Consider the following 72,089-nt stretch of genomic DNA (forward strand, 5'->3'; position numbering starts at 1 on the left):
GATAAAAAAAAGGAGAAAAAATGGAACACAAATCATCATTTCTACCCGAGATTAATGGAACTTTGTGATAAATTTCATAATTCATTATTGCATTTCTGCCCAAGTCAGATATATTTCCAAAGCAGAACAAAATTCTCTTATTGTAAAACTTTTTTTTTTTTGCCAGGAATATTGTGACTTGCTTAATTCTATTCATTTATATTCAGTGTGTCACTTTGCGATTGCATGGGGATCTGCTTCACATGATTTAAAATCAAAAACAAAAATGTAATACATTCCAACTTAGAAATCCTTAGATGTGGTGACTGCATTTGTTTCTTTTTTTATTATTTTTTTTCTTTCCCCTTTAGTTTAACCTACTGATCCATCTAGAGGTGTAACTAGAGCCATCAGGGTCCCCCGATGCACGAAACCATGAATGCCCCACTTGGCCCTTTCCACTATTCCCGGGGGGGACCCTTTACTCCCATTGTGGGACTCTTTATTACAGTCTGGCAGCGGGCCACCTTCCTGCCGCCTTGGGGTCCCACCACGGTGGTGGAACACCAGAGCCCAGTCTCAAGTGCAACATTTTTGACCCTGGTAGTTTTTTTTTTACCATTTTATTTTATTCTTTTTACAATTTTATTTTTTATTTATTATTACATATTTTTAGGACCCCTGTTTTGGGGGGCTTTTGTGAAATATCAAAAGGCCCAAACAGACCCCTGATGTCTCACTTTTGAGACAGAGAAAGGGCCCCAATGCACAAAACCATGAAGGCCCATCTGGCCCCTTCCATTGTGGGACCCTTTATTAACCACTTACTTACTGGGCACTTAAACCCCCCTCCTGCCCAGACCAATTTTCAGCTTTCAGCGCTGATGCACTTTGAATGACAATTGCGCGGTCATACAACACTGTACCCAAATGAAATTTTTATCATTTTTTTCCCACAAATAGAGCTTTCTTTTGGTGGTATTTAATTACAGCTGGGAGTTTTATTTTTTCCTAAACAAACAAAAAAAGATGCAAAATAAAAAAAAATTTAAAATCATGTTTAAAAGTTTGTTATAAAATTTTGCAAACAGGTCATTTTTCTCCTTCATTGAAATGCGCTGATGAGGCGGCACTGGTGGGCACTGATAGGCTGCACTGGCGGTACTGATAGGCACAGATAAGGTGGCATTGATGGGCACAGATAAGGAGGCACTGAGGGGCAAAGATGGGCACAGATAAGATGGCACGGATGGGTGGCACAGATGGGTGGCACGGATGGGCACGGATAGGTACCACTGGTAGATAGGACTGATGGGCACTGATAGGTGGCTCTGATAGGTGGCACTGCTGGGCACTGATGTCAGCGCGAGGAGGAAAAATAGCCGATTACCGGCTGTTGTGATCACATGATCAGCTGTCATTGGCTGACAGCTGATCACCTGGTAAGGGGTCGGGATCAACCCCTTGCTCTGATCTGTGATCAGGCTAGTCTCAGGGGGCGCGCAGGCCGCTCGTGCACGGGACGATGTCAATAGACGTAGTCCCGGCAAAGGAGATCCGCGCTGTAGCCGTCATTCGGCTATAGCGCGGATCTCAAGCGGTTAAGGTCCGGCAGTGGGCCACCTTCCTGCTGCCTTGGGGTCCCACCACAGTGGGGGAACGCCAGAGCCCAATCGCAAGTGCAGTATTTTTGACCCTGGTGGATTTTTTTTTACCATTTTATTTTACTCTTTTTAAAGTTTTATTTTTAATTTATTATTTAATATTTTTAGGACCCCTGTTGGGGGCTTTGGTGAAATATTAAAGGCCGTAATAGACCCCTAATGTCTCACTTTTGAGACAGAGGAAGGGCCCCAATGCACAAAACCATGAAGGCCCCACTGACCCTTTCCACTGTTCCGGGGGGGGGGCCCTTTACTCCCATTGTGGGACCCTTTATTATGGTCTGGCAGCTGGCCACCATCCTGCCGCCTTGGGGCCCCAACACGGTGGTGGAACGACAGAGCCCAGTTGCAAGTGCAACATTTTTGACCCTGGTAGTTTTTTTTTACCATTTTATTTTATTTTATTATTTTCACAATTTTATTTTTAATTTATTATTACATATTTTTAGGACCCCTATTGGGGGGGGGGGGGGGGCTTTGGTGAAATATCAAAGGCCCAAACAGACCCCTGATGTCTCACTTTTGAGACAGAGAAAGGGACTGAGGACAGAGATTTATCGGTCCCTTTCTCTGCAGCCTCAGCAGCACAGAATGAATGGACAGGAATAGCTCTGTACAGAGGCTTCCTGTTCATTCATAAACTGAAGCTACGAATGAGTGACCCCAGTGGATCACAGGTTGGTCATCCAGGTCTTGTCCAAATCCCCTTTTGGCAAATGGAGGACAATATCCATATTTATCCATGTTTTTAATCCTGGCTATTCTTTCTACTTTCACCCCCTTCAAACAGAAAATAGCTCCCTGTTCTCTACAAATGCAAATTACGAAACGCGTTGGAAGTGCAAGGGTCTGTGCAATATCTGGAGCTTTATGCTTGACACTCTCCAATGGAAATTTCATGATGTATTACTGTAATCGACTTATATATTTGAATAGCCTTTTTCAGCTTTGTATAGCATGTTTTTATATTTTGTGACTTAATAAAGATTTTGTGCATATTTTTATATAAAGTACTGCAAATTACAATTCTATATGCAATAGTACTGTTGCCATTTAAAGTCCTATTTATGAGGATTTTTGTTCCACGTACAAGTGGAACCTTGGTTAACGAGTAGCGCGGTTAACGAGCTTTTGAAAGACGAGCAACTTTTTAAAAAAATTCTGACTCGGTTTGGGAGTGTTGTCTTGCAAAACAAGCAGAATTCAAGCTAATGGGGTGTGCAGTACCACATTTGGCCAGAGGTGCAGGGGCGCTGGTGACACTCGGAACGGTTCGGAGCTGTTCGGAAATATTCAGAAATACTCCGTTCCTGAGTGTTTACAAGCCTTTCCGAGGCTTTCCGAGTTCAGCCGAGCTGTCCTCGAGTATTTCCAAGGCTATCCGGCGCCCCCCTCTACATCTGGTCACATGCGGTATTGCATGCCATAGAAGTCAATGCAGAACATATTATCTTTGTTTCCATTGACTTCTATGGGGAAACTCACTTTGATATGCGAGTGCTTTGGATTACAAGCATTCTTCTGGAACGGCTTATGCTCGTAATCCAAGGTTCAACTGTACTAGCAATTCAGGGATGTAGGCAACCATCAGCTACGTTTCACTTCAAAATTTACAATTTATTTGACTTTATTTATTAAAACAAGGAATTGGAGGAGTTGGGAGGGGCAAACCCGGCAGTGTTGTGGGGGGGGGGGGGCGAGGAAGGGGGAGGCAGGGAAGCACACAGGGGCCTTGGGCAGCAGGACAGGGATAGGGAGGGCATGTGAAGGAACCGCCGCCCTCCATTTCCCTTCAGCAACGGCTTCATGGAGGAATCAGTTCCTACGCCGCCCTCCTATCCAGGTGTACAGGGGGGCCACGTGGGCCCCCCTGGAGCATGGGGCCGGGTCGCAATGGCAGCCCCTGTATGTATGCCCCTGGATCCATCCAGTAAAACACTTTCTCCCCAACAGTGGCTCAGTCCTCCACTATCTATGGAGGAGCAGCACAGCCACCCTTGGTCAGCAGCATAGTCATCCTGGAGAGAAGGTGGTAGATTAATCAGACAATTTACACTTTTCATAAGGGGGCTCAGAAAAGCAAAAACTGTTCATGTAATTTTAACGGCATATATCCAAAAGTTTTGGAATTTCCTTTTAAATTTGGCTGTTAGTGAGCGTAACGAATAAAAAATGTATCCAAAGTTACAAATTATCCGAACGAATGAATGCTGTATCTAAACGAATGGAACGTAACAAATTAATAATTTATAATAATAATAAAAACTTTGTATTATTATTATTTATTATTAATTAGATCCGTTCCATTTGTTTAGATGCGGCATTCGTTATTTTGGATAATTCGTCACTTCGGATAATTTCGTATTCATTACGTTCACTAACAGCCAAATTTGAAAGGAACTTCTAATACCTATAATTTAATAGTTAGTTATTATTAGTTAGTTAGTTAGTTAGTTAGTATTATGAATCATCCAAAAAAAAGAATGCCGCATCTAAATGAATAGAACGGAACAAATTAATAATAAATAATAATATTAGTAATAAAACGTTTTTTTATTATTATTATTTATTGTTATTAATTTGTTACGTTCCATTCGTTTAGATACAGCATTCGTTATTTCGGATAATTCGTAACTTCGGATATTTACGAATTTACGAATTTTCGGAAAAACTCCATAAAGAACCCTCTACGTAGTTTAATGTTAAACCTATTTTCTTCTAATTTTAATGAGTGGCCACGAGTCTTGTTAAACTCCCTTCCGCTAAAAAAGTTTTATCCCTATTGTGGGGTCACCAGTCCAGTATTTATATATTGTGGGGTCACCAGTCCAGTATTTATATATTGTGGGGTCACCAGTCCAGTATTTATATATTGTGGGGTCACCAGTCCGGTATTTATATATTGAAATCATATCCCCTCTCAAGCATCTCTTCTCCAGAGAGAATAAGTTCAGAGCTCACAACCTTTCCTTATAACTAATATCCTCCAGACCCTTTATTAGCTTTGTTGCCCTTATTTGTAGTCGCTCCATTTCCAGTACATCCTTCCTGAGGACTGGTGCCCAGAACTGGACAGTATACTCCAGGTGCGGCCGGACCAGAGTCTTGTAGAGCGGGAGAATTACCGTTGCATCTCTGGAATTGATTCCCTTTTTTAATGCCAATATTCTGTTTGCTTTGTTAGCAGCAGCTTGGCATTGCATGCCATTGCTGAGCCCATCATCTACTAGGACCCCCAGGTCCTCTTCCATCCTAGATCCCCCCAGAGGTTCTCCCCCCAGTCTATAGATTGCATTCATATTTTTGCCACCCAAATGCATTATTTTACATTTTTCTACATTGAACCTCATTTGTTCAGATCTTCTTGCAAGGTTTCCACATCCTGCGCAGAAGTTATTGCCCTGCTTAGCTTAGTATCGTCCGCAAATACAGAGATTGAACTGTTTCCCCCATCCCCATCCTCCAGGTCGTTTATGAACAAATTAAATAGGATTGGTCCCAGCACAGAACCCTGGGGGACCCCACTACCCACCCCCGACCATTCTGAGTACACCCCATTTATCACCGCCCTCTGAACTCGCCCTTGTAGCCAGCTTTCAATCCATGTACTCACCCTATGGTCCATCACCTTATTTTGTACAGTAAACTTTTGTGGGGAACTGTGTCAAATGCTTTTTCAAAATCCAGATACACCACATCTACGGGCCTTCCTTTATCTATATGGCAGCTCACCTCCTCATAGAAGGTTAATAGATTGGTTTTGGCAAGAATGATTCTTCATGAATCCATGCTGATTACTGCTAATGATACCGTTCTAATTACTAAAATCTTGTATAAAGTACCTTATCATCCCCTCCAAGAGTTTACATACTATTGATGTTAGGCTAACTGGTCTGTAATTCCTAGAGATGTATTTTGGGCCCTTTTTAATTATTGGTGGTACATTGGCTTTTCTCCAATCAGCTGGTACCATTCCAGTCAGTAGATTGTCAGTAAAAATAAGGAACAATGGTGTGGAAATTACTTGACTGAGTTCCCTAAGTACCCTTGCGTGCAAGCCATCTGGTCCCTGGGATTTATTAAAGTTTCCCAAGTCTAATCTTAATTCTGTCCCCTGTTAACCATGGAGCTGCTTCCTGTGATGTGTCATGAGGATAAACACAGCAGTTTTGGTTACTGAAGCCCCCCGATTCCCTCGTGAAGACTGAGGAGAAGAATAAATTCAATATCTTCGCCATCTCCCCATCCTTTGTAAACAGATGTCCTTCCTCGTTCTTTATTGGGCCAATATGGTTTGTATTCCTTTTTTTACTGTTTATATACTTAAAGAATTTCTTGGGATTTTTTTTTTTTGCTCTCCTCCGCTATGTGTCTTTCATGTTCTATATTAGCCGTCCTTATTGCACCCTTACATGTCTTGTTGCATTCTTTATAAAGTCTGAATGCTGATGATGATCTCTCAACCTTGTATTTTTTAAAAGGCCTTCTCCTTTGCTTTTATATGCATTTTTACATTGGAGTTAAGCCATCCAGGACTTTTGTTCGCTCTTTTAAATGTATTACCCAATGGGATGCATTGGCTAATGCCCTTATTCAATATGCTCTTAAGGCAAACCCATCTCTCCTCCGTGTTCTTTGTTCCTAAGATTTTATCCCAATGTATGCCTTTTAGCAAGGTTCGTAGTTTAGGGAAGTTTTAGTTTATTTTACTAAAACTGGAGAGTACAGAATCTGGTGCAGCTGTTCATGGTAGCCTATCAGCTTCTAACTTGCACTTGTTCAATTAAGCTTTGCAAAAAAAAAAAAAAAAATCTGGAAGCTGATTGGTTTGGGACTTTGTTGAACTGGATGGACGTGTTGTTTTTTATCCAATGTTATTGCTATTCCCAGCTCCATGCCCCATTATACTTCTCCCTCCAGATTCTTGGATTTGGGTGGCACAGTGGTGTAGTGGTTAGCAGTGGCGTAACTAGAACCTTCAGGGCCCCGATGCAAGAAACCATGAAGGGCCCCCTGAACCCCAGCCAGGGCCCTTCCCTCCGAGTCCAGCGGTGGAACTCCAGGGCGTGGTCACCGGTATGACCTTTGTGAGCCCTGTAGTTCCACCACTGGTATCAGTAGTTTTTATTTATTTATTTTTTTTCATTTTTAGGTGCCCCATTGGGGGACTGTCCCTAGGCAGGATTGGGTCCCCATCCCCAGAAGAGATGAGGTCCTTTTCTCCAGGGCAGATGATACTGCCCCCAGGTGAGAAGGGGTCCCTGTCCCCAGGGGAGGTGGGGGTCCCTGTCCCCACGTGAGAAGGGGCCCCCTTCTGTGCTAGCTGCCTATGCTGCTGCCGGCCATATGTAGAGGAGTCTGCATGGGCCCCCTGCATCACAGGGCCCAGTTGCGGTCGCGACTGCTGCACCCCCTATAGTTACGCCCCTGGTGGTTAGCACTCTCACCTAGCAGTAAAAAGGGTCGCTGGTTCAAATCCCAACCATGACACTACCTGCCTGGAGTTTGCATGTTCTCCCTGTGCCTGCGTGGGTTTCCTCCGGGTACTCCGGTTTCCCTCTACACTCCAAAGACATGCAGGTAGGTTAATTGGCATCTGTCCAAAATTGGCCCCTAGTATATGAATGGGGACCTGGGATTATGGGCTCCTTGAGGGTAGGGATGGATGTGAGTGTGCAATGTACAGGGATAAGGACAATTGTAGACACTCACTCAGGTTGAACTGGATGGACTGGTGTCTTTATTCAACCTTACTAACTATGTAACTATGTAACTATATGTAAGGAGAGCCCAGTAGTTTTTGAGTGTTGGAAGCCATCTACACCCCCACCCCACCCTTCCGCGCAGGGTATGTAAAAGAGTATGAGTTGCGGTTACCCCGCGACAATGGAGCGGAGAGGGGTGCAAATGTTTCCTCTATAAAACATACAAAGTATACGTTTCCCGCCCATATGGAAACATTTTTTTTAAATTCTCTTCCTAATTGGGAACTTTCATATCTTTCCTTCACAACAGGCGAATGAGTAGGATGTGGTCGTTGTATTCCTCGGCGGTCTCAAACATAATACGTCTGCTCTGTAGTGATTCATTTTCGAGGGAATCTGCTGTCCTGGGTCACCATGGTGTATTGAAGTTCCTTCTGTTACATGGGGGGGGGGGGGGGGGGGGGGGGCGGCGCGCCAAACTTCCAGAGGTCTTGTTAGGAACGCAGAACGTCTTCGGAACACCTGGCCGCGCTCCCAGCATCTGAGGTCAGCAGGATTGTTCTTCGGGCACTGAAAATGCAGACCCTATGTGGGAAACGAGCTTGTAAAAAAAAAAAAAAAAAAATGAGGGTCACGCCGTAAATTCCAGCAAGCCCCTCATGAATGCCGGAGAATGGATTTCGATCCAAAAATGGAGTGTTTGTTATTTTTTGGGATCGCTTTTATTATGTTTTTTTTTATTTTTTTTGCCAGATATTGTTGTAGAAGCTGTGAAAGTATTCTGCCGCTGCTTAGGTGATAATACGCGGGACTCTGCGCAGCTCAAGCCGCGTCCCAAGAAATGGAGTTGGGGTGAAAGGGACATTGCGGCTTCATTGTAACAATAAAGCCGATTTGGTATACTGCTCCTCGTGTTATGGCATATGCACGCTTCCATTGGTCTAAGCTAGATATTGTAGCTATGAAATAAAGTTAATACCTGGAGTTCAGCTTTAACTCATTGTCTACCAAGGTACTTTTTTAAATGTCTTGTAATTCAAAGGGTTAAAAAAAATCACACGTGATGTGCAACATGGGAACAAGATAGCAGAAGGTGAACGGGAACCGGAGAGAGAGGACTGAGCGGCAGAGGATCACCAGAGGAGGAGGAGGACCAGAGCAGGAGAAACTAGCAGATTTCACACATGGTGCGCGGTGTGGGAGCAATATAGCGGGAGGTGAGCAGAGTCTAGAGAGAGAGAGGAGGATCAGCAAACCAGCTGGGGGTTACTATTGAGTGGGGAATCAACAGAGCTGAGGATTACTACTGAGCGGGAGATCAGCAGAGCTGGGAATTACTATTGAGAGGGAGATCAGCAGATCTGGAGGTTACTACTGAGTGGAGGATCAGCAGAGTTGGGGGTTATTACTGAGTGGGGTATCAGCAGAGTTGGGGGTTACTATTGACTGGGGGATCATCAGAGCTGGGGGTTACTATTGAGTGGGGGATCAGCAGAGCTGGGGGTTACTACTGAGACAGAGGATCAGCAGAGCTGTGGGTTACTACTGAGTGGGGGATCAACAGAGCTGGGGATTACTACTGAGCAGGGGATCAGCAGTGCTGGGAGTTACTACTAAGCAACGACCAGCAGAACTGGGAGTTACCACTGAGCGGGGCATCAGCAGAGCTGGGGGTTACTACTGAGTGGGGGATCAACAGAGCTGGGGATTACTACTGAGCAGGGGATCACCAGTGCTGGGAGTTACTACTAAGCAACGACCAGCAGAACTGGTGGTTACCACTGAGCGGGGCATCAGCAGAGCTGGGGATTACTACTGAGTGGGGGATCAACAGAGCTGGGGATTGCTACTAAGCAGGGGACCAGCAGAATTGGGGATTACTACTGAGTAGGGGATCAGCAGAGCTGGGAGTTACCACTGAGTGGGGCATCAGCAGAACTGGGGGTTACTACTGAATGGGGGAGCCACAGAGATAAGGATTACTACTAACCAGGGGATCAGCAGAGCTAGGACTTACTACTAAGCATAAGATCAGCACAACTGGGGGTTACCACTGAGTGGGGCATCAGCAGAACTGGGGGTTACTACTGAATGGGGGAGCCACAGAGATAAGGATTACTACTGACCAGGGGATCAGCAGAGCTAGGACTTACTACTGAGATCAGCACAACTGGGGGTTAGCACTGAGTGGGGGATCAGCAGAGCTGGGGATTGCTACTAAGCAGGGGACCAGAAGAGCTGGGGATTACTACTGAGTAGGGGATCAGCAGAACTGGGAGTTACCACTGAGTGGAGCATCAGCAGAACTGGGGGTTACTACTGAATGGGGGAATCAACAGAGATAGGGATTACTACTGACCAGGGGATAAGCAGAGCTGGGAGTTACCACTGAGTGGAGCATTAGCAGAACTTGGGGTTACTACTGAGTGGGGGATCAACAGAGCTGGCAGTTACTACCAAGCAGGGGATCCGCAGAACTAGGGGTTACCACTGAGCGGGGCATCAGCAGAGCTGCCGATTACTACTGAGCGTGGCATCGGCAGAGCTGGGAGTACTACTGAGTGGGGCATCGGCAGAGCTGGGGATTACTACTGTGTGGGACATCAAGCATGCCCCTCCCCAGTGGGCAGCATTTAGTATAGGTGATGGTGGATATGACCTCAGGGGAGCATGATATGCATAGGAATGCCACCTTTATTTACATATCAATGCTGCAGGATGCTGCTATTTACATATAAATGCCGGTTATTTACATGTAAACACAGGGTCTGCAGGTGAGTCATCCATACAAAACAATAGGGCAAAGTTTGGCAGCATTAGTACCAGCACTTTGCACTACTAAGCAGGGGACCAGCAGAACTGGGTGTTACCACTGGGTGGAGCATTAGCAGAACTTGGGGTTACTACTGAGTGGGGGATCAACAGAGCTGGCAGTTACTACCAAGCAGGGGATCCGCAGAACTAGAGGTTACCACTGAGCGTGGCATCGGCAGAGCTGGGGATTACTACTGTGTGGGACATCAGGAGAGCTGGGGGTACTACTGAGCAGAGGATCTGCTGAATGAGGGTGCCAATGAGCTGGGGATCTGCTGAGTGGAGGTACTACTGAGCTTGAGTCTTACTGGGCCCCTTTAAAACAAATCGAAAATCAACACACACACATGGAATTTCTCAAGCTTCATTAAAGCTTCAAAAAAGCATGTTGAAGCAGTAAGGATGGTGCTCCTAACAAACCCCCCCCCCCCCTCCCTTGTTGGCGGTGGTTCCTGGGGCCGAAGAAAAATGCCTGAAACAATGCAGAGGAAGAGATCGAAAAACATCCATCCATGGCCAAGTATTACATTACGTCCGGCATTCCTTGGCTACTGTAGCCGGGGATGCCGCTAATCAAGCACAAATGAGCTTGGTTAACTGCTTTAGAGTGCAGGGGAGACAATGAGAGTCCAATAGACCTCTGATGTCTCCATAAAGAGGACCTGTCTCCTGCCCAATGCTATCACAGGGAGCTGACTTGTTAGCTTACTTGTGATAGCAATAAAGTTAAATGGAAAAAAAAAAAAAAGAATAAATAAATAAAAATAAAATAAACTGTGTACAAAAAAATGAAAATGTGAAAAAATAAAAAAAGTTAAAATACCCAAACCCTTTCTTTCATCTTTTTTTTTTCAGATTGAGTTCACAGCAGACCAGATAGAAGGTAAGAGGCAACAAAGTAACCAGAATGTTTCACTTATTTATATTCTTTTTTATAACCCACCCTAAGGGCCCGATCAAAAGTCTCAATCAAAAGCAACCAAGTACAAGGAGTTCAGCTGCAAATATGCAGAGGTCAGTACATCAGCCAAGGTATCACCCTCTACACATTTGCAACTGAACTCCTTGTACTTGGTTGCTTTTAATGAGACTCTTGATATGTGCTCTTGCTAAAAAAAACAAAAAACAACTGTTTATATGAATTTGTAATAAAGCAATGTTAAAATGATTATGTTATACTGTATAATGCATGACGTGTATATACAGTATATACACTCAGGGGCACCTTATTAGGTACACCTGTTCAATTGCTCTGTAACACAAATTGCTCCATCAATGAGCCCTACCCCCTCTCCCCCAACTCCATCAACAAGCCTTCCCTGCTCACCTCCATCAATGAGCCTTAGCCCCTCTCCCCCACCTCCATCAATGATACTTCCCTCTTCATCTCCATCGATTATCCTTCACCCAATCTCCATCAATGAGCCTTCCCTCCCCACCTCCATCAATGAGCCTTCCCTCCCCACCTCCATCAATGAGCCTTCCCTCCCCACCTCCATCAATGAGCCTTCCCTCCCCACCTCCATCAATGAGCCTTCCCTTCCCACCTCCATCAATGAGCCTTCCCTCCCCACCTCCATCAATGAGCCTTCCCTCCCCACCTCCATCAATGAGCCTTCCCTCCCCACCTCCATCAATGAGCCTTCCCTCCTCACCTCCATCAATGAGCCTTCCCTCCCCCATCTCCATCAATGAGCCTTCCCTCCCCCACCTCCATCAATGAGCCTTCCCTCCCCACCTCCATCAATGAGCCTTCCCTCCCCACCTCCATCAATGAGCCTTCCCTCCCCCACCTCCATCAATGAGCCTTCCCTCCCCCACCTCCATCAATGAGCCTTCCCTCCCCCACCTCCATCAATGAGCCTTCCCTCCCCACCTCCATCAATGAGCCTTCCCTCCTCACCTCCATCAATGAGCCTTCCCTCCTCACCTCCATCAATGAGCCTTCCCTCCCCCACCTCCATCAATGAGCCTTCCCTCCCCCACCTCCATCAATGAGCCTTCCCTCCCCCACCTCCATCAATGAGCCTTCCCCTCTCCACCTCCATCAATGAGCCTTCCCTCCCCCACCTCCATCAATGAGCCTTCCCTCCCCACCTCCATCAATGAGCCTTCCCTCCCCCACCTCCATCAATGAGCCTTCCCTCCCCCACCTCCATCAATGAGCCTTCCCTCCCCACCTCCATCAATGAGTCTTCCCTCCCCACCTTCATGAATGATCCTTCCCTCCCCACCTCCATCAATGAGCCTTCCCTCCCCACCTTCATGAATGATCCTTCCCTCCCCACCTCCATCAATGAGCCTTCCCTCCCCACCTTCATGAATGATCCTTCCCTCCCCACCTCCATCAATGAGTCTTCCCTCCCCACCTTCATGAATGATCCTTCTCTCCCCACCTCCATCAATAAGCCTTTTCTCCCCACATCCATCAATGCAGGGCCATCTTTAATATTGATTGGACCCTAGGCAAACATTTTCTCAAAATCAGTTTACTGTATCAGATCAGGGAGCAATTGCGATTGGTTGCCAGAGGTTACAGTGTATCATTACCGCTTATTGACTGGTTGCTAGAGGTTACAGCACATATGGCTCTCTGATTAGTTGCTAGAGTTTACAACACATGATTTCTGCTTGTTGATTGGTTGCTAGAGATTACTGTACAGTAATACTGCTCACTGATTGGTTGCTAGAGGTTACAGCACACCATCTCCTCACTGCCTGCCCATCATGGACTGGGGTGGTGAATGGACCCATCAATAGACAGAAAACTCCAAGGTATCCTAGAACTCCGCGGATCAGTGGCAGTACTGGGGGGGAGGGGAGGGTGTGACCAATGGCAATGCTGATTTTTTTTTTTTTTTACTGACTACCAATATAAAGAGGAGTTTCAACACTGGCCACCAATGTAATAGGGGTGTACACTGACCACTAATGTAATAGAAGCATTCACAGTAACCACCAATGTAAGGAGGGATTTACACTGACCACTAATGTAAGGGGAGCATTCACACTGGCCAAAAGTGTGAATGAAAGGATTCTACACCAAGCCTCAATGTAATGAGAAGATTTACACTGACCACCAATGTAACTGAGACATGTGGCCTGCGTTCACATGTGTGTGTTGGGAACACATTCAAAATTGCTTTCCTGACACCACAGAAATGTGATGCCCTTTAGCAGATACATAGCAGTGCCTCTGCACCCCCAAACCTCCCCCATCCTCTCCACTCCAACCCTCCCCCCTTTAACTCTACCTGCCTCCTCTGCTCATCTTTGCACCCACCTTCCTTACCTCCACAAATCCCCTCCTTGATCAGCTGTGCACCTCGAGCTGTAATTCCTTCTCTGCCTACCTCTGCACACCCCACACTACCCTCCCCCCCCCCACCACCAATTTGATTACCTTTGCAGAACAGGCTGATGGTAGGCTTAATGACCACAATTGCAGGCAGGACTTTCAAGCATGCCCCTCCCCAGTGGGCAGCATTCAGTATAGGTGATGGTGGATATGACCTCAAGGGAGCATGATATGCATAAGAATGCCACCTTTATTTACATATCAATGCTGCAGGATGCTGCTATTTACATATACATGCCGGTTATTTACATGTAAACACAGGGTCTGCAGGTGAGTCACCCATACACAACAATAGGGCAAAGCTGGGCAGCATTAGTACCAGCACTTTGTACTGAGATATCAGGACACAGCACAGGACTAAAACTTCAAGAGACAAGGGAATTTAAACCAGGATAGTTGGCAAGTATGAGACAGCTGCTTTGGGCCCCCCAACAATGCAGGGCCCAGGGCAGCTGCCCCTTTTGCCCTGCCTTAAAGACGGCCCTGCATCAATGAGCCTTCCCTGCTTACCTCCATCAATGAGCCTTCCCTCCCCACCTTCATCAATGAACCTTCCCTCCCCACCTTCATCAACGAGTCTTCCCTCACTAACTCCATCAATGAATCTTCCCTCGCCACCTCGATCAATGAGACTTTCCTCTTCATCTCCATCAATGAGCCTCCCCCCCACCTGCATCAATAAGCCTTCCCTCCTCACCTCCATCAATGAGTCTTCCCTACCCACCTTCATGAATGAGTCTTCCCTCCCCACCTCCATCAATGAACCTTCCCTCCCCACCTCCATCAATGAGCCTTCCCTCCCCACCTCCATCAATGAGCCTTCCCCTCCCCACCTCCATCAATGAGCCTTCCCTCCCTACCTCCATCAATGAGCCTTCCCCTCCCCACCTCCATCAATGAGCCTTCCCTCCCTACCTCCATCAATGAGCCTTCCCTCCCTACCTCCATCAATGAGCCTTCCCCTCCCCACCTCCATCAATGAGCCTTCCCTCCCTACCTCCATCAATGAGCCTTCCCCTCCCCACCTCCATAAATGAGCCTTCCCCTCCCCACCTCCATCAATGAGCCTTCCCTCACCACTTCCTTCAATGGTCCTTCCCTCCCCCAGCTCCATCAATGAGTCTTCCCTCCCCACCTCCATCAATGAGCCTTCCCTCACCACTTCCTTCAATGGGCCTTCCCTCCCCACCTCCATCAATGAGCCTTCCCTCACCACTTCCTTCAATGGGCCTTCCCTCCCCCACCTCCATCAATGAGTCTTCCCTCCCCACATCCATCAATGAGCCTTCCCTCCCCACCTCCATCAATGAGCCTTCCCTCCCCACCTCCATCAATGAGCCTTCCCTCCCCCACCTCCATCAATGAGCCTTCTCTCCCACATCCATCAATGAGCCTTCCCTCCCCACCGCCATCAATGAGTCTTCCCTCCCCACCTCCATCAATGAGCCTTCCCTTCCCACTTCCATCAATGAGCCTTTCCTCCCTACCTCCATCAATGAGCCTTCCCTCCCCACCTCCATCAATGAGCCTTCCCTCCCCACCTCCATCAATAAGCCTTGGCTGCCCATGACTCTGTCTATGGATTTCCTTCCTTGGAACACTTTTGTTTGGTCCTGGCCACTGCAGATTGGGAACATCCCACAAGAGGTGTAGTTTTGGAGTTGCTCTGACCCAGTCCTCTAGACATTACAATTTGGCCCTTGTCAAAGTCACTCAAATCTTTACACTTGCCTATTTTTGCTGCTTTCAATCTCAGGGACAACATGTTCACCAGCTGCCTAATATCTAATATCTCCCATCCACTTTCAGATGCCATTGTAATGAGATAATCAATGTTATTCACTTTACCTGTCAGTGGTCCTAATGTTATAAATGATAATCATTGCCTGCCTCCCTATACTAAAAATCACTGTCAAAATCGGAAACTAAAAATTAATTTTCAAAATAAAAACCTTTACAAGAGCAGGAAAAAAAAAATATTCGATAGTGAAGGTGTATCTTGTTATCTGTTATGTGCTTTCTCATCCGAGTTATGTTTCTACTATTTGTATTCAAATTTAAAAATGATGAGCTTTTCTTTGAGAAGCACAATGCTCAGTATTCCTGTATAGATAGCGTATGTCACGGCTTAAATGGTGTTACCCTGAATGAATAAGTGCTCAAAATATCTCTATGGGAATATCTCTATGGGAATAAATGTGCAATATAAATATTAATCCCTGGAGGATTTTTTGATTAAAGATCAAATCCACCTCATCCGAATATAATGGCCAATAACTTGGTAAGTAAGCTACATATCTTTTTGCTGATGGTACAATAGTATGCAATATTTGTAATATTCATGGAGTTGTTTGAAACATGGAACATGATTTGGCATTCCCAGAACATTTGTCAAAATAGTAGAAACTGCAGTTCAACATATCTAAATGCAAATTAATTCAAATGGGGAAAAAGATCCAAAATGTTCTATATAGATCTTTAGTTATCACTAGAGGGATCACCAGCAGGAGAAAGGAGGTCCTGATTCCTCTATAGAGATCTTTATATCACTAGAGGGGTCACCAGCAGGAGGAAGGAGGTCCTGATTCCTCTATATAGATCTTTATATCACTAGAGGGGTCACCAGCAGAAGGAAGGAGGTCCTGATTCTTCTATATAGATCTTTATATCACTAGAGGGGTCACCAGCAGGAGGAAGGAGGTCCCGATTCTTCTATATAGATCTTTATATGACTAGAGGGGTCACCAGCAGGAGGAAGGAGGTCCTGATTCCTCTATATAGATCATTATATCACTAGAGGGGTCACCAGCAGGAGGAAGGGGGTCCTGATTCATCTATATGGCTCTTTATATCCCTAGAGGGATCATCAGCAGGAGGAAGGAGGTCCTGATTCTTCTATATAGATCTTTATATCACTAGAGGGATAGCAGCCTAAGAAAGGAGGTCAAGATTCCTCTGTAGAGATCATTATATCATTATATCACTAGAGGGGTCACCAGCCAAGATTCCTCTGTAGAGATCATTATATCATTATATCACTAGAGGGGTCACCAGCAGGAGGAAGGAGGTCCTGATTCCTCTATATAGACCGTTATATCACTAGAGAGGTCACCAGCAGGAGGAAGGAGGTCCAGATTCATCTATATGGCTCTTTGTATCACTAGAGGGATAGCAGCCTAAGAAAGGAGGTCAAGATTCCTCTGTAGAAATCATTATATCACTAGAGGGGTCACCAGCGGGAGGAAGGAGGTCCTGATTCCTCTATATAGATCTTTAGCGAGACATCATTTAGAATATTGTGCCCAGTTCTGGAGACCTCACTTACAAAAAGATATTGATAAGTTAGAACAAGTCCAGGGACAGGCAACAGAAATGGTGAAAGGCAATAAGGTATTTAAAGGCCTTTCTCTGTGTGAGGTAGATGGGAGGCTGACCCTCTCGAGGAGGCTGTATGGGGCTCCAGAATTTCTCATGGAGGCCCAGTGAATATGCATAGTTACCTGAAGTTCTTATTTAAGATTTTTCTTTAAAAGCAATACAAACCCAACAGGGGTTCTAATCCTTCCCTACTCCATCTAAAGCTGCAGAATGTTTTGGCTTTAATTACACTGTAACAGTGTATGTGTGTATTTCTATTTTCTAAACCACAGTAATCAACAATGATTTACTGAACTGGTTGTTACGATAAGTGGGGAGTCTCTGCAGACTATTACCATCCACTCATTCATGCAGCCGAGAGATAATGATTGGCAGTGCTGGGGAGAGAAGTCCCTGGTAGCGGTTTGTGGAGGGAATACCATGTCCCATTCTCAAGCCTCCCACAGAAAGCCAGGGAAACAAAAGACGAGTCTTAAATGGAGACAGATGGCAGAGGATGCCACACATGGGGCTGGCGGAGCAGCCGCATTCCTCATCCTCCCCCGCTTGTGGAAGTGTTTGAAGGAGCGGCTGGATGTACAGAAAGAATATGAAGTGAGCTGACAGCTGCGTCACAACTCTGACTGCAACACCGAGGACCCAGAATGAAGACCCAACATCTGTCCTTCCAGCATGAAGACCCAGAATCCGCCCTTCCAGCATGAAGACCCAGAATCCGTCCTTCCAGCATGAAGACCCAGAATCTTTCCTTCCAGCATGAAGACCCAGAATCTGTCCTTCCAGCATGAAGACCCAGAATCTGTCCTTCCAGCATGAAGACCCAGAATCCGTCCTTCCAGCATGAAGACCCAGAATCTTTCCTTCCAGCATGAAGACCCAGAATCTGTCCTTCCAGCATGAAGACCCAGAATCTGTCCTCCCAGCATGAAGACCCAGAATCTGTCCTTCCAGCATGAAGACCCAGAATCTGTCCTTCCAGCATGAAGACCCAGAATCTGTCCTTCCAGCATGAAGACCCAGAATCTGTCCTTCCAGCATGAAGACCCAGAATCTGTCCTTCCAGAATAAAGACCCAACATCTGTCCTTCCAGAATGAAGATATAGAATTTGTCCTTCCAGAATAAAGACCCAACATCTGTCCTTCCAAAACGAAGACTCAGAATCTGTCCTTCCAGAATGAAGACCCAGAATCTGTCCTTCCAGAATGAAGATAAAAAATCAGCTCTTCCAAAATGAAGACCCAACATCTGTCTTTCAAGAATGAAGACCAAACATCTGCCCTTCCAGAATGATGACCCAGAATCTGTCCTTCCAGAATGATGACCCAGAATCTGTCCATCCATAATGAGGATTCAAAATCTGTCCTTCCAGAATGAAGACCTGAAATCTGTCCTTCCAGAATAAAGGTCCAGAATCTATTCTTCAATAATGAAGACCCAAAATCTGTCCTTCCAGAAAGAAGACCCAAAATCTTTCTTTCCACAATGAAGACCCAACATCTGTCTTTCCTGAATGAAATATCCAACATCTGTCCTTCCAGAATGAAGACCCAACATCTGTCCTTCCAGAATGAAGACCCAGCATCTGCCCTTCCAGAGGAGAATGTTAGCACCATACCAAATCACCTACAAAGTGATACATTTAACCTCTTCACCAGTCCCAAGTGTTACATAGTTTCATGGGACTGGGGTGGAAATGATCAGAGATACCTGGACTGTTATGGTGGTCAAGGACACTGTTGTCATGATCTCATGATCAAGGACACTGTAACTGGTGTGGTGGTGATCAGGAACACTGTGATTGGTGTGGTGAGGATCAGGGACACTCTGATTGGTGTGGTGATGATCAGGGACTGGTGTGGTCATGATCAGGGACACTGTGATTGATGTGGTCGGAGATCAGGGACACTGTGATTGGTGTGAAGGTGATCAGGGACACTCTGATTGGTGTGGCGATGATTAGGGACTGGTGTGGTCATGATCAGAGACACTGTGATTGATGTGGTGATGATCAGGGATGGTGTGGTCATGATCAGGGACACTGTGATTGATGTGGTCGGAGATCAGGGACACTGTGATTGGTGTGAAGGTGATCATGGACACTCTGTTTGGTGTGGCGGTGATCAGGGACACTCTGATTGGTGTGGCGATGATCAGGGACTGGTGTGGTCATGATCAGGGACACTGTGATTGGTGTGGCGGTGATCAGGGACACTCTGATTGGTGTGGTGATGATCAGCGACACTGTGATTGGTGTGGCAGTGATCAGGGACACTCTGATTGGTGTGATGATGATCGGCGACACTGTGATTGGTGTGGTGATGATCAGCGACACTGTGATTGGTGTGGCAGTGATCAGGGACACTCTGATTGGTGTGGTGATGATCAGCGACACTGTGATTGGTGTGGTGATGATCAGCGACACTGTGATTGGTGTGGCGGTGATCAGGGACACTGTGATTGGTGTGGCGGTGATCAGGGACACTGTGATTGGTGTGGCGGTGATCAGGGACACTCTGATTGGTGTGGTGATGATCGGCGACACTGTGATTGGTGTGGTGATGATCGGAGACACTGAGGACCCAGAATGAAGACCCAACATCTGTATTCCAGAATAAAGACTCAGAATCTGTCCTTCCAGCATTAGGACCCAGAATCTGTCCTTCCAAAATAAAGACCCAACACCTGTCCTTCCAGAATGAATATATAGAATTTTTCATTCCAGAATGAAGACCCAACATCTGTCCTTCCAGAATGAAGACCTAGAATCTGTCCTTCCAGAATGAAGATCCAAAATCTGTCCTTCCAGAATGAAGATCCAAAATCAGTCCTTCCAAAATGAAGACCCAACATCTGTCCTTCCAGAATGAAGACCCAGAATCTGTCCTTCCAGAATGAAGACCCAGAATCTGTCCTTCCAGAATGAAGACCCAGAATCTGTCCTTCCAGAATGAAGACCCAGAATCTGTCCTTCCAGAAGGAAAACTCGGCATCTATCCTTCCAGAATGAAGACCCAGAATATATCCTTCATGAATGAAGACTCAAAATTTGTCCTTTCAGAAAGAAGACCCAAAATCTGTACTTCCAGAAAGAAGACATAAAATCTTTCTTTCCACAATGAAGACCCGGCATCTGTCTTTCCTGAATGAAATATACAAAATCTACCCTTCCAGAATTAAATATTCAAAATCTGCCCTTCCAGAATGAAGATCCAACATCTGTACTTCCAGAATGAAGACCCAACATCTGTCCTTCCAGAATGAAGGCCCAACATCTGTCCTTCCAGAATGAAGACCCAACATCTGTCCTTCCAGAAAGAAGACCCAACATCTGTCCTTCCAGAATGAAGACCCAACATCTGTACTTCCAGAATGAAGACCCAACATCTGTCCTTCCAGAATGAAGACCCAACATCTGTCCTTCCAGAATGAAGGCCCAACATCTGTCCTTCCAGAATGAAGACCCAACATCTGTCCTTTCAGAAAGAAGACCCAACATCTGTCCTTCCAGAATGAAGACCCAACATCTGTCCTTCCAGAATGAAGACCCAACATCTGTCCTTCCAGAATGAAGACCCGACATCTGTCCTTCCAGAATGAAGATCTGACATCTGTCCTTCCAGAGGAGAATGTTAGTACCATACCAAATCACCTACAAAGTGATACATTTTACCACTTCACAAGTCCCAAGTGTTACATGGGACTGGTGTGGAAATGATTAGTGATACTTGGACTGTTGTGGTGGTCAAGGACACTGTTGTCATGATTAAGGACACTGTAACTGGTGTGGCGGGGATCAGGAACACTGTGATTGGTGTGGTGATGATCAGGGATACTGTGACTGGTGTGGTGATGATCAGGGATACTGTGACTGGTGTGGTGATGATCAGGGATACTGTGACTGGTGTGGTGATGATCAGGGATACTGTGACTGGTGTGGTGATGATCAGGGACACTGTGATTGGTGTGTTGATGATTGAGGACACTGTGATTGGTGTGGTGATGATCGAGGACACTGGGACTGGTGTAGTGATGATCGGAGACACCGTGATTGGCGTGGGGATGATCGGGACACTGTGATTGGTGTGGTGATGATCAAGGACACTGTGATTGGTGTGGTGATGATCAGGGACACTGTGATTGGTGTGGTGATGATCAGGGACACTGTGATTGGTGTGTTGATGATTGAGGACACTGTGATTGGTGTGGTGATGATCGAGGACACTGGGACTGGTGTAGTGATGATCGGAGACACCGTGATTGGCGTGGGGATGATCGGGACACTGTGATTGGTGTGGTGATGATCAAGGACACTGTGATTGGTGTGGTGATGATCAGGGACACTGTGATTGGCGTGGGGATGATCGACGACACTGTGATTGGTGTGGTGATGATCGAGGACACTGGGACTGGTGTAGTGATGATCGGAGACACTGTGATTGGTGTGTTGATGATCGGGACACTGTGATTGGTGTGGTGATGATCGGAGACACTGTGATTGGTGTGGTGATGATCGGAGACACTGTGATTGGTGTGTCGATGATCGGGGACACTGTGATTGGTGTGGTGATGATCGAGGACACTGTGACTGATGTGGCGGTGATCAGGGACAAAAGGACGTCACCACATCTAATAGAATGAAGGGTGGTTCACACCAGCATGTGATGTTTTCAGGAAGCTATGTACAGCATCCAGCTGGCCCCTCCCACCAGCCATTATCTGCCTGCAGTGCACTGAGAAGTACAGAGATCCAGTGATGACATCACTGGGACTAAAATTAAGTGTGTAATGAAAATGAAAAGGTTTTATTTGAAAATGTCATTACTAAGGATGAGCCGAACACCCCCCCCGGTTCGGTTCCCACCAGAACCTGCGAACAGACCTAAACCTCGTGTGAACTTTAGAACCCTATTAAAGTCTATGGGACTCGAACGTTCAAAATCTAAAGTGCTAATTTTAAAGGCTAATATGCAAGTTACTGTCCTAAAAAGTGTTTGGGGACCCGGGTCCTGCCTCAGGGGACATGGATCAATGCAAAAAAAAGTTTTAAAAACTGACTTTTTTTGGCCGTTTTTTCGGGAGCAGTGATTTTAATAATGATTAAAGTGAAACAATAAAAGTGTAATATTCCTTTAAATTTCGTAGCTGGGGGGTGTCTATAGTATGCCTGTAAAGGGGCGCATGTTTCCTGTGCTTAGAACTGTCCCTGCACAAAGTGTCATTTCTGCAGGAAAAAAAGTCATTTAAAATCACTCGCGGCTATTATGAATTGTCGGCTCCCGTAATACAGAGAACAGTCTTTGAAAGTCATTGATAAAAAAAAAAAAGTGTGGGGTTCCCCCAAATTCAATTACCCTTCAGGTCTGGTATGGATATTAAGGGGAACCCCGCGTCAAATAAAAAAAAAAGAAAATTACGTGGGGTTCCCCCTAAATATCCATACCAGACCCTTCAGGTCTGGTATGGATTTTAAGGGGAACTCCACGCCAAATTTAAAAAAAAATGGCGTAGAGTTCCCCCTAAAAATCCATACCAGACCCTTTATCTGAGCATGCAACCTGGCAGGCCACAGGAAAAGAGGGGGGATGAGAGAGCGCCCCCCCCTCCTGAACCATACCAGGCCACATGTCCTCAACACTGGGAGGATGCTTTAGGGGTCTTTGACCCCTCAAAGCACCATGTCCCCATGTTGATGGGGACAAGGGCCTCATCCCCACAACCCTGGCCGGTGGTTGTGGGGGTCTGCGGGCGGGGGGCTTATCAGAATCTGGAAGCCCCTTTTAACAAGGGGACCCCCAGATCCCACCCCCCCCTGTTTGAAATGGTAAGGGGGTAAAAAAGTACCCCTACCATTTCACAAAGAAAGTGTAAAAGAATGTTAAAAAAGACAAACACACTTTTGAAAAAGTCCTTTATTAAAAAAAAAAAAAAAAAATAAAATATTCCAGCGGTGGTAATCCACTCTTGCTATCCAGCAACGGATGATCATCTCTCCGGGGTCCAGCGATGGCTCATCTGATCCAGCGACGAGTGATCTCTCACTCCAGCACAGCGAATCCATCCATCTTCTGTCTCCACTGGAGGAGACACTGCGGGGATCCCGGCAGCCTGACATTTCTTATATGAGGAGGGAGCGGGGCCACCCGTCACCTGACCCCGCCCCCCTCTGACTCAGGGGGGGGAAAGCCTGGCTTCCCCAATGACGTGAGGGTGACCCCGCCCCCCCTCTGATGTAACAGACACCTGCGATCCGATCGGATCATGTTGTCGGAAAATTTTATATCCGGCTCTCAAACTCTCAAAGTGTCCGGTATGTCCGCCATAATGTCGCAGTCACGATAAAAATCACCGCCATTACTAGTAAAAAAAATAATAATAATAAAAAAATGCTATAAATGTATCCCCTATCACAAACCGATCAATATACGCTTATTGAGATTTTTTTTTTTAACAAAAATATGTAGAAGCATACATATCGGCCTAAACTGAGAAAACATTTTTTTTTTTTTAAATGGGGATATTTATTATAGCAAAAAGTACAAAATATTGTGTTTTTTTTTTTTTTTCAAAATTGTGGCTCTTATTTTGTTTATAGCGCAAAAAATAAAAAACCGCAGAGGTGATCAAATACCACCAAAAGAAAGCTCTATTTGTGGGGAAAAAAAGGACGTCAATTTTGTTTGGGTGCAATGTCGCACGACCGCGCAATTGTCAGTTAAAGCGACACAGTGCCGAATCGCAAAAATATTGGCCCGGTCATTGAGCAGCCAAATCTTCCGGGGATGAAGTGGCTAAACGTTTACCTGACCCCTTTCACCGTTCCAGCGCTGTTCTGGCTCCTAAATCGCCCCCTTCCACATTCTAGTCTCACCTGAGACACTGTAGGCAGTAATAAGCTCCTGTTGCTGTCAGTCAAACTCATGTGAGGAGGGAGCAGGGGCTTACCAGCGCTCTGTGCGTCTATGGATGCACACAGGGGCGGACTGACAACTCATGGGGCCCCCGGGCAATAGAAGATCATGGGGCCCCCTTGATCCCAACATTGAAGCTACACCTGCACAGGGGTACACTGGAGGGAGAACGCACACACACAGGGGGACACTGGGGGGAGAACGCACACACAGGGGGACACTGGCGGGGAGAACGCACACACAGGGGGACACTGGCGGGGAGAACGCACACACAGGGGGACACTGGAGGGAGAACGCACACACACGGGGACACTGGAGGGAGAACGCACACACACGGGGACACTGGAGGGAGAACGCACACACACAGGAACACTGGAGGGAGAATGCACACACACAGGAACACTGGAGGGAGAATGCACACACACAGGAACACTGGAAGGAGAATGCACACACACACACAGGGGGACCCTGGAGGGAGCACGCACACACAGGGGGACACTGGGGGGAGAAAACGCACACACATGGGGACACTGGAGGGAGAACGCGCAACACACAGGGGGACACTGGAGGGAGAATGCACACACGCAGGGGTACACTGGAGGGAGAACGCACACACAGGGGGACACTGGGGGGAGAACGCACACACAGGGGGACACTGGAGGGAGAACGCACACAGGGGGACACTGGAGGGAGAACGCACACAGGGGGACACTGGAGGGAGAACGCACACAGGGGGACACTGGAGGGAAAACGCACACACATACACACACACACACAGGGGGAAACTGGAGGGAGAATGCACACACACACAGAGGTGGACACTGGAGGGAGAATGCACACACACACAGGGGGACACTGGAGGGAGAACGCACACACAGGGGGACACTGGGGGGAGAAAGCACACACAGGGGGACACTGGAGGGAGAACGCACACAGGGGGACACTGGAGGGAGAACGCACACACAGGGGGACACTGGAGGGAGAATGCACACACACAGGGGTACACTGGAGGGAGAACGCACACACAGGGGGACACTGGGGGGAGAACGCACACACAGGGGGACACTGGAGGGAGAACGCACACACACAGGGGTACACTGGAGGGAGAACGCACACACAGGGGGACACTGGGGGGAGAACGCACACACAGGGGGACACTGGAGGGAGAACGCACACAGGGGGACACTGGAGGGAGAACGCACACAGGGGGACACTGGAGGGAGAACGCACACAGGGGGACACTGGAGGGAGAACGCACACACACAGGAACACTGGAGGGAGAATGCACACACACAGGAACACTGGAGGGAGAATGCACACACACAGGAACACTGGAATGAGAATGCACACACACACACAGGGGGACCCTGGAGGGAGAACGCACACACATACACACACACACACAGGGGGAAACTGGAGGGAGAATGCACACACACGGGGACACTGGAGGGAGAATGCACACACACACACAGAGGTGGACACTGGAGGGAGAATGCACACACACACAGGGGGACACTGGAGGGAGAACGCACACACAGGGGGACACTGGAGGGAGAACGCACACAGGGGGACACTGGAGGGAGAACGCACACAGGGGGACACTGGAGGGAGAACGCACACACTGGGGGACACTGGGGGGAGAAAGCACACACAGGGGGACACTGGAGGGAGAACGCACACAGGGGGACACTGGAGGGAGAACGCACACACAGGGGGACACTGGAGGGAGAATGCACACACAGGGGGACACTGGAGGGAGAATGCACACACAGGGGGACACTGGAGGGAGAACGCACACACAGGGGGACACTGGAGGGAGAATGCACACACACACACACACAGGTGGACACTGGAGGGAGAATGCACACACACGGGGACACTGGAGGGAGAATGCACACACACACACACAGGTGGACACTGGAGGGAGAATGCACACACACACAGGGGGACACTGGAGGGAGAACGCACACACAGGGGGACACTGGAGGGAGAACGCACACACAGGGGGACAAAGCACACACAGGGGGACACTGGAGGGAGAACGCACACACAGGGGGACACTGGAGGGAGAACGCACACACAGGGGGACACTGGGGGGAGAACGGACACACAGGGGGACACTGGAGGGAGAACAGACACACAGGGGGACACTGGAGGGAGAACGGACACACAGGGGGACACTGGAGGGAGAACGCGCACACAGTGGGACACTGGAGGGAGAACGCGCACACAGTGGGACACTGGAGGGAGAACGCGCACACAGGGGGACACTGGAGGGAGAACGCGCACACAGGGGGACACTGGAGGGAGAACGCACACACAGGGGGACACTGGAGGGAGAACGCGCACAAACAGGGGGACACTGGAGGGAGAACGCGCACAAACAGGAACACTGGAGGGAGAATGCACACACACAGGAACACTGGAGGGAAAATGCACACACAGTGGGACACTGGAGGGAGAACGCACACACAGTGGGACACTGGAGGGAGAACGCACACACAGGGGGACACTGGAGGGAGAATGCGCACACACGGGGGCACTGGGGGGAGAACGCACACACGGGGGACACTGGGGGGAGAACGCACACACGGGGGAGACTGGGGGGGAGAACGCACACACAGGGGGACACTGGGGGGGAGAACGCACACACAGGGGGACACTGGAGGGAGAACGCACACACAGGGGGACACTGGAGGGAGAACGCACACACACAGGGGGACACTGGAGGGAGAATGCACACACACAGGAACACTGGAGGGAGAATGCACACACAGGAACACTGGAGGGAGAACGAGCACAAACAGGGGGACACTGGGGGGAGAACGCACACACAGGGGGACACTGGGGGGGAGAGCGCACACACAGGGGGACACTGGGGGGGAGAGCGCACACACAGGGGGACACTGGGGGGGAGAGCGCACACACAGGGGGACACTGGGGGGGAGAGCGCACACACAGGGGGACACTGGGGGGGAGAACGCACACACAGGGGGACACTGGGAGGAAGAACGCACACACAGGGGGACACTGGGAGGAAGAATGCACACACAGGGGGACACTGGGGGGGGGGGGAGAAAGCACACACAGGGGGACACTGGGGGGAGAACGCACACACAGGGGGACACTGGAGGGAGAACGCACACACACAGGGGGACACTGGGAGGAAGAACGCACACACAGGGGGACACTGGGGGGGGAGAAAGCACACACAGGGGGACACTGGAGGGAGAACGCAAACACAGGGGGACACTGGAGGGAGAACGCACACACACAGGGGGACACTGGAGGGAGAACGCACACACACAGTGGGACACTGGAGGGAGAACGCACACACACAGAAACACTGGAGGGAGAATGCACACACACAGGAACACTGGAGGGAGAACGCACACACAGTGGGACACTGGAGGGAGAACACACACACAGGGGGACACTGGAGGGAGAATGCGCACACACGGGGGCACTGGGGGGAGAACGCACACACGGGGGACACTGGAGGGAGAATGCACACACAGGGGGACACTGGAGGGAGAATGCACACACAGGGGGACACTGGAGGGAGAACGCACACACAGGGGGACACTGGAGGGAGAATGCACACACACACACACACAGGTGGACACTGGAGGGAGAATGCACACACACGGGGACACTGGAGGGAGAATGCACACACACACACACAGGTGGACACTGGAGGGAGAATGCACACACACACAGGGGGACACTGGAGGGAGAACGCACACACAGGGGGACACTGGAGGGAGAACGCACACACAGGGGGACAAAGCACACACAGGGGGACACTGGAGGGAGAACGCACACACAGGGGGACACTGGAGGGAGAACGCACACACAGGGGGACACTGGGGGGAGAACGGACACACAGGGGGACACTGGAGGGAGAACAGACACACAGGGGGACACTGGAGGGAGAACGGACACACAGGGGGACACTGGAGGGAGAACGCGCACACAGTGGGACACTGGAGGGAGAACGCGCACACAGTGGGACACTGGAGGGAGAACGCGCACACAGGGGGACACTGGAGGGAGAACGCGCACACAGGGGGACACTGGAGGGAGAACGCACACACAGGGGGACACTGGAGGGAGAACGCGCACAAACAGGGGGACACTGGAGGGAGAACGCGCACAAACAGGAACACTGGAGGGAGAATGCACACACACAGGAACACTGGAGGGAAAATGCACACACAGTGGGACACTGGAGGGAGAACGCACACACAGTGGGACACTGGAGGGAGAACGCACACACAGGGGGACACTGGAGGGAGAATGCGCACACACTAGGGCACTGGGGGGAGAACGCACACACGGGGGACACTGGGGGGGAGAACGCACACACGGGGGAGACTGGGGGGGAGAACGCACACACAGGGGGACACTGGGGGGGAGAACGCACACACAGGGGGACACTGGAGGGAGAACGCACACACAGGGGGACACTGGAGGGAGAACGCACACACACAGGGGGACACTGGAGGGAGAATGCACACACACAGGAACACTGGAGGGAGAATGCACACACAGGAACACTGGAGGGAGAACGCGCACAAACAGGGGTACACTGGGGGGAGAACGCACACACAGGGGGACACTGGGGGGGAGAGCGCACACACAGGGGGACACTGGGGGGGGAGAGCGCACACACAGGGGGACACTGGGGGGGAGAGCGCACACACAGGGGGACACTGGGGGGGAGAGCGCACACACAGGGGGACACTGGGGGGGAGAACGCACACACAGGGGGACACTGGGAGGAAGAACGCACACACAGGGGGACACTGGGAGGAAGAACGCACACACAGGGGGACACTGGGGGGGGGAGAAAGCACACACAGGGGGACACTGGGGGGAGAACGCACACACAGGGGGACACTGGAGGGAGAACGCACACACACAGGGGGACACTGGGAGGAAGAACGCACACACAGGGGGACACTGGGGGGGGGAGAAAGCACACACAGGGGGACACTGGAGGGAGAACGCAAACACAGGGGGACACTGGAGGGAGAACGCACACACACAGGGGGACACTGGAGGGAGAACGCACACACACAGTGGGACACTGGAGGGAGAACGCACACACACAGAAACACTGGAGGGAGAATGCACACACACAGGAACACTGGAGGGAGAACGCACACACAGTGGGACACTGGAGGGAGAACACACACACAGGGGGACACTGGAGGGAGAATGCGCACACACGGGGGCACTGGGGGGAGAACGCACACACGGGGGACACTGGGGGGGAGAACGCACACACGGGGGACACTGGGGGGGAGAACGCACACACAGGGGGACACTGGGGGGGAGAACGCACACACAGGGGGACACTGGAGGGAGAACGCACATACAGGGGGACACTGGAGGGAGAACGCACACACACAGGGGGACACTGGAGGGAGAATGCACACACACAGGAACACTGGAGGGAGAATGCACACACAGGAACACTGGAGGGAGAATGCACACACACACACAGGGGGACCCTGAAGGGAGAACGCACACACAGGGTGACATTAGGGGGAGAAAACGCACACGCATGGGGACACTGGAGGGAGAACGCGAGCACACACAGGGGGACAGTGGAGGGAGAACGCACACACAGGGGGACACTGGAGGGAGATGCACACACGCAGGGGTACACTAGAGGGAGAGCGCACACACTGGGGGGAGAACGCACACACAGGGCGACACTGGAGGGAGAACGCACACAGGGGGACACTGGAGGGAGAACGCACACAGGGGGACACTGGAGGGAGAACGCACACAGGGGGACACTGGAGGGAGAACGCACACAGGGGGACACTGGAGGGAGAACGCACACAGGGGGACACTGGAGGGAGAACGCACACACACACACAGGGGGACACTGGAGGGAGAACGCACACAAGGGGACACTGGAGGGAGAACGCACACACACACACAGGGGGAAACTGGAGGGAGAACGCACACACAGGGGGACACTGGAGGGAGAATGTACACACACACACACACAGGGGGACACTGGAGGGAGAATGCACACACAGGGGGACACTGGAGGGAAAAAGCACACACACACACACACACACAGGGGGACACTGGAGGGAGAATGCACACACAGGGGGACACTGGAGGGAAAAAGCACACACACACACAGGGGGACACTGGAGGGAGAACGCACACACACACAGGGGGACACTGGAGGGAGAACGCACACACAGGGGGACACTGAAGGGAGAACGCACACACAGGGGGACACTGGAGGGAGAACGCACACAAGGGGACACTGGAGGGAGAACGCACACACACACACAGGGGGACACTGGAGGGAGAACGCACACACAGGGGGACACTGGAGGGAGAATGTACACACACACACACACAGGGGGACACTGGAGGGAGAATGCACACACAGGGGGACACTGGAGGGAAAAAGCACACACACACACACACAGGGGGACACTGGAGGGAGAATGCACACACAGGGGGACACTGGAGGGAAAAAGCACACACACACACACACAGGGGGACACTGGAGGGAGAACGCACACACACACAGGGGGACACTGGAGGGAGAACGCACACACAGGGGGACACTGAAGGGAGAACGCACACACAGGGGGACACTGGGGGGAGACCGCACACACAGGGGGACACTGGAGGGAAAACGCACACACAGGGGGACACTGGAGGGAAAACGCACACACAGGGGGACACTGGAGGGAAAACGCACACACAGGGGGACACTGGAGGGAAAACGCACACACAGGTGGACACTGGAGGGAGAACACACACACAGGGGGACACTGGAGGGAGAACACACACACACAGGGGGACACTGGAGGGAGAACACACACACAGGGGGACACTGGAGGGAAAACGCACACACAGGGGGACACTGGAGGGAAAACGCACACACAGGAGGACACTGGAGGGAGAACGCACATAGGGGGACACTGGAGGGAGAGCGCACACACACACACACAGGGGGACACTGGAGGAATAACACACACACAGGGGGACACTGGAGGGAAAACGCACACACAGGGGGACACTGGAGGGAAAACGCATACACACAGGGGGACACTGGAGGGAAAACGCACACACAGGGGGACACTGGAGGGAAAACGCACACACAGGGGGACACTGGAGGGAAAACGCACACACAGGGGGACGCACACACAGGGGGACACGCACACAGGGGGACACGCACACAGGGGGACACGCACACAGGGGGACACGCACACAATGGGACATGCACACAGGGGGACACGCACACAGGGGGACACTCACACAGCACAGGAGGACATGCAAATAGGGGGACACACACACACAGCCAGGAGGACACTGTGGGGTGGGGGGACCCGGGGCCCTTACATCTGTACACTCCCCGAGTCCCCCCCATCACGTGTAGCGGCCCTGGTGTCATCTGCTTCACTTACCGAGTCACCGGATGCCGATAATAGTACTTCTAACAGCGTGCTGCTCCTCGCCAGCCGCTCCACTCTTCTCGTCCGTCCCAGGTGATGTCACGACGCATATAGTACAAGCACCTGGGACGGACGGGAGGGAAGGAGGGGCCGGCGGGGAGCAGCGCACAGTTAGCTGTGTTATTTTCGGCATCGCGGCATGTAATTCAGCCGCTGCAAGTGGCCTCTCATGTGGCCAAGTCCGGGCCCCTAATGTCCTCGGGCCCTCGGGCGGCGCCCGAGTGACCGACTGGTCAGTCCACCCCTGGATGCACACAACCTGAGACACTGTAGGTAGTAATAGGCTCCTGTTTCTGTCAGTCAAACTCATGTGAGGAGGGAGCAGGGGCTTACCAGCGCTCTGTGCGTCTATGGATGCACACAACCTGATGCCGCGTACACACGGGCGGACTGTATGGCCTACTTAGTCCGTCGAAACACATGTCAGCAGACAGTCCGCTCGTGTGTGGGCTTCAGCGGACTTTTTCAGCGTGCAGTCTGGCGTACTAAGTATTTCGGAATTTCTGTAATACTGTCCGTCATACTTTGGTTTCAGCGGACAATCCGCTCGTCAGTAGGCTAGTTCGACGGGCTAAGAATGGCGCATGCTCAGAAAGGATTTACACGGCGGAAGGTTGCATTGCTGTGTATTGGACTTCCTATTTCTAGTCCCGTCGTACGTGCTGTACACGTCATCGCGTAAGCTTTCAACGGACTGTTTGTGCATCCGTGTGTGGTCAAGTCCGTTCATTCGAAAGTAGGACGGACTGTCCGTCGGATTGTATGACGGACTAAGTAGGCCATACAATCCGCCCGTGTGTACGCGGCTTGAGACACTGTAGGCAGTAATAAGCTCCTGTTTCTGTCAGTCAAAATTATTTTACCTTGTGTGTTGTGTTTTTTTTTGTACTTTATTTTACAGGTGAATGGGTAGGGGTACATTGTACCCCATACTCATTCACATAGGGTGGGGGGCCGGTATCCGGGGGCCCCCTTATTAAAGGGGGCTCCCGGATTCCGATAAGCCCCTTGCCCGCAGACCCCGACAACCAACGGCCAGGGTTGTCGGGAAGAGGCCCTTGTCCTCATCAACAAGGGGACAAGGTGCTTTTGGGTGGGGGGGCCTCACCATGGCACCCCCCCATGTTGAGGGCATGCGGCCTGGTACGGCTCAGGAGGGGAGGGGCGCTCACTCGCCCCTCCTTTCCTGGCCGGCCGGGTAGCGCGCTCGGACAAGGGCCTGTTGTGGACTTGGGGGGAACCCCCACGCCGATTTTTTTCGGCGTTGGGGTTCCCCTTTAAGTCCATACCAGGTGGCGGGGGGCCGGCGGCGTCTCCTTCGCGGGCCCCGCCTGCATGGAGACGCGCTCAAAATGAGCGGACTTTGCTCCGCGTGTGTGGGGGCGAGTCCGTTCATTTCAAAAGTAGGGCGGATAGTACGGCGGACTTAGTACGCCGTATTAGTCCGCTGAAAAAGTGCCGTGTGTGGGCAAGTAGCCCGTTCAGAAAGTCCGACGGACAGTCTGGCGGGAAGTCCGCCAGTCTAAGTCCGTGGGATAGTCGGCTACGTGTGTACGCGGCATTAGAAACACTTTAGACTTCAGCTATAATAATGTTGCATTGCTTTGTGTATTTTCTTCATCCCCTCCAAAGGTGGAAAAACCCTTTTAAGCGCCACACTAAAAAGATATTTTAGAAAACGGCAGTTAACACACGAAGCTTTCCAGAGCGGAGACAAAATTATTTTCTGAAATAATGTCCCCCCTCCCCCCCCCCCCCCCCCCCCCCCCCCAGCAGGTGACTTATGTTATTTCTTTAAGCTTTTCGTTGGCGCTGTCATACTGCAATCATTCGTTTGCCTTCCTTCCAAAACCAATCGTCATGCCGGGTTTGGCCTCCAACACAAGTCTCCTGTCATCTGACACTGCGGACGGCTAGCCACACAAGCGTTGGGAGCACGGTTCCAGGAAATCGACCTAATCATAAAAAATGATGTGGTCGATCGTAATGCGCTCCACAAAATCAAATATTTGCTGAGATTTAGAAAAATAACCAAAAAAAGTAACCATTTCACAAATCGGCAATTGAACTTTTTCTTTTTTTTTTTTTTTTACTCTCTCTCTTTTCTTGTCTTTGGCAGAATTCAAAGAAGCCTTCTCGCTCTTTGATCGGACCCCTAATTGCGAGATGAAAATCACCTACGGACAATGCGGGGACGTTCTGAGGTCGCTGGGGCAGAACCCGACCAACGCTGAAGTCTTGAAAGTCCTCGGACGGCCAAAACCAGAAGGTTAGCGAATGTTTGTCGTGTCCGCTTGCCAGCGAATTAACGTTTTTTTTTTTTTGCAAACAGGCTGTGTTTTTCCAGAGTTCTGTCAATTCAACTTTCTCTGGCTGAAAGGAAAACGCGAGACGGCGGAGAATGAAATTTGGTAGCGAGCAAACTGGCACATGCCGACATTTTATTACATAATGCGAAACAGCCTTGCGGTTCTTTATTATTATTCGTTCTTAACTTATTGCAGGCTATTAAGGTTAAAGACCAACTCTGCGCTCATTTATTTTTTATTTTTTTATGTGGGGAGCAATGACCCCCAAAGAAGCTGTTGGATTTATAATGGGCTCTCCTGCCTTCCTAATGGTGACCTGCCCAGTAGCCGCACCCTATAAAACTCAACGACCCGCCAACCCACCAGTAGCAAAAATTAGACAGACTTTATGGCCTTAAATCTTCTTTTGCCAAATGTATTGGCTCAGTTCTCTTAAGCTGAGGGTTGGGGTACACAGGATACCCTACAACAGAAGCAAAAGTTCCCTCCACTCAGTAGACCTCTCGCAGACCTTCAGACCTTGGGCTTCTGGCTTTGACTATCTTTTGTTCTCTGCCGCAGGTCAGCAGTAGGACTTTCTAGGCTTTAGCCACAGGTCGGTGTAGTTTGTGGAAGCCCAAGTGATGGGGCAGCTAGCTTTTGGTCTCTTTAGCCTCTGCCACAGGCTAGTGCAGATTCTACAGGCCCAGGCGTGTGGCTACCTTATAGTTTCTTCAGCGCCTGCCACAGGCTAGAGAAGATTCTGTAGACCCAGATGGGTGGGTACCTTATCGTTTCTTCAGCCTCTGGCACAGGCTAGAGCAGATTCTGTAGACCCAGATGGGTGGCTACCTTATCGTTTCTTCAGCGTCTGCCACAGGCTAGAGAAGATTTTGTAGAACCCAGATGGGTGGCTACCTTATAGTTTCTTCGGCCTCTGCCACAGGCTAGAGAAGATTCTGTAGACCCAGATGGGTGGCTACCTTATAGTTTCTTCAGTCTCTGCCACAGGCTAGAGAAGATTCTGTAGACCCAGATGGGTGGGTACCTTATAGTTTCTTCAGCCTCTGCCACAGGCTAGAGAAGATTCTGTAGAACCCAGATGGGTGGCTACCTTATAGTTTCTTCAGCCTCTGGCACAGGCTAGAGCAGATTCTGTAGACCCAGATGGGTGGCTACCTTATCGTTTCTTCAGCGTCTGCCACAGGCTAGAGAAGATTTTGTAGAACCCAGATGGGTGGCTACCTTATAGTTTCTTCGGCCTCTGCCACAGGCTAGAGAAGATTCTGTAGACCCAGATGGGTGGCTACCTTATAGTTTCTTCAGTCTCTGCCACAGGCTAGAGAAGATTCTGTAGACCCAGATGGGTGGGTACCTTATAGTTTCTTCAGCCTCTGCCACAGGCTAGAGAAGATTCTGTAGACCCAGATGGGTGGGTACCTTATCGTTTCTTCAGCCTCTGCCACAGGCTAGAGAAGATTCTGTAGAACCCAGATGGGTGGCTACCTTATAGTGTCTTCAGCCTCTGTCACAGGCTAGAGAAGATTCTGTAGAACCCAGATGGGTGGCTACCTTATAGTTCCTTCAGCCTCTTCCACAGGTTAGTGTAGATTATGTAAGCCCAGATGGTGGCTACCTTATAGATTCTTCAGCGTCTGCCACAGGCTAGAGCAGATTCTGTAGGCCCAGATGGCTGGCTACCTTATAGTTTCTATAGCCTCTGTCACAGGTAAGTGTAGATTCTGTAAGCCCATGCGTGTGGCTACCTTATAGTTTCTTCAGCCTCTGCCACTGGCTAGAGCAGATTCTGTAGATGGCCCAGATGGGTGGCTACCTTATAGTTTAGTAAACCTCTGCCATAGGCTAGTGTAGATTCTGTAAGCCCAGATGCGTGTCTACCTTATAGTTTCTTCAGCCTCTGCCACAGGCTAGTGTAGTTTATGTAAGCCCAGATGGGTGGCCCCCTTATAGCTTACTCTGCCACAGGCAGAGGTTAAATCAAACTTGTTTAACAATAAAAGTAAAAAGAACAAATGTAGTCAAAACATAGCCACAGTTTAGTAACCAGGGAGAGTCGTTAGTCCAATAATAGCCTACCGGCCCATGGGAGGATGGCACCGCAGGGATAAAGATGGTACCCGCTCACATATTCCTGGCCTGAGGCCTGTTACGTTGAATAAAGAATGCCCAGTCCAAGAGCATATTTAACTATTTACTGCAAATCGCTCAGATAATCAGGCTAGCACCCATGACGTTTCTTCTTTACATCACAACAGTCGTTATCACAACTTCCTGGCAGTAGTCTCTGGTGCAGGACACCATACCTCCGTCCATTATATCATTTCTTATTAGTAGTCTATTTAGTGCAGAACACTCGGAATACTCACAAAACCATTGCAGCCACCTTCCCAAAGGTTTCAAGACTCCTCCCCATAGGTAGCGTGAACTTAAGGTGTTCTTTCCTCACACACGGGGTGCTTCTCCTTAGGCCCCACAGCCATCCTAAACCAATCCACAGGACCTGCTAGACACAGGTGAGATTTGGGTGCCAAGGTTTCTTCATCCCCAATTTCCCCAATATTTCCTCCTCTGGTCACCCTGGCAGTCCAGCCCTGCAGAGAGCTCTCTCTCTCTCGTTCTCTCCTCACAGCACAGCACTACATTTTGGTGATCAGGGTTGTAAGAGGGGCTTTGCTATTAGCTAATAATAGTGCCAAGCAGGGCCGGGACAAGGGGTGGGCAGGAGGGGCGGCTGCCCCTGGCGCAATGGTTTATTGCAGGGGTAGGGGGCACCCTGACCCTAACCCTAAGGGAAAGGGGGGCGCAGTTTGGCATCTTTGCCCTGGGTGCTGGATGACCTTGTCCTGGCACTGGTGCCAAGTGCAAAAGTCCCTGTCCCACTCCTGTCTTTGCTAGAACACTGCCCCTCCTATTGAGGCTGAGCCCTCTGCCATATTGTGCTCCACTCCATGCCAGATACTTCCACATGACATTCCCGGCTGTTGACCGGTAGCCTGTTGATCTGGAAGAAGGAATGTCCACGCATGAATAGGGTTGCTGCACTTTCCTGATGGTACTCAGGAAATGACATAACAGTCACATCACATTGACATACATTCCAGAGTCACTTGACAATATATAGTCAATCACATTTAATGGAAGGTCCGCAGCAGTCAAACGTAAAAGCATTTGCAGCAATTTAAGCAACCATCTCCTTCAAATAGTCTCCCCTTTCACCTGGGGTCATTACTATTCACAAGACTGGTTCCCTGTAGGTATCCTCCTCCATAGGTACACCAGGGACCCTCAAGGAGAATAGCCCTACTAAGGGAATTCTTGGCCTGGCCTGAAAGGCCCTTTTCAACCCACCCTAGCCCTCATCTCCATAGGGGTCAGGAAGACTACACCGGCGGTTCTTATGGGTGCAGGTCTACTCCTCCCTGGCCTCCAGCCCTGTCCAGGGCCTCCACGTGATAGTTACATCTGTACTGGCGTGGTGTGTTTGGCTCCAATGCCCCAACTGCTTTAGGGCTCCTCCCAACATGGCTTATATGTGGGCACTGGCTCATCCATGATATCACTGCATAAGAGTTCTACTTATTTATTTATTTATTTTTAAGCCTATAGCACCTGGTCTTCCCAACCAAGTACTAACTGAACTTGACCCTGCTTAGCCGAGTTCTCAGAGGGTCAGGGGCGTAACTATAGGGGTGCAGCAGTCGCGACCGCAACTGGGCCCTGTGATGCAGGGGCCCCATGCAGCCCCCTCTACATATGGCCGGCAGCAGCATAGGCAGCTAGGGGTACCAGTGCACCATGCACACGGGGGCTGGAGGTGGAGGGTGACTAGCAGAGCTCCATGCTCGACTATCGCACTGGCTGCTCTTTAGTTGTGCATTCCCCGCATGACCTGTGTCCTCGGCCGGCTCCTCAGAGTACCCCTCTCCTGCTCCATGTATTGCCGCTCAGTCCGATGTCTGTTCTCCCCAACCAGGCCCCCCCGAGTCCGGCCCACACTGCACTGCATACTTCTCCCGGGTTAACAAACTTTAAGCACACAGATGCAGTGCAGCCCTATGAGAGCCCCCCGGAGGACACTGCAGGCTTGTCTGCCAGCCCCCCTCCTCCCCCGTCATACACAGATGATAAAAGGTCTTTCTGGGAGATATGCTGATCGCCCGACCAGCACACTGGATGGAGCCCAGGCCAACATGGATGAGTGCGCGGCCTACAGCTTGGTCATGGTGAGTGAGAGGACCCCATCCCCCACACACTATTACATACCCCCTTCATCCCCCCCTGGGGACAAGGACCCCTTCTCACGTGGGGACAGGGACCCCCACCACCCCTTCTCATCTGGGGGCAGTAACTTCATCTGCCCTGGAGAAAAGGACCTCATCTCTTCTGGGGACGGGGACCCCATCCTGCTTAGGGACAGTCCCCCAATGGGGCACCTAAAAATGTAAAAAAAATAAAAAATAAAAAACTACTGATACCAGTGGTGGAACTACAGGGCTCACAAAGGTCATACCTGTGACCAGGCCCTGGAGTTCCACCGCCGGACTCGGAGGGAAGGGCCCTGGCTGGCGTTCAGGGGGGCCCTTCATGGTTTCTTGCATCGGGGCCCTGAAGGTTCTAGTTACGCCACTGCAGAGGGCTGTAATTAAAAGGGGCCTAGCACCTGATGGCACTGTCTGCTGTAACCAGACACCATTCTAGCACAGAGCCACCTAGTGGCAGACCAGCTAGCTGTACCTGCCTACAGGAGTGCCACACTGTGTTGATGTCATCATGTCAGTCTCACTCTATGCATCATCCAGGATTGTCCACCAACAGGCGAAGACCAAGGGGGAAGATGTCTTGTCACGTCATGTGACCAACCAGAATTCATAAGAAAAAGATAATAATAAAAAAAAAAAAAAACTATAAAAATACCACTTAAGCAGAGGAAGAGGACCTTGAGTGGTGAGAATGGAGTTGGCACCTAATCAACCAACCTGTAGGCAGCCATATTGCATGCAGGCAGTTTGCTACCTGTCTGTCATTGTAATCCTGCGGCTTCAACACTTTCTCAGTCGTTGACCCGAAAACAAGCCGGAAGCAATTGAAAGAGGAACTCTTGATCTGCCGACATGTTTTGAGTCGAAGTCTCAAAACGTATTGGATCAGCAAGGAAACTCATAATTGATATGGTTGCCAGCAGGTGCAATTATTATAGGTTTCCTTTAAATTGAATTGTTTGTGACATTGTTGCATAGAACAGACCAATCAGTGTAGCTACAGTGCAGATCACAGCACCTGCAGCAAGAAAGCAATGTATACTGGGGGGGGGGTTGAGTATTTAGTTTATAGTAATCTCCATCCACCTGTCACCAAAAGAACATTGGAAAACTAAAGACAAGGAAATACAGCAGGCATAAACATGAGAAATAATGGTATTTTCTGTATTTCGCAGAACTACACACCAAACTGATGGACTTTGATACCTTCCTGCCCATGCTGCAGCATATCTCCAGGTCCAAGGAGAAGGGAACGTACGAGGACTTTGTAGAAGGATTGCGCGTCTTTGACAAAGAAGGCAACGGCACCGTCATGGGCGCTGAGATTCGGCACGTCCTGGCAACTTTGGGTATGGAGGCAAATTATTTAAAGTGGACTTTTACAATAACTTGACGAGTCTTCAAAAATACATTCCTGACATACAACAACATACAGCCACATTTTTTTCCCGAAAATATCACCATTAAAACATAAAACGCCGCCGTACTTCCGCTCCAATCAGAGACTTTCCACTCACCATTAAAACATAAAACGCCGCCGTACTTCCGCTCCAATCAGTGACTTTGACTGGGGCGAACCGGCAGGGCTGGACTGGGACAAAAATTTGGCCCTGGACTTTATCCAGACTGGCCCACTTTAATTTTGCAAACACGCAAAAAGCCCCTAGAGAGCCCCTCCTTACATCAGGGTCCCCAGAGAGCCCCTCCTTACATCAGGGTCCCCAGAGAGCCCCTCCTTACATCAGGGTCCCCAGAGAGCCCCTCCTTACATCAGGGTCCCCAGAGAGCCCCTCCTTACATCAGGGTCCCCAAAGAGCCCCTCCTTACATCAGGGTCCCCAGAGAGCCCCCCACTTACATCAGGGTCCCCAGAGAGCCTCCCCTTACATCAGGGTCCCCATATAGCCTTCCCCTTACATCAGGGTCCCCAGAGAGCCCCTCCTTACATCAGGGTCCCCAGAGAGCCCCTCCTTACATCAGGGTCCCCAGAGAGCCCCCCACTTACATCAGGGTCCCCAGAGAGCCTTCCCCTTACATCAGAGTCCCCAGAGATCATCCGCCTTACATCAGGGTCCCTAGAGAGCCAACCCCTTACATCCGGGTCAACGCAGAGCCCCCCCTTACCACCGAGTCCACAGAGAGCCTCTCTCTTACATCAGGTTCCCCAGAGAGCCTCCGGCTTACATCAGGGTCCCCAGAGAGCCCCTCCTTACATCAGGGTCACCAAAAAGAGGGCAGGTAGTGGGCTAGGACCCTGTGCTTGGGGACTCCTTGACTGACTCGGGGCTATGGGCCCCAGATTCGGGGCTATAGCCCCAAAAGTCCCCCCCAGCGATGCCACTGGCTGCCACTGAAACCGGCCCACTGAGCCATCGGCCCACCGGAAAACTCCCTATAGTCCCTATGGCCAGTACATGCCTGCGAACCGGACGTACCTGGGGGTCAGTTTCCGGGAGGTTCCTTCGAAACAGCTTACAAGTTTGGACTTTTTTTTTTTTGTCCCATAAACATTTTATTGAGAGAACACAAATTTAGAGTATACAACCATGGCGCAGCGAGCCTGTCTTATCAATATATGATTAAAATTCAGTCAAGTAGGAACATTCTGAACCGGGATTCAACATCTCTATATTATGAGCGGAAAATCAGGGGTGGTTATGATGTCTAGTCGTGTATATATATCTTCAGGGGGAGGATTAAGCGGGGAAAAGGGGAGTAAAAGTGGGGAAAGGGGGGGTACATGAGGAGAAGACGGGAAGGAAGAAAATAAAAAAAAGAGAAAAAAAAAGGGGGGGGGGGGAGTGGGGAGAGAGAGAGAAGAGGGGGAGGGAGAAGGGGATGATAGGGAGGTGGAAGGGAGGAGCGAGAAGGGGGAAGGTACTGAGGTGAAGAGCAAGGGGGGAATGCCGCTGAGGCAGGGCCGGGACAAGGGGTGGGCAGGAGGGGGCGGTTGCCCTGGGCACTGTGGTATCATGTGAAGTGGGGAGGGGGGCACCACAAGGAGATGGGGGAGGGGGTTTGTGTTGAGAAGTGGAATTTGGAGGGGAGGAAGCGGGTAAGAAATGTCATAGGAGGGCAAATATGGGGTGGTGTGCTAGGAATGGTAATTTGGGGGATTTGTGTTTGGGAGGGGGGATAGGCGAGGAAGATTTGTGCTAGTAGGGGTGGTTGGGGGTATCTGTGCTGGGGGGGGGGGGGGGATCTGTGCCAGATTTGGGGAGGGGACTTTGTGCTGGAAGGGGGATTTGGAATGGGGGAGAGAATTTGTGCTTAGATGGGTAATTTGAGGGTTAGGGGATATGTGCTAGGAGGGGGACCTTTTTATGTGGCGGGGGGGATTTGTGCTAGAGCCATATGGGTAGAGAGAATTTGAGCTGGTGTAATAGGGGGCAAAGATTTGTGCTTAGAGGGGCAATTTCATGAGGGGGGCAGATTTGTACTGAGAGAAGGGGGAATTCTTGCTTAGGAATCGAGCATGCTTATTAGTATACATTTTTTTTTTGGAAGGGGAGGTTTTTTTTCGCTTACACATAATGCTCATACATATGGGGGGGGGGGGGCGCAATTTGGCATGGTCGCCCTGAGCTCTAGATGACCTTGTCCCGGCACTGCACTGAGCAGAGGGGGTGAAATCAGCACCAACTACCCTCTCCGGCTTCTAGTGTTCAGAACCCTCCAAGTATCACAATTTTTCAAGGTCCAAAAGGGATTGTCAAACGAATGTCATGGGGAACTGGACACTGCCCTATACCAATGCGAAAAAAAAATGCCAATGCGTACCAATGCAAAGAAAACTGTAGAGGGTGTGCCATATTCCAAATGTATCAAGAAAGAAGAAATCGCCCCCTAGGGTGGGACTTTAACCACTTCCCGACCGGCGCACGCCGATGTACATCAGCAGAATGGCACAAACAGGCAAATGGGCATACCTGTACATCCCTTTAAATTTGCCGCCGCGCCATCGTGTGCGTGCCGCTGGCGGCACGCGCTCTCCAGCCGGGACCTCCGTGGGTCGGGTCGTGAGTCCTACGGACTCGATCGCCGCGGCTGATACCCACGAACGCCTTGCGGAGAGGAAGAACGGGGAGATGCTAATGTAAACAAGCATCTCCCCATTCTGCCTAGTGACAGTGTCACTGATCTCTGCTCCCTGTCATCGGGAGCAGAGATCAGTGACATGTCACACACATAGCCACGCCCCCCCTCCCTCCACAGTTAGAAACACTCCCCAGGGCACACTTAACCCTTACACTGCCCCCTAGTGATTAACCCCTTCACTGCCAGTGTCATTTACACAGGAATCTGTGAATTTGTATAGCACTGATTGCTGTATACATGACAATGGTCCCAAAAATGTGTCAAAAATGTCGCGGTCACGATAAAAATCGCATAGTAAAAAAAAAAATTATTAATAAAAATGCCATAAAACTATCCCCTATTTTGTAAACACTATAACTTTTGCGCAAACCAATCAATATACGTTTATTGATTCCTACCCATCTCTGAAACGCGTCGCTTTCAGGAAGTCATATCTTTCTTTGCATTTTTGTATACGCTGTATCCACGGTCATGTGCAATTATTTTTTTTATATATGTTTTCTAAAAAAAAAAATTCAATATTTTTCTACTATTTCTCAATGTTTATGTGGTAAAGCCTTTAAAGTCCCACCCTAGGGGGCAATGCAAAAAAAAAAAAGAGCATTTCAAATGCACAGCTCCTTAAAAAACGAACTACAGAGTCCTATCATGCCTTTGCCTTTGGGAGTCATGCTTGTAACCAGGGGTGGACTGACAACTCATGGGGCCCCCGGGCAATAGGAGATTATGGGGCCCCCAGGCAATCAGAGATTATGGGGCCACACAGTATACACAAACACGCACACAAAGTATACAATCACACAGTATACACATACATGTACACACAGTATACACAGATATGTTTCTATTGGCTGAGAAGGTACTGGAGAGGCGGGGCAGCTATAATCTCGGGATTTTTAGACCAAAAGGACGTCGGTAAAGGTCATTTCAGAGACGGATGTAAAAAAAACACAAATTTTGACATACTGTCCCTGCTTTTACTGAGGCTGGCAACCCGGATGGGGCCCCCTAATGGCATGGAGCCCTCGGGCAGTGCCCGAGTGGCCCAATGGTCAGTTCGCCCCTGCTTGTAACTGCCAGTCCTTGCGATGCCACATTTTTTGCTAGAGGGCAACAGATTGAGTGGCCATCTCCATAGAGAGTTAGTGTGTTAATGAAAGTCAAATTGAGGAACCTCAGTTTTAAGGGGCGCCTGCATTGCTTTTCAGTAGAAAACCCCTTTGTGGTCGTCTATTCCTTCTAGTGACTTCAGCTGCCTTTTCTTGGTATGGTGCCACTTTTATTACCAGCATTATATATGCCTATATATTGAATGGCTACTTTCATGTCTAGAAGCTTTGCCAGTATTCATTGTTCATTTATTATGATGTGTCTGTCACTTAGGTGAAAAACTGACAGAAGAAGAAGTGGACAGGCTTATGTCTGGCCAGGAAGACGCCAATGGTTTGATTAACTATGAAGGTAATTAGAAGCTTATATAATGGTAAAGACATTTGTAGTATTAATGCGGCTATAGTCACCTCCGCTTTAGTTATAAAGAATGTGCAGTGTTCCTGTATTTTTCTTTACCAGCGGTCCTAAATGTACAGTTGACCCATGAATTCTTTTGTATGGCTCCGTCCTTAAAGCAACTAATTTGCTTCCCCGAAGAAATGTAATCAACAGGTCCCTGTGATAGAAGACGGTGAATACTTACCTCTCCAAACTTCTCTGACTTCCATACAGCCTCTTAAAAGTCTTTAACACTCAACACTTCTGGGAGCGTTGAATGTCTGCGTCCCCCACTGTGGGCTGTAGTTCCTTCCTCCGACCCCTACCTCACTATGGTAGGGTTGAATGCCTGTGTACCCCGCCATGGGCATTAGTTCCTTCCTCTGACCCCTACCTCACTATGGGAGAGTTGGATGCCTGTGTACCACACCAAGGGCTGTAGTTCCTTCCTCCAATCCCTACCTCACTATGGTAGGGTTGAATGCCTGCGTACCCCGCCATGGGAATTAGTTCCTTCCTCTGACCCCTACCTCACTATGGGAGAGTTGGATGCCTGTGTACCACACCAAGGGCTGTAGTTCCTTCCTCCAATCCCTACCTCACTATGGTAGGGTTGAATGCCTGCGTACCCCGCCATGGGCATTAGTTCCTTCCTCTAACACCTACCTCACTATGGGAGAGTTGGATGCCTGTGTACCCCGCCAAGGGCTGTAGTTCCTTCCTCCGATTCCTACCTCACTATGATAGGGTTGAATGCCTGCGTACCCCGCCATGGGCATTAGTTCCTTCCTCTAACCCCTACCTCACTATGGGAGAGTTGGATGCCTGTGTACCCCGCCAAGGGCTGTAGTTCCTTCCTCCGATTCCTACCTCACTATGGTAGGGTTGAATGCCTGCGTACCCCGCCATGGGCATTAGTTCCTTCCTCTGACCCTTACCTCACTATGGGAGAGTTTGGTGCCTGTGTACTCTGCCATGGGCTGTAGTTCCTTCTTCTGACCGCTACCTCACTATGGAAGTGTTGGATGCCTGTGTACCCCGCCAAGGGCTGTAGTTCCTTCCTCCGATTCCTACCTCACTATGGTAGGGTTGAATGCCTGCGTACCCCGCCATGGGCATTAGTTCCTTCCTCTGACCCTTACGTCACTATGGGAGAGTTTGGTGCCTGTGTACTCTGCCATGGGCTGTAGTTCCTTCTTCTGACCCCTACCTCACTATGGAAGTGTTGGATGCCTGTGTACCCCGCCATGGGCATTAGTTCCTTCCTCTGACCCTTACCTCACTATGGGAGTGTTGGATGCCTGCGTACCCCGCCATGGGCATTAGTTCCTTCCTCTGACCCCTACCTCACTATGGAAGTGTTGGATGCCTGCGTACCCCGCCATGGGCTGTAGTTCCTTCCTCTGACCCCTACCTTATTATGGGAGTGTTGGATGCCTGCATCCCCCACTCTTGGCCGTAGTGCCTTCTTCCAACCCCTACCTCACTACGGTAGGGTTGGATGCCTGTGTCCCCTGTCATGTACTGTAGTTATTTTTTCCAACCCTTAAGCCGCGTACACACTGTCTGGCCAACTTAGTCCGTCGAAACACATTTCAGCGGACAGTCCGCTCGTGTGTGGGCTTTAGCGGACTTTTTCAGCGTGCAGTCTGGCGGACTAAGTATTTCGGAATTTCCGTAATATTGTCCGTCGTACTTTGGTTTCAGCGGACAATCCGCTCGTGAGTAGGCTAGTTGGACGGACTAAGAATGGCGCATGCTCAGAAAGGATTTACACGGCGAAAGGTTGCATTGCTGTGTATTGGACTTCCTATTTCTAGTCCCGTCGTACGTGCTGTACACGTCATCGCGCAAACTTTCGACAGACTGTTTTGCATCCGTGTGTGGTCAAGTCCGTTCATTCGAAAGTAGGACGGACTGTCCGTCGGATTGTCTGACGGACTAAGTTGGCCATACAGTCCGCCCGTGTGTACGCGGCTTTACTTCACTATGGGAGTGTTGGATGCCTGTGTCCTCCACCATGTGCTGTAGTTCCTATAGTCTCTTCCTCTGCCCTACCCTACTGTGGGAGTGTTGGATGCTTGTGTTCCCCCGTCGTGGGCAGTAGTTCTTTCCTCCAACCCCTACTTCACTATGGGAGTGTTGGATGCCTGTGTCCTCCACCATGGGCTGTAGTTCCTCCCTCTGACCTCTACCTCACTATGGGAGTGTTGGATGCCTGCATCCCCCTCCGTGGGCTATAGTTCCTTCCTCCGCCCCTACCTTACTGTAGGAATGTTAGATGCCTGCATTCTCCGCCATGGGCTTTAGTTCCTTCCTCCATCCCCTACCTCACTGCAAGACTTTGGAAATGTTGAAGACTTTGTTGGAGGTTGCAGTGTGGGAAGACAGAGGAGCTTGGGCTCGTCGCCCGATAGAGAGGTAAATATTCACAGCCCGTTACAGGAACCAACTCAGGTACGTAGCCAAAGTTCACAAGATTGAAGCAAAAAGTCTTGGTGCATCTGGTGCTTTGGTACTTAGTCATGAGCCTTACGACCATAGTGTGAAACCATCAAGGCTAATATGCTGCTGTAAGGTGCTTATTTGAATAAAGAATCCTGGAACTCAACTCCAACTCATGGATTCTATCTATGTACCTATATTTATGTTCAACTGGACGACGATAGTGAGTTGGAGACAAGGAGGGAGTGGGGTTTCAGGGCCCATCCCCTGGCGGCAGTAATGCTTTTTTATGCACATTGCAGGAGTGACAAATTTGCTTTAAATGACGAATAAACCCGTTATTTTGATTTCAATTTAAATATCCAAGTACTGTCTCTATTGGGCTTTCCAATGGTTCAGTGGAAACTTTCTGGCTCCTTCTAGCCCACCTCACTGTAACCGGTCTGGTTATTCTTTTTCTAAGTTGAGGACTAAAATACTGTACCGTATTTATTTGGCTTTTTATTGATTTTTGTTAGATGAAATACAAAATACTGCATATTACCACTCGTTGCTTATTATTTGCAACCAACAGGCTCTAGATAACAGCTTTCTGGAGGCTCAGATAATGGCTGGTGTTGTGATATAGACCTGAGTATCAAAGAGATCAAATGGGGGATGCATAGTCAGAAGGGGGTGGTGGTGGTGGGGGGCAACCCCTCCCCCTACCTTCTATCTCATGGCATAGTCAGCTACACAGTGGCAGCCAACAAGCAAGCAGGCAGTGAGCTGTTTGGAAGCAGTACATGTCGCTCTTTGGTCACCTGCAACTTTGGACATGTGTGTGAAACCTGTCTATTTATTGCCCATGTGTATAAGGCCTAAGGCTATTGCCCATGTGTATGAAGCCTAAGGTTTTGGGTGTTCAGATGCAGTATACAAACACTTTACAACTAAAGAGAGGCTTCTGGGGGTAAGTTGGGACAATAAAAGTACTCGAGGGCCAAGCGTAGTTTTGGATTACATGGTCAGTCTATTAATAATAATGTTTTCCTTGTTGATGTAGGAGTGGATGACTGGATGGATGGGGGGATGGATTAATGGAATGGATTGATGGTTGGATGGATATTTGGATATGGATATGATGGACTGGATATATGGATGGATTAAAAAATGGATGGATGATTGGATGGATGAATGGATGGACGCATAGATGAAAGAATAGATGGATGATTGGATGGATGGGTGGGTGGGTGGTTGGAAGGACTGGATATACAGATATGGATATAATGGACTGGATATATGGATGGATGGATGCAAGAAATGATGGATGGATGGATGGATGGATGAATAGATGGAATAATGAATGGATGGATGGTTGGATGGATATGTGGATAAGGCCATGATGAACTGGATACATGGAAGGATACATAGATGAAAGAATAGATGAATGGATGGATGATTGGATGGATGGGTCTATGGTTGGAAGGACTGGCTATGTAGATATGGACGTAATGGACTAGATATATGAATGGATGATTGGATGGATGGATGGTTGGATGGATATGTGGATATGGTCATGATGAACTGGATAAATGGATGGCTGGATGATTGGATGGAAGAATAAAAAGAATTAATAGATGGAAGATTGGACGAATGGTTGGGGAGATACGTATGTGGATATGGATATGATGGACTGGATATATGGATGGATGGAAGAATGGATGGATGGATGCATAGTTAAATGAATGGGTGGATGGTTGGAAGGACTGGATATGTAGATATGGATATCATGAACTGGATATATGGATGGAAGAATGGATAGATGGATGAATAGATGATTGGATGGATGAATGGAATAATGAATGGATGGATGGATGTGTGGCTATGGCGATGATGAACTGGATGGATGATTGGATGGACGAATAAAAAGAATGAATGGATGGAAGATTGGACGAATGGTTGGAGAGATGGGTATGTGGATATGATGGACTGGATATATGGATGGATGGAAGAATGGATGGATGATTGGATGAATAAATGATTGGATGGATGAATGGATGGAATAATGAATGGATGTAAGAAGGGATGAATGGATAAATGGTTGGATGGATATGTGGATATGGATATGATGAAATGGGTGGATGGTTGATTGGATGAATGGAAAAATTGAAGAATGAATGGATAGAAGAATGGATAAATGGTTGGATGGATGGTTGGAGAGATGAGTATGTGTGGATATGGATATGATGGAATTGAATATTTGAATGGATAGATGGATAGATGACTGGATGAATGGAAGAATGGCTGGATGGATAATTGAATGGATGAATGGATGGATTAATGGATGGAAGAATTGATGGATGGGTGGGTGTGTGGTTGGATTGATGGCTATGTGGATATCAAAATGACGTTCTGGATATATGGATGGAAGGATGGATGTTTGGATGGATGGGTGGATGGATGTTTGGATGGATGGGTGGACATGATGGACTGGATATGTGGCTAGATGGATGGAAGTTGCTTTGTATCTTTTTCGGTGGAAGAATTGCCTCAGTGTTTATTTTTCACTCTTCTTATCCAAAAATAGTTACATTTTGGAGACAGTTTCCCATGGAAAAGGTTATTTAATCAATCTGACTAAATCTGATATTTCATCACATCATTGTTGTCCATCTAGGAGGAGGCAGAACCCCGAGCCAGTAATAAATCCTTCATCCAAAAAAAGAACCGATCTCTAAACTTCACGTATTTCAATGATTCTGTTTTCTGATCCTCCTCCTTCTAATAACATTGCGTCCCCCCCCCCTCCCGGGAACCCAACCCCCCCCAATCTGAAGAAGTAGAATATCCTATAAAGGAACCATGCCTCTCCCATGCCTCTCCCATGCCTCTCCCATGCCTCTCCCATGCCTCTCCCATGCCTCTCCCATGCCTCTCCCATGCCTCTCCCATGCCTCTCCCATGCCGCGGATGTAATTGCTACTTGTTTTTATATACGGCTTCCAGTTGAACAATATTCCTCATATTTTCCTTGGCCGCCAGTTTCTGTTTTTTACCAGAATACAAAGTTCAGGTTCCCGAATTTCTCTTTTGTTCAAGTCGTCTTTTTTTTTTTTTTTCTGCTACAAAATGAGAACGTCATTAATGGAAGGGAAACATTCTCATAGCTGAGGGAAGAAAAAAAAAAAAAAAACTTGCAGGGGCTAAAAACACGTTACGACATGTATAAAAAGTTGGACGTTTTTGGGAGATTTTCGCTCGCTAAGTTGGCAGGAAGGTACGTTGTGAGATTCCTGTCATCGGCCATGTTCTCTCTAATGCTTGTTTACAACGTTGTTTGATATGGAAGCCAAGGGCCCAGCTGAGAACTCCGAGAAGGAAAAATATTAGTCATCTGTGGACAGCGTTTGGGGAGAAAGACAAAAATGTGATGTTTTGGTAATGGATCCGATTAATGTTAATTAAAAAAAAAAAAAACGGAGAGGGAAGACCAAGCCAAGATGGCCGATTTAATCCCAAGAGATGGGGGAGGAGATTTGCCAGGTTGGGGGGCTTAGTCTGCAATCACAGGGGATTAGAGGTTAAGAGGAGAGAAGTGGCAGCCATGGTTTAGTAATGTTGTCCTCCTGGAGGAAAGTCATGTGACTGCACAGCTTCATGTTTCCAGTAACCGGCTACTATGGGGAAGAATGCCGAGGTAATGGGAAGTCTACTCCTTGGAGGATAGTCATGGCTCCAATACTAACAATTGTTCTCTTTTCCTTCAGCCTTTGTGAAGCACATCCTGGATGGCTAATGAGGTAAGATGAACGCTGCTGACTGTAATAGGGAACACCCATGACATGTAATTATCTTTTCACCAATTCCAGCAACAGCTCCCTCTCTGCCTGTCCCTTCATTGAGTATAATTCATAGGAACCAGATTTCATGGTGTCGGTTCACCAAAATCAGAAAAATGGAGGAACCTTTCTAGCTGGTAACGCTCAGTGAACTGCACTTTACCTTCTACAATGAAGTTATGATTTGCCCGCTCGCTCTCCCTTCATCTTCTTTACCTCTCTTCTCCTCAACCTCTCCCATTTTCCTTCATCTTCTTTAGGTCTCCTCCCCTTCTCCTCTCCCTGTCTCCTTCATCTCCTTCACCTCTCCTCCCCTTCTCCTCTCCCTATCTCCTTCATCTCCTTCACCTCTCCTCTCCTCTACCTCTCTCCTTCATCTCCTTTACCCCTCTTCTCCTTCTCCTCTCCCTATCTCCTTCACCTCTCCTCTCCTTCTCCTCTTCCTCTCTCCTTCATCTCCTTTACTTCTCCTCTCCTCTACCTCTCTCCTTCATCTCCTTTATCTCCCCTCTCCTCTACCTCTCTCCTTTATCTCCCTTACCTCTCCTCTCCTTCTGCTCTACCTATCTCCTTCATCTCCTTTATCTCTCTTCTCCTTCTCCTCTACCTCTCTCCTTCATCTCCTTTACCTCTCCTCTCCTCTTCTACCCCTCTCCTTCATCTCCTTTACCTCTCCCTCTCTGTCTCCCTGTCCTCTTCTCTGCCTCTCCCTCTTTCCTTCATCTTCTTTAGGTCTCCTCCCCTTCTCCTCTCCCTGTCTCCTTCATCTCCTTCACCTCTCCTCTCCTCTACCTCTCTCCTTCATCTCCTTTACCTCTCTTCTCCTTCTCCTCTCCCTATCTCCTTCATCTCCTTCACCTTTCCTCTCCTTCTCCTCTTCCTCTCTCCTTCATCTCCTTTACTTCTCCTCTCCTCTACCTCTCTCCTTCATCTCCTTTATCTCCCCTCTCCTCTACCTCTCTCTTTTATCTCCCTTACCTCTCCTCTCCTTCTGCTCTACCTATCTCCTTCATCTCCTTTATCTCTCTTCTCCTTCTCCTCTACCTCTCTCCTTCATCTCCTTTACCTCTCCTCTCCTCTTCTACCCCTCTCCTTCATCTCCTTTACCTCTCCCTCTCTGTCTCCCTGTCCTCTTCTCTGCCTCTCCCTCTTTCCTTCATCTTCTTTAGGTCTCCTCCCCTTCTCCTCTCCCTCTCTCCTTCATCTCCTTCACCTCTCCTCCCCTTCTCCTCTCCCTATCTCCTTCATCTCCTTCACCTCTCCTCTCCTCTACCTCTCTCCTTCATCTCCTTTACCCCTCTTCTCCTTCTCCTCTCCCTATCTCCTTCATCTCCTTCACCTTTCCTCTCCTTCTCCTCTTCCTCTCTCCTTCATCTCCTTTACTTCTCCTCTCCTCTACCTCTCTCCTTCATCTCCTTTATCTCCCCTCTCCTCTACCTCTCTCCTTTATCTCCCTTACCTCTCCTCTCCTTCTGCTCTACCTATCTCCTTCATCTCCTTTATCTCTCTTCTCCTTCTCCTCTACCTCTCTCCTTCATCTCCTTTACCTCTCCTCTCCTCTTCTACCCCTCTCCTTCATCTCCTTTACCTCTCCCTCTCTGTCTCCCTGTCCTCTTCTCTGCCTCTCCCTCTTTCCTTCATCTTCTTTAGGTCTCCTCCCCTTCTCCTCTCCCTCTCTCCTTCATCTCCTTTACTTCTTCTCATGCTCTCCTTTCTTCCTCATCTCTTTCCTGCCCTCTCCTCTCTCCCTCTCTTCTTCTCTCCTCTCCTCTCTCCCTCCCCTCTTCTCTCCTCTCCTCTCCTCTCCCCCTTCACTCCCCTCTTCTCTCCTCTCCTCTTCTCTCTCCCTCCCCTCTTCTCTCCTTTTTCCCTCCCCTCTTCTCTCCTCTCTATCCCCTCTTCTCTCCTCTCTCCCTCCCCTCTCCTCTCTCCCTCCCCTCTTCTCTCCTCTCCTCTCTCCCTCCCCTCTTCTCTCCTCTCCTCTCTTCCCCCCCTCTTCTCTCCTCTCCTCTCCCCTTTCCCTCCCCTCTCTCCCTCCTCTCTTCTCTCCTCTCTTCCTCCCCGCTTCTCTCCTTCCCCCCCCCTCTTCTCTCCTCTCTCCCTCCTCTCTTTCCCTCCCCTCTTCTCTCCTTTACTTTTCTATCCTCTCTCTCTCTTTTTTTCCCTTGCCTTGATGAAGATTTCAAAGATTGGGCAGAAGACGTGTCAGTAGGTGTCTAAAAATATAATTTGTTTCCAGCTTAAAAAGGAACTTGGTTACAGAATTCTGTTTTTTTTCTCTCTTTTTCCTCAGCATAATAAAAACAGTTACATAACCAACCATAACAGAAATACTTTAACCACAGAAAACTCATTTATAATGTTTTTATACATCAATTAAAGCATCAAAAAGCAGAAATGAATAATGTGAGCCTCGGTGCTGACATGTGAGGAAGACGTCAAACTCAACATTTCTGACTGAGAGCCGTCAATCATCTCCTAGCATCCAATCAGATACTCTGAAGTTGTATCCAAAATACCCATAAAATACTGTAATGTAATTTGATACATTTACCTGAAAACATAGAAGGGTTTTCAATATGACATACTGTAGGTCAGTAAGGATGTGAAGCGTGATTTAGGCAGAAATTCTAAATTTCGCTTCTTGAGCTACATTTGCTTGCAAAATCTTCTTTTTTTTTTGGGGGGGGTGTTTTTAGAGTAATTTGGTTTCTCAAAGTTAGCAATCTCTATCATTTGGATTTTAGTCCTTCTTTTATGTGTATTTTATTATTGCTTGTTCAGTTTCTTTAAACTATCGATGCCCTCCCCGCTGAGACCACCGCCTGTGGAAGGGAATTCCACATCCTTGCCGCTCTTACAGTAAAGAACCCCCTACGTAGTTTAAGGTTAAACCTCTTTTCTTCTAATTTTAATGAGTGGCCACGAGTCTTGTTAAACTCCCCTTCCATGAAAACGTTTTTATCCCTATTGTGGGGTCACCAGTCCGGTATTTGTATATTGTGGGGTCACCAGTCCGGTATTTGTATATTGTGGGGTCACCAGTCCGGTATTTATATATTGTGGGGTCACCAGTCTGGTATTTGTATATTGTGGGGTCACCAGTCCGGTATTTGTATATTGTGGGGTCACCAGTCCGGTATTTGTAAATGGAAATGATATCCCCTCTCAGGCGTCTCTTCTCCAGAGAGAATAAGTTCAGGAAAGGTTGTGAGCACTGAACTTATTCTCCCTGGAGAAGAGGCGCTTGAGAGGGGATATCATTTCATTTTTTAAATACCGTACTGGTGACCCCACATTAGGGATAAAACTTTTTCACGGAAGGGAGTTAAACAAGACACGTGGCCACTCTTAAAAGTTAGAAGAAAAGAGGTTTAGCCTTAAACTACGTAGAGGGTTCTTTACTGTAAGAGTGGCAAGGATGTGGAATTCCCTTCCACAGGCGGTGGTCTCAGCGGGGGTGCATTGATAGTTTCAAGAAACTATTAGATAAGCACCTGAACGACCGCAACATACAGGGATATACAATGTAATACTGACATATAATCACACACATAGGTTGGACTTGATGGACTTGTGTCTTTTTTCGACCTCACCTACTATGTAATTATGTTTGTGTACTGCTGATTTTTATTTTTTATTTTGCTTATGTCTGATTTTCTGTAGAAATAGAAGTGAAATAATGAGGCTAATGAGGGACCATGTATTACATTACAAAAAAAAGTGATACAAAAGGGAAGAACGAAGAACATGGTTAAAAATACATAATTCATGGATATAATCAATATAGTGGTATTTGGCATCTATTTTTGTTTTTTTCAGCACATATTTTTTTGAGTATAACTATAGGAGATATATAATGACTTTCTTTATTAAAGCGGGACTCCGCCGTTTTTTTTTTTTTTTTTTAAAGCCAGCAGCTACAAATACTGCAGCTGCTGACTTTTAAAATAAGGACACTTACCTGTCCAGCGCGCCCGCGATGTCGGCACCCGAAGCTGATCTCTCGATCGTCTCTCGGGTGCTGCCGCCGCCATCTTGGGTATGGGAATCAGGAAGTGGAGCCTTTCGGCTTCATTTCCCGGTTCCCTACTGCGCATGCGCGAGTCGCGCTGCGCAATAAGGATGGCCCCCGCTGCCTCTGGGATCCGTGTGTTTCCCAGCAGGCAGCGGGGGGACCTTCGGAAAGGGGCGTAGATTCTGCGGAAAGGGGCGTAGCTTCTGCAGAATCTACACCGGAAGTGGGTGCAGATTCCAATGAGCGGAAGGTCCACTTTAGGGTGGAGCTCCGCTTTACAATGCCCTCACATCACATTTTGGATTTGACCAAATGCAAATGGAGATAATGGAAGACATTTGGTATACATGAGTCTTCTATTTTATCTATATCTATCTATCTATTGTATCTAATCACTTTTTTTTTATTTTTATTATTATTCTTTTAAGTTCTTCTGAAATACTTCATCACAAAATAATCAAATAACACCGTGTATCTCCAACCAAATCTTTCAATCAAAATCCTCCGAAAGATGTAACGTTCCCATCCCGGAGTGACAACTTCCCATCGAAAAGTCTATATTTCTACCCAAGCAGGACTTTGCATCGCCCATATATTTTTGTTATACTTAACAACATAGAACTTTGTACAAAGCGTAGCCAATAAAGCTCTTCTGATGGCATTTGGTGTAAAAGGTAGTCTTCATTGTCTATGAGTCTTCATTGTCTATGAGTCTTCGTTGTCTATGAGTCTTCTTTGTCTGCTTTGAAGTTATACAAACGTCTCTCTTCCAGGTAGCTTTGTTCTGGAGTTTTCTCATGTTGTATCATCTGCCAGACTCTGTTGAGTTATCAAGAAGGTTAAATTAGACACAGGGATGAGACGGGCAGACGTGGGTTCAGTTCGAGGAGGTTCAGCCAACATGGACAAAGTTCACGCTCCAAATCCGAACCTCATTAAAAATCAATATTAAAAAACAGTTCTGTCCATTCTCTAGACCCGCCTTTCCAAAACTTTTTACCCCAGAGGAACTCTTGAAACAATGTTCAGGTCTCAGGGTACCCCCTGTTCAGATTAGTCAATTGGAGGAGTCATTGAGCAAATACCCCTTACATTGGTAGTGGAGAGATGGAAGAATGCCCCCTTACCGTGGTGGTACGGAATGACTCTCTTGCAGTCATGTTGCTGGTCTTGCCAAGTGGCCTTGGTCTTGGAACTATGTAGGCAGGGCAGGACTTACCATTGGGCTTGACTGGGCTCAAGCCCATGGGCCCCGCCCAATAGGGGGCCCCGCCGAGATACATAGCCGAGTGTACTCGGCTCCGGTCACAGTCACGCCCAGTCCCACCCTATGATGGACATAACAAAGGGAATGGGCATGACTGTGACCCGAGCCGAGTATACTCTGCTACTCTCGGCTCTGCTCGGGACTGTTAGAGGACCCGAGAGCCGCCGAGAGGACCCGAGAGCCGCCAAGAGGACCCGAGAGCCACCGAGAGGACCCGAGAGCCGCCAAGAGGCCCCGAGAGCCGCCAAGAGGACAGGAGAGCCGCCAAGATATACAGGACTCTGTATCTTGGCAGCGCCATTTTTAAACTTCAAGACTGCAATGACAAGGCTGCAAATGACACTGGACAAGGCTGCATTGATGGGCGTTTAAATGTAAGTTTTTTTTCCTTAAACTTGGGGTGCGTGTTATACGCCCATAAATACGGTAATGTATAGAAGGTAGGGCCCAAAAGTGACTCAAGCCCAGGGGCCCCAACCACCCTAATGCCGCGTACACACGGGCGAACTGTATGGCGTACTTAGTTCGTCATACAATCCGACGGACAGTCCGTCGTACTTTCCACTGAACGGACTTGACCACACACGGATACCCAAACAGTCCGTCGAGAAGCTTGCGCGATGACGTGTACAGCACGTACGACGGGACTAGAAATAGGAAGTCCAAGACACAGCAAAGCACCCTTCCGCCGTGTAAATCCTTTCTGAGCATGCGCCATTCTTAGTCCGTCGAACTAGCCTACTGACGAGCGGATTGTCCGCTGAAACCAAAGTACGACGGACAGAATTTCGAAAAATCCAAAATTCTTAGTACGCCAGACTGCACGCTGAAAAAGTCCGCTGAAGCCCACACACGAGCGGACTGTCCGCTGAAATGTCTTTCGACGGACTAAGTACGCCATACAGTCCGCTCGTGTGTACGCGGCATTAAGTCCTGCCCTGTATGTAGGCAACATGAGATGGGAGGTAAGTAAGTCACAGCTGAAGGAACCCCCCAGCCACCTCTTGAGGAACCCTGGTTAAGAATGGCTAGGCCAATAGGCAAGAGATGGTCTACAAAACGGCATGAGGGCTGGACATTGCCCTGGGGAACATCTACCAAAACAAGAAATATTTATAAAAAAATCTCTTTTGAAGGGGAGTAGCGATTTTAGTATTGATTAAAGTGAAACATTAAAAATGCAAAACTCCATTAAATAACATGCCTGGGGGGTACCTTGAACCTGCCTGTGAAGTGGCGGATCTGTATGATGTATACAACCTACTACAACAGCAAGAAAAAGAAAAAGGTGTTTGTAAATGGCTGGCAAGATGACAGTTTACAGCCACTTCCTCTTTGTAAACTAAGTGGTTCAGGATTCCATACATCTAGAATAATGGGAGATCCCCACACAAAAAAAGAAAACATTATGGGGTTCCCCCTAAAATTACTTTTAGGGGGAACCTTAACCTTGATGAGAATCTGGCATGGATATTACTTGTGACCCCATGCAAAAAAAAAAAGAAACAGCATGGATTACCCCTTTATTTATGACCAGGCAAATAAGGGGAAGGAGGTGAGCATTTGGCCTTTCCCCTACTTAAACCATACCAAACCACATTTCATCAACATGAGGGGGTACTTTGCCAGGAGAAAGCCCCTTGGCAAAGCATCTTTGTCCCCATGTTGATGAGGAAAAGGGCCTCTTCCCCACAACCCTGGCCCTGTGCTTGTGGGGGTCTTGGGGGCACTGGGCTTATCGGAATCTGAAAGCCCCCTTTAACAAATAAGGGGGCACCTCGATACCACGCCCCAATGCAAATAAGCAAGGCCTACTCATTCACAGATACAAATGTCAATAATAAATAAACACAGACGGTTTTCTGGCCATTAATTAAAGAAAATAAATTACCCATAATATACATCTATCTTCAGTCATGTTTTCTGGTGGTGTAGAGCCGCGTCAATCATGATTAGTGATGGACGAACTTCCGACGGGACGTTTCGCGAACGCGAAACGCGAACGGACACAAACGTTCGCGAAAACGACCGTTCGCCGCGGGCTCCATTGACTTCAATGGGAGGCGAATTTCGCAAACCTTTAGGTCGAATTTGCGGCCACGGGGTAATTATTAGGGGGTAGCACGTAGTCCCACCACCTGGACAATAGCATAATACATGTATGAGGTGAATTTGGGATCGATAACTACAAGCATTTTTTTTTTATTTGGGAAATTGTTCTGACAATTCAGGACTATGGAGCTAATGAAGGCAATGGAGGAGAGGGAAGGTCAGGGACCAGGGTAGGCAAACAAGAGGGTGCAGGAGATACAGAGCACTGACAGCAGCACCGTAATACAGAGCACTGACATCAGCACCGTGACATACAGCGCTGACAGCAGCTCCGTGACATACAGCGCTGACAGCAGCTCCGTGACATACAGCGCTGACAGCAGCTCCGTGACATACAGCGCTGACAGCAGCTCCGTGACATACAGCGCTGACAGCAGCTCCGTGACATACAGCGCTGACAGCAGCACCGTGACATACAGCGCTGACAGCAGCTCCGTGACATACAGCGCTGACAGCAGCTCCGTGACATACAGCGCTGACAGCAGCTCCGTGACATACAGCACTGACAGCAGCTCCGTGACATACAGCGCTGACAGCAGCTCCGTGACATACAGCGCTGACAGCAGCACCGTGACATACAGCGCTGACAGCAGCTCCGTGACATACAGCGCTGACAGCAGCTCCGTGACATACAGCGCTGACAGCAGCTCCGTGACATACAGCGCTGACAGCAGCTCCGTGACATACAGCGCTGACAGCAGCTCCGTGACATACAGCGCTGACAGCAGCTCCGTGACATACAGCGCTGACAGCAGCTCCGTGACATACAGCGCTGACAGCAGCTCCGTGACATACAGCGCTGACAGCAGCTCCGTGACATACAGCGCTGACAGCAGCTCCGTGACATACAGCGCTGACAGCAGCACCGTAAGCAGCCCCAGGAGGAAGTCAGCACAGCACAGGGATGGTGTGATCCCCTCATAATAAGAACCCCCAGGAGGAAGTCAGCACAGCACAGGGATGGTGGGAGCCCCTCATAATAAGAACACCCAGGAGGAAGTCAGCACAGCACAGGGATGGTGGGAACCCCTCATAATAAGCAGCCCCAGTAGAAATATGACACCGCTCAACCTCTTCAAAGAGGAGGGTAGGGGCATATAGTACGGTGTGCTTTTTTGGGTCAGGGAAGTGAGCCAAATGAATTAAGAAGGTCTGTGTGCTTGATTCCAAAAATTGTTTATAGACATATACATGGTCTACTGATCACATGTGTTGAATTCCTCCGAGATCCATGCCTCATTCATTTTTAGAAATGTGAGGTAGTTAACACTGTGGTGAGCTAGGCGAGTACGCTTATCGGTCACAATCCCCCCTGCTGCGCTGAACGTCCTTTCGGACAGGACACTGGATGAGGGGCAAGCCAACAGTTCGATTGCAAATTGGGCAAGCTCTGGCCAGAGGTCAAGCCTGCCCACCCAGTAGTCTAGGGGTTCATCACTCCTCAGAGCGTCCACATCGGCCGTTAACCCAATGTAGTCGGACACCTGACGGTCTAGGCGTTCCCTGATGCTGGATCCGGATGACACCTGTCGATGGGTCGGCTGAAAGAATGACCTCATATCCGAAGTCACCAACACATCTTCAAACCGGCCTCTTCTTGCAGGCGCTGTTGGATTGGTACCCGCAAATCCTTCTCTGGGAGTGGGAATTGCTCCTCTGCCAGCGCACGCAAAAGCAGAATGCAGCATTTCTCGAAGCAAGGCCTGGAAGTGCTGCATTCTGACAGCCCTCTGCGACGGCGGTAACATTTCCGCCATTTTGTGTTTGTACCGGGGGTCTAAGTACGTTGCCACCCAGTACTGGTCCTTGACCCTCATGCTTTTTATACGGGGGTCCCTATTAAAACACTGGAGCATGAAGGCCCCCATTTGCACTAAAGTGGAAGCGGTGTGGTGGCCTGGCTCCTGCTCATCATCCAGGATAATGTCGTCCTCTTCATTCTCCTCTCCCCATCCTCGCACAACAGGGATCCCAGAAAGGTTTAAAGCATGCTCTTCTTGCTCCTGCTCATCCGCCCCGGCACCATCCTCCTCTGACTCCTCATCAGACTCCTGTTGTTGACTTGTCTCAGATAGAGTAGCCCCCCCTGGGAATTCATCCAGCATTGCGACTTCCTCATCTTCCCGCTCCTGCTCCTCCACAGCCTGATCAATGACACGACGCAATGCACGCTCCAGAAAGAAGGCATAAGGTACCATGTCACTGATGGCGCCATGGCTGCGACTGACCAGTTTGGTGATCTCCTCAAATGGCCGCAGAAGTCTGCATGTGTCGCGCATGAGCAGCCACTGGCGCGGTGAAAAAAAACCCAGCTCCCCAGAACCGTTTCTTTCGCAGAGTTCATACAGGTAGACGTTAACTGCACGTTTCTGCTGGAGCAGCCTATCAAGCATATAGAAGGTTGAGTTCCATCGCGTCGGGCAATCGCAAATAAGACGTCTGACCGGCAGATGGTGTCGCCGCTGAATGTCAGCAAGGCGAGCCATGGCCGTGTAAGATCTTCTGAAATGGGCCGAGATTTTCCTTGCCTGCCGCAAGATGTCCTGGACCCCAGGGTATTTGACAAGGAATCGCTGCACGACCAAGTTTAAGACGTGTGCCATGCACGGCACGTGCGTGATTTTGCCCTGTTTCAATGCGCTAAGCAGATTGGCACCGTTGTCACACACCACTTTACCAACTGTCAAATTGAGCGGTGTTAGCCACTCATCTGCCTGTGAACGCAAAGCTGAAAGGAGTGCCGGGCCAGTGTGGCTCTTTGCTTCCAGGCACAACAGACGCAGCACGGCATGGCAACGTCTCACCTGGCATGTGGAATAGGTTCTGGGGAGCTTGGGCGGTGCAGTGGAAGAGACGCTAGCAGCGGAAAAGGAGGAGGCAGCTGAGGAGGAGAGGGAGGAGGATGGAGTAGGAGGAGGAGAAGAAGAGTCAGGCCTGCATGCAATCCGTGGCGGTAAAACCAAATCTACACGGGTGCCACGGGTTACATGCTTGACGGCCGTCAGAAGGTTCACCCAGTGGGCAGTAAAACTGATATACCTTCCCTGCCCGTGTTTGCTAGACCACGTGTCTGTGGTCAGATGTATCTTGGCACCGACACTGTGTGCCAGAGATACATTCACTTGCCGCTGAACATGGCCATATAGCTCTGGGATGCCCTTCTCTGAGAAATACTTCCTTCCTGGGACCTTCCATTGTGGTGTTCCAATGGCCACAAATTTGCGAAAGGCCTCCGAGTCCACCAGTTTATATGGCAGTAGTTGGCGGGCTATGAGTTCTGACAAGCCAGCCGCCAACCGTTGGGCAAGAGGGTTATCCGGCGTCATCATTTTTTTACGCTCAAACATTAGGCCCACGGAAGCCTGCCTTTTTGCAGAAAAATGTGAGCTTGGCGTGATGGAAGGTGGAGTGGAGGACAATTGTGAGGAGAGAGGAGAAGGAGAAGTAGAAGACGAGGCTGGACGGTGAGAGCCTGCAGTGTGGCTTTGTGTGTTCCGTTGCTCCCACTGGGCTCGGTGATGGCTGCTCATGTGCCTTCTTAAGGCGGTCGTCCCTAGGTGAGTATTGGGCTTACCGCGACTAACGCGTTGACTGCAAAGATTGCAGATGGCAACGCTATTGTCAGCAGCGGACACGTTAAAAAAAGCCCACACTGCGGAGCCATGTGCCGGTGTCCTGGGAGCGCCAGATGTGACCGTACATGGTCGATGACTCGCTCCTGATACATTTGCAGTCTGCTTTGTCCCTGCTGTGCAATGTAAGTCATTGCTGCTTCTCCTCCCTATCTGCTGGTCCATATCTCCCTCTGAACTCCCCTCCTCTTCCTCTCTTGTGGGCACCCACGTGACATCACTAGACACGTCATCATCAACGTCACCTTCCCCACCGCTATAAGTAGAGTAGGCAGCAACACCGGGGACCAACCTCCTCCTTGGGCTGATCTGGGTACTGGCGTCAGACTGCTGAGTAGCGCTTGTTGCTACCTCCTCTTCCTGATCCAATACCAAGAGTGGCTGCGCATCAGAAATGTCCTCTTGATATGGATCGGAAAATAATTCCAGTGACTCAAGCGGAAGGTATGTGGTGGTGGTGGTGGTGGTCGTGTTGTTGGTGGTAGTGTCTTTGGGGGTGCACATAGCAGAGAGTGAAGAAGAGGGTGCAGATCGAGAGGATGAGGAGGGTGCAGAAGAGTAAGGCTGAGCGAGCCACTCAACCAAGTCTGGTGCATCCTTTAAAGTAATTGAACGCACCTTCTGCAACTTCCCACTTTGGCTCAAGCCTGTTGCTCCTGCCCTACCCCTACCACCCCTGCGGAAGGGCCTGCCTCTTCCTCTGCATGTCATTTTTTAAATGACCCTGTGACAAAACTCTTAGTCCCTATACCGCTGAAGGACTGCTGCAGTATAGGTGAGCGGTCAGCAGTGGTGCACGTCAACCCTATCTATTGTGGACCTATAGCGGTCCTTACAGAACAGCAGACTGTACCGCACTCAAGCCTATGTACCGTAGCACCCTATACCAAGTTACCAGTCCTTATAAGAACTTTTGTGGACCAAGCAGGTTGTGTATTAGTGTTTAGCAGACTGTACGTCAGTCCCTATACCGCTGAAGGACTGCTGCAGTATAGGGCAGCGGTCAGCAGTGGTGCACGTCAACCCTATCTATTGTGGACCGATAGCGGTCCTTACAGAACAGCAGACTGTACCGCACTCAAGCCTATGTACCGTAGCACCCTATACCAAGTTACCAGTCCTTATAAGAACTTTTGTGGACCAAGCAGGTTGTGTGTTAGTGTTTAGCAGACTGTGCGTCAGTCCCTATACCGCTGAAGGACTGCTGCAGTATAGGGCAGCGGTCAGCAGTAGTGCACGGCAACCCTATGTATTGTGGACCGATAGCGGTCCTTACAGAACAGCAGACTGTAACGCACTCAGGCCTATGTACCGTAGCACCCTATACCAAGTTACCAGTCCTTATAAGAACTTTTGTGGACCAAGCAGGTTGTGTGTTAGTGATTAGCAGACTGTACGTCAGTCCCTATACCAATGAAGGACTGCTGCAGTATAGGGCAGCGGTCAGCAGTAGTGCACGGCAACCCTATGTATTGTGGACCGATAGCGGTCCTTACAGAACAGCAGACTGTACCGCACCCAAGCCTATGTACCGTAGCACCCTAGACAGACCAAGTTACCAGTCCTGATAAAGAGCTTTGTGGAACAAGTGAGTTGTGAATGATTAGCAGACTGCAGCAGAAGGGCAGCAGTCAAGTATAATATTCTTTCTATATTTGGAAGAAAGAATATTATACGTGTACAAGCCTATTACCGTACCACTGATACCAGTCCTGAAAAGAACCTTTGTGGAACTAATAGTAACAGCAAGTCTTTAAAATTATCCTCACTGCCTGACACACTGCTTCCTGCCTGTCCCTATACAAATTGGCAAAAAAGAGTAGGCTGGAACGATTAGCTGGAACAGCTCTTTTGTGGACCTGATAGTAACAGCTAATGATGATGATGATGATGATGATGAAGAAAGACTAATCTGGCTGAGCTGTCCCTAAAATAGCAGCATACAGCGCTCTGTCCCTTTATCTAAACTGACAAAAGAAACTCAGGCTGCTGACCTAACACCTATACCAGTCCTGAAAAGAACTTTTGTGTACCAAATAGCTAGCGTTTTCTCTGTCCCTACTCCACACAGGATCCTTTCCCTACAGTGACAGAAGAAAGAATGTAAAATGGCCACCGGATCGGGTGTATTTATAGGTTAGGGGGAATGTCCAAGTGTCCATGAGCTGTCATGTCTCAATTGGTTGTCCTGTAACACATGATAAACGTGTCACGAAAGGTTAAAGTTCTTGTATACATTAAACACGTAAGTCCGCCGGGGCGAACGACGGAAAAAGGCGTTCGAACCCGCGGACGGCGAAAGTCGGAAATTCGCCGCGAAACGACCGCCGGGCGAACCGTTCGGCCATCACTAATCATGATGTCTGACATAAGTAAAAAGGAAAAAATGGCAACCATGAAATGTCTGATCCCATCGCTTCCCTCACAAAGAATGACAGCTCCGGTGCCCGGCAATTCATCCCAAATTAGACATACAGCACGGGGTTTACTCTGTATGTTTGCTAGCTGGCCAATCCCTGAGGAGTTTTTCATAGGTGGGTTGGGCCATTCTTTAAATCAACCCTGTCAGGTTCAACCCGGCACTACCCTGTATTGAGGAGCTATTAATTCCACCTCTTCAGTGAGCCATTTCTTCTACCTCCTCTCAGTTGCTACCCTAGCACTTTTGGGCATGGTGGATACCTGTGTGCCCCCCACTCAGGGCCATCTTTAATATTGATTGGGCCTGGGCAAAAATTTGCTTAGGGCCCCCCCTCCCCCCCCCATGCAATTTTGCTCTCCACCTTCTCTGAGACATACAATAAATAGCAGCTAGGCTTAAAATCAGTTTACTGTATCAGATCAGGCAGCGATTGCGATTGGTTGCCAGAGGTTACAGCATATCATTACCGCTCACTGACTGGTTGCTAGAGGTTGCAGCACTCCTTAAGGCTCACTTATTAGTTGCTAGAGGTTACAGCACATAATTTGGGCTTGTTGATTGGCTGCTAGAGATTACTGTACAGTAATACTGCTCACTGGTTTTTGTAGGTTACAGCACATCATCTCCTCACTGCAGGGGGGCATGATATACATATGAATGCTGCCTTATTTACATATCAATGTCGTTGGCCTCAGCTATTTACATATGCATGTCACTGCTATTTACATATGAATGCTGGTAATTTACATGTAAACACAGGGTCTGCAGGTGAGTCGTCTGTACACAACAACAGGACTAAAACCTCAAGGGACAAGGGAATGTAAACTGGGATAGTTGGCAAGTATGAGGCAGCTGCTTTGGGCCCCACAACAATGACAGGGCCCAGGGCAGCTGCCCCTTTTGCCCTGCCTTAAAGACGGCCCTGCCCCCACTATGTGCCACGGTTTCTTCTTCTAACAGCTATGTCATTGCTGAGTCCTTCAATGATATAAGGGTTTGGAGGAAGGAAGCAGTGCATGGCAGGGGACACAGTCATCGAACACTCCTGTAAGTATTGAATGCAGAAGAGGGTCTAGGACGGCTACAGCACTAGAATGAAGCAATGATAGTAGGCATGGCCCACTGGAGATATAGCTATACCTTGTCTTATATTTTAATTACTGTTTTTTAAGGGTCAGCCTGCTACAATGTACATAAAAAGATATTTTTTTTATTCATATTTGCAAAATCTGTGAGGAGGGGCTAACAGAGCTACTACAAGGGGGAGCCAACAATCCAGCTGTGGATGTAGATTTGACCTTCTACTGCAACCTATTGGTGGGGGTTCATATATACGTATCTGGTATGTGATCAGGGCGTAACTATAGGGGGTGCAGCAGTCGCGACCGCAGCCGGGTCCTGTGATGCAGGGGGCCCATGCAGCCCCCTCTACATATGGCCGGCAGCAGCATAGGCAGCTAGGGTACCAGTGCACCATGCACACGGGGGGCTGGAGGTGGAGGGTGACTAGCAGAGCTCCATGCTCGACTATCGCACTGGCTGCTGTTTAGTTGTGCATTCCCCGCATGACCTGTGTCCTCGGCTGGCTCCTCAGAGTACCCCTCTCCTGCTCCATGCATTGCCGCTCAGTCCGATGTCTGTTCTCCCCAGCCAGAGTAAAAAAAATAATAAAAAAACGACTGATACCAGTGGTGGAACTACAGGGCTCACAAAGGTCATTCCTGTGACCACGCCCTGGAGTTCCACCGCTGGACTCAGAGGGAAGGGCCCTGGCAGGGGTTCAGGGGGCCCTTCATGGTTTCTTGCATCGGGGCCCTGAAGGTTCTAGTTACGCCACTGTATGTGATCTAGAGTTTACAGAACTGAAACCTGGTGGTTCATATGACGTTTTTGAGATATTCACATTGCTGCAAGCCATTTATTATGCTTACATGTTGAACATGTAAGCATACAAAACAATCCATGACTGCTGCTCCTCTCTGTCAATCCCTTTACTGGCTTCCACTACCCCACCGCATAAAATTCTAAATACTAACCACAACATACAAGGCCATACAAGGCCATCCACAACATTGCCCCCAGCTACATCACCAACCTCATTTGCAGATATCACCCAAATCATCCTCTCTTCTCCTCCCAGGACCTCCTACTCTCTACCTCCCTTGTTACCTCCTCCCATGCTTGCCTCCAGGACTTCTCCAGAGCCTCTCCCATCCTCTGGAACTCCCTGCCCCAGTATGTCTGGTCAGCCCCTACCCTGCACGACTTCATCCCCCTCAGCTATTGCCTTTTGTACCACCTTCCCCTCCCTTTATGTTGTAAGCTCCATGAGTAGGGCCCTCCTATGCCTTCTGTATTGAACTGTACTGTAATTGTACTGTCCCCCCTCCGCATTTCAAAGCGCTGTGTGAACTGTGGGCGCTATATAAATCTTATATAATAATAATAACAAGATTCTCATGGGCAGAATCGGATATCCAAAGGCGCCGTATACTGGAGACTTCAGGAATTATTGAATGAAACCCGATTAGAGTCTCTACAATTAAGCCCAGTTTTTGGGTGAACCATGTTGGAGGAAGAAGGCCCCAGTTGAGGACATGGTGTCTGCTTGTCTGTAAAGATAAAGTTGGATTGAATTTAAATGGAAAGCCACCGGCTATTTTTCCTTTGAAGTACCGAGAATTTGTCCCTTTAAATGTATTTATATTGTATATGTAGCAAGGTCTCTGGCCTTGCCCACTGTGTCCAGTCTAATAAGAACTTCCCCGGCCAAAGATAGCTGATATCCTTCTGTATGTGGTGGGTTGTGAGGCATAGTGGGGGCAAGGTGGACAAAGTTATTGGGTGCCAGACACTTCTTGGATGTAAAAGAGGATTTATTTCTCTTAACAGTCCTTTTTATATTTTTGGGTGAAAGAGGGTTAGGGCCAGGACACCCATAAGTAGTTGTAGATTCAATTGGCAGACTCCGAGACTTCAATAGGAGGACAGCCATGCAGGGAAAGGCCCCAGCAAAGTGCCACATCTGCACGTGCAGGAATACTGTCTCCTATGGCAACAGTCTAACAGTTCCTAACTCAAACGTAGCAGTTCCTTCAGCTTCACTACAACTGCCTCTTGTAGTTCTTCAACACTGAGCTCCCGGTCTCTCACTAGACCCACTGATTCACTGCCCCTGAATCCCTTGAGCTCCTTCAATATTTGCAGTGGTATCTCCCTTAAAGAGGAAGTAAACCCTGATTACTTCCTCTTTTTTTCCCTGCAAAGGTAAAGCATAATGGACTACTATGCATCGCATCGCATAGTAGTCCATTATGTGTCACTTACCTGACACAGGAGCCAGCGAAGTCGCCGCTGTCCCCTGTAGTCCGCCGCATCCATCTTGCTGGTGGCGTCTCGCAGCTCCGACGAATCACAGCGGCGAAGCCGCGATGACGTCACTCCCGCGCATGCGCACGGGAGTCGCGTCTCGCAGCTCCGCCGCTGCCATTCGGCGAAGCCGCGATGACGTCACTCCCGCGCATGCGCACGGGAGTCGACAAATTAGGCAAATCCATTCTTGGACTTGCCGCATTTAGTGCGCCTGCGCGCCGCTGTCTACGGCGCATGCGCCGTAGACAGCGGTGCCCATTTTCGGGCAAATATCTCCTAAACCATATAGGTTTAGGAGATATTGCCTGGACCTACAGGTAAGCCTTAATCTAGGCTTACCTGTAGGTCAAAGTGGTTTGAAAGGGTTTACTTCCTCTTTAAAGAGGGATTCCACCAAAAAAAAAAAATATTAAAAGCCAGCAGCTATAAATACTACAGCTGCTGACTTTTAATAAATGGACACTCACCTGTCCCGGGTTCCAGCGATGCCGGCAGCCGAGGCCGATCGACCGCTCGGCTCTCGGCTGCTGCCGCCACCATTCTAGGTGAGGGAATCAGGAAGTGAAGCGAATCGGCTTCACTTCCCGGTTCCCTACTGCGCATGCGCGAGCCGCGCCGCGCAATAGGAAATCTCCGCGCTGTCACTGGGACCCGTGTGTGTCCCAGCAGACAGCGCGGCAGGGCAGGAAATGGCGTAGACTCCCGTGGGAGTCTATGCCCGGAAGTGGGTGAAAATACCTGTCTTTGACAGGTATCTCCACCCCCCTCCCCCCTGAAAGGTGTCAATTGTGACACCGGAGGGGGGGAGGGATCCGATCAGCGGAGGTTCCACTTTAGGGTGGAATCCCGCTTTAAGCGTCACCCATGCTTTCTTGCTGGGTCCCTGGCTTGGCACTCCAGATACTTCTCAAGCTTCACCCCTGCTGATCAGCTCGGTCCCTGGCTTGACTCACAAGGCTACTTTGCAAGCATTACCTCCTCTGGTTGGGTCCCTGACTCGATTCTCCACCATGCCCATTCGGTGAGAATGCTGCTTCGGTACTTGCTTCAGTTACTCACTGTTAGGGTGCCCACGTGTCCCGGATTGCCCGGGATTGTCCCGCAATGGACATCTCTGTCCCTGGTCCCGGGCACCTTCATTCCGGGACAATACAGTGTCCCGGAATGAAATAGTGAACACAGCCAGTGCAGCCACCCTATTAACTTCATTTGTGGAACTGGTTGCTAGGGCTGGCCCTGCCTGGCGTCTAGTAACCAGTGACGTCAGCACAATGAGGTCGGGAGCGACGCCTGCGCCTAATGCTGCCCTGCTCTTTCCACCCACCTCGGCAGTCGGCACCTCTTCCTTCTCCGACACCTGGCAGCACGCAGCAGGGAGTCAGAACAGTGTCTCTCGAGTCCCTGACCAGTCCACCTGCTGTGTGTCAGCCTGCCCCACTGCTGCTACTGATGGCGGTGGGTCTGGTTACCAGTGATGACAGTGCCAGGAAGCAGGAGTGGCAGAGGCTGCCAGGCTAACCCCAGAGGAGCACAATGTATCCAGACTCCAGTCCCGGAACTCCTCCTCCCTGCACTTCACCGCAAAGACTGAGAGCAGGTGGCACCGACAAGGAGCTGCAGTAAACCACACAGGCAGGGGCAGTACATCCTCCAGAGAGTCCCCTTACAACCCTGGGAGTGCCACTTAGTACAGTAGTACTAAGGGGGCACCCTGGAGGAGGATGTAAGGGGGGGGGGATAGACCTGCTGTACTCCCTGCAGTAGTCCCTATGAAAAGTGATCCTAGCACCCACTTATGATCTTGCACACAGGCCAACTGATTTAATAATATGCCACTGCCCCAGCCTCAAAAATTGGCCAAAAAAGTATCAAAAAGTATCTTTTTTTTTGGGGGGGGGGGGGTTGTCCCTGAATGGAAGTCTGGAAATGTGGTCACCCTACTCACTGTGGTGTCTAGTAATAAGGCGGTTGGTCCCTTTGTGGCAACAGCTTCCCTTCTACTTCCAATCACGTACAGGTTTTCCGGCGGGCAGAACCATCACTTCTGGTTGGACTGCAAGCCACAATCCCAACCCTGTGCTGCCCTCTTACTTCTGGATAGGCCCTCACACAGCCAGATGCCCCCGGGATAGGCCCAATCTCTGGCCTAGCAGCCCGGACCCACACGACACACATCCACCTATCCAGGTGGCACAGAACATAGATCACCTGACTCAACTCGAATATATAGGCTCTCCCAGCAGGCCAAGGGATTCAAGAAAACCCCTGCCCATTGGCTGAGATATTCCATATACCCATAATATGACCTTGAGTTGTCCTTCTCATATCTAGTACCACCAAGTGCCCAGCCACCTAGTGTTAGAAGAGAAAAGTACAACCAGACCAAGCTTAGGGAGAAATCAATGGATCTATAACAATTGACCAGGATAACTACTCCTGACAGGTAAATTTGTGAAGAGCATCCCTGACCAAACCCCAGGGTGCTACATCCTCACCCTGCCCAAGAAACTACGTCTCAGAGTTTGCAGAAAAATAATTTGAGCTCCCAAGCCTGAGAGCGAATATCCTGACAAAAACTGGGATGGGTGGGGAAACAGGGAAAGAGTTAACAATATAACAATATAAAATAAACATATGTGTGGTGTACCACATGAATAACGTTGGTATCACATGAAAATAGTTAGTCACGTGTGACATTCAAATATCAAAACTAGTTATGTACATTTTTGAAGGAAAGTAAAGCAATAGTATTGCCACCTAACTATCTATCTAATATATACAGTGGTAACAAATATACAGAGGGTAATGCTGCGTACACACGATCGGAAATTCCGCCAGCAAAAGTCCGATTGTGAGCTTTTGGTCAGAAATTCACGAACTTGTGTACGTTCCATCTGTCTTTTACTGGCAGAATTCCAGCCAGCAAAAGATTGAGAGCGTGTTCTCTATTTTTCGGTGGGAAAAAGTTCTGATTGGAAATTCCGATCGTCTATACAAATTCCGACGTGCAGAATTCCCTTGCATGCTCGGAAACAATTTGACGCATTCTTTCTAAGCATTGAACTTCATTTTCTCTGCTCATTGTAGTGTTGTACGTCACCACGCTCTGGGCGGTCGAAAGTTCAGAGAACTTTTGTGTGACCCGGGTGTATGCAAGGCAAGCTTGAGCGGAATTCCGTCGGAAAAAAAACATCCGCGTTTTTTTCCGACGGAAAATCCGCTCATGTGTACAGGGCATTAAGTGTTGTTATCTGGCTAGATCCCTGTCTCTCCTTAGCCAAGGAAAACGCACCGACACAGCAACACTTGAAAGAGAGAAATCAAAACAATGCAAATGCATCCTACCTATAAGAACATAGTGCGGTATGTACCGTATATACTCGAGTATAGGCCGACCCGAATATAAGCCGAGGCCCCCAATTTACCACAAAAAAACTGGGAAACCTATTGACTCGTGTATAAGCCGAGGGTGAGACATCCCAGTGTCCACCCCTGTGTCCCGTCCATCCCTGTGTCCATTCCTGTGTCCCGTCCATCCCTGTGTCCATCCCTGTGTCCTGTCCGTCCCTGTGTCCATCCCTGTGTCCTGCCCGTCCCTGTGTCCATCCCTGTGTCCCGCCCGTCCCTGTGTCCATCCCTGTGTCCCGTCCGTCCCTGTGTCCATCCCTGTGTCCCGTCCGTCCCTGTGTCCATCCCTGTGTCCCGCCCGTCCCTGTGTCCATCCCTGTGTCCCGTCCGTCCCTGTGTCCATCCCTGTGTCCCGTCCGTCCCTGTGTCCATCCCTGTGTCCCGCCCGTCCCTGTGTCCATCCCTGTGTCCCGTCCGTCCCTGTGTCCATCCCTGTGTCCCGTCCGTCCCTGTGTCCATCCCTGTGTCCCGTCCGTCCCTGTGTCCCGTCCCTCCCTGTGTCCCGTCCGTCCCTGTGTCCCGTCCGTCTCGGTGTCCCGTCCGTTGCTGTGTCCCGTTCGTCGCTGTGTCCCGTCCATCCCTGCCTACCTGTGCCGATCTGCAGCCTCTGTGTGCCATGCTCTCCTCGTCCTCGGCGGCCATTCCTCTGTTCAAAAGCCGCGCCTCCCTGTCTGTGATAGGCGCAACACTCAATTTCCCAGCAGTCAGTGTTCCGCCTATCACGGACATCCGCTCATTCTCATACTATGGACGAGGATGAGAGGATGTCCGTGATAGGCGGAACACTGACTGCTGGGAAATTGAGTGTTCCGCCTATCACAGACAGGGAGGCGCGGCTTTTGAATAGTAGAATGGCCGCCGTCTGTCTGCTCGACACGCTGATCGGGCAGGCAGACGGCGATGACTCGAGTATAAGCCGAGGGGGGCACTTTCAGCCTCAAAAAAGAGGCTGAAAATCTCGGCTTATACTCGAGTATATACGGTACACAGTGATTTGTAATGATCCTAAGCCTAGGGCAGCATGAAGCTGTAAAGGCATCCTATACATGTCTACATTATTTACATCATGAAAGCAAGCCCTATTCTCGCTGAGAATGCCACCAACTTTCCTAATTAACATAGAACTTCAGCAATGGTTTGATCACTAACAGTCCTGATATATGTATATGAGTCAATTATTTGAAGAAAATAGGACTCCTCCCCCTGCCAATAGATTGGTGAAAAAGTTCTTTGGGGACTGTTGGGCCCACCTTCTTCTTGCCGCGAGGCGCCAAAACCATAATGGAGTCCATTAAGGTGTCTGTATTAACCCTCACAGCCAGGGCCGTCTTTAATATAGGTTGGGCCCTGGGCAAAATTTTTCTTGGGCCCCCCCCCCCCCCCCATGCAATTTCCCTCTCCACCTACTCTGAGACATACAATAAATAGCAGCTAGACCTAAAATTAGTTTTCTGTATCAGATCAGGCAGTAATTGCGATTGGTTGCCAGCAGTTACAGCATTTCATCACTGCTTACTGACCAGTTGCTAGAGGTTACAGCAAATCACCTCCTCACAGCAGAGGAGCATGATATACATAGGAATGCCACCTTTATTTACATATCAATGCCGCCAGCCGCGGCTATTTACTTAGTATTGTCACCGCTATTTACATATGAATGCCGGTTATTTATATGTAAACACAGGGTCTGCAGGTGAGTCACTTGCACACAACAATAGGGCAGAGCTGGGCAGCATTAGTAGCAGGACTTCACACTGAGATATCAGGACACAGCACAGGAATAAAACTTCAAGGGACAAGGGAATTTAAACCTGGATAGTTGGCAAGTATGAGGCAGCTGTTTTGGGCCCCACAACAATGACAGGGCCCAGGGCAGCTGCCCCTTTTGCCCTGCCTTAAAGACGGCCCTGCTCACAGCACTGGCGGGAAGTGTCAAAAGACCAGGCTGATCCTCCCCCCCCCCCGAGCAATGAGACTTGGTGGTTCTTCCCCACATTGATAGTACACATGACAACACAGTCTACAAGAAGGATAAATGTTACTTGTCACCTTCCCATGGAGTCAGACTAAATCGCAATGGAGCTGAAACTGGTTTCTATGGGCGATTGCTGCAAGGACAATGCCTT

At 49.3% G+C, this 72,089-nt stretch overlaps 1 protein-coding gene across 1 annotated transcript; it reads left to right on the plus strand.

Moving 5' to 3' along the window:
• Positions 1-10,966: 10,966 nt before the first annotated feature.
• On the plus strand, positions 10,967-54,427 carry MYL3 (myosin light chain 3). The gene is made up of 6 exons (XM_077493523.1): positions 10,967-11,045; positions 33,430-33,579; positions 39,054-39,227; positions 43,359-43,436; positions 49,661-49,693; positions 54,179-54,427. Exons 2-5 carry the CDS (start codon positions 33,477-33,479, stop codon positions 49,687-49,689), a joined length of 384 nt encoding a protein of 127 aa, XP_077349649.1. The 5' UTR covers positions 10,967-11,045; positions 33,430-33,476; the 3' UTR covers positions 49,690-49,693; positions 54,179-54,427.
• Positions 54,428-72,089: the final 17,662 nt, after the last annotated feature.

This window comes from Lithobates pipiens, unplaced genomic scaffold, assembly GCF_037356315.1.
Source record: "Lithobates pipiens isolate NorthernLeopardFrog02 unplaced genomic scaffold, aLitPip1_a1.2 Scaffold_19, whole genome shotgun sequence".
Taxonomy (NCBI): Eukaryota; Metazoa; Chordata; class Amphibia; order Anura; family Ranidae; genus Lithobates; species Lithobates pipiens.

Excerpts from the sequence above, each read along its gene's own strand:
- MYL3 (XM_077493523.1), top strand. The coding sequence starts at position 33,477 with ATGAAAATCACCTACGGACAATGCGGGGACGTTCTGAGGTCGCTGGGG. Across the intron at positions 39,228-43,358 it reads GCACGTCCTGGCAACTTTGG|GTGAAAAACTGACAGAAGAA; the intron begins GTATGGAGGCAA and ends TCTGTCACTTAG. Across the intron at positions 43,437-49,660 it reads TGGTTTGATTAACTATGAAG|CCTTTGTGAAGCACATCCTG; the intron begins GTAATTAGAAGC and ends CTTTTCCTTCAG.